Raw genomic sequence first — 72,089 nt, forward strand, 5'->3', positions numbered from 1 at the left:
TGCTCTATTCCAGTTGAAGCCTCGCTGACGGAATTGTGGTACGAAGGAGTGCCGGCGTAATTGGTTTATATATTTGCCAAGGAATGCACTCGTGTATGGGATTAAATGAGATTCAGAAATATCCAAATTAACAGCTTATTCATAATTAGTCAATTAGATATGCCATGAAAATTTCTTGTTTCTTTTAAATAAATTTATCAAAGAATTCTGGATCGAATAGAGAAACTATCTTCCTCCCAAGCGGAAATCAAACAAACTAAGTGGCTTAAAAACATACAATTTGTAGGGATCCAAAAGTCTGCTACTCTCTCTCACATGTTACATCTCAAGCATACACCATAAGTAAATTATATACCACAGCTTTTTTTTTTGGTCAATTTATATACCAAAGCTCTATTCATATATTTATAGGTTTTCTTGTATATATGCTTTATACTTTTCAACATGAAATATATACTTAAATACTTACGTTAAGAATATAGAGAGATTTAGAGATGGAGTGTGGTCCAGTTTGAGTCTACCGCTGACCGACTTGTAAGAGAGAACAGTCGTGTGTGAAGAGAGAGAGATTCACTCTTTGCCAGCTTTCTTTTTGGTCGTATCCTACTGGACTATTTGCTACAGCCCAAAAGCTTACTATCAAAATAATAAAAACAAAATTATATTTATTAGAAATTGTACCGACGCCCCCAAGAAAAAGAGAACCCTTTTTGAAACTTTCTTGGAAAATATGGCCTTCCCAGTTTTTAATCTATCAAAGAAATGAATTATCTTCTGGTACTTCTCCATAGTGTCTTGTGGAATTTATATTACGAGAATAAGTGTAAAACGTTCGTTAAACAATATTTGAAATTCTTGCGTACTCTACAACAACCGTATTAACATATATATAGTCGTGAACTTACAAAGTTAAATATTTATTATAAAAAGGGCTTAATATTTATCATTCTTAGCTTCAAATTATATATCTGGCAATTTGGTGTATTAGTATTCTTAAACTGGCTCTCTATATATATCCTATTTGAAAGTATTATTATTTACATTCTTACTTGTTTTCTTCTTCGTAACCCTCTCTGTCTTCTTGCTCTCAAAAATTTTACTTGATTTAGTAGAGAACTGTGAGACAAATTAAAGAGTGTTTCTTTATATATCTGTGTCCAACTGTTTTGTATTCTTACTTCGAAACTCTCTCTTCCTCGTTCTGTGTCTCTTGTCCATCTCACTAAACCAACATGATGATACCAGATGATCATCATCACCTCTCATTCCCCAGTTATGTTCTTCACCAAGAACAGATCACCCCAAATCTTAACCCTAACCCTAATCCTACCTCCTCAAACTCAAACAAAAGGAAAAGAAATCTCCCGGGAAATCCAGGCATGTATAGTCAATCCAAATCTTGGACTTTTCATTTTCTACTCATTTGTTTCTTGATATTTATTTTTATTTGTTTCAGTATTGAACAATACTCTAATTCCTTACAATGATTCTCTTTTTTTTCCCATTCCTGGCTCTTTTGGTATATATTAAAAAACAAAACAGATCCAGATGCAGAAGTCATCGCTCTATCGCCAAACTCGCTCATGGCTACGAACCGATTCATATGCGAGGTCTGCAACAAAGGGTTTAAGAGAGACCAAAACCTTCAGCTTCACCGGAGAGGTCATAATCTTCCATGGAAGCTAAAGCAAAGGACAAACAAGGAGCAAGTGAAAAAGAAAGTGTACATCTGTCCCGAGAAGGCATGCGTACACCACGACCCGGCTCGAGCCCTCGGGGACTTGACTGGAATCAAGAAGCATTTCAGCAGGAAACATGGAGAAAAGAAGTGGAAATGCGACAAATGTTCCAAAAAATATGCTGTCATGTCCGATTGGAAAGCTCATAGCAAGATTTGTGGTACCAGAGAGTACAGATGTGACTGCGGTACCCTCTTTTCCAGGTAATATTGCAAGACATTTCTGAAATATAACACTCTGGTTGCCTCTATAACTCTATGCAAACCGAATGATTAGTATTAGCTTCGACAGAAAATATCTGGTCACATATATATATATACATATAACAATTGTTGATTTAGTTTCTTTGATGAATGAATTGAAACAGGAAAGATAGTTTCATCACACATAGAGCATTTTGTGACGCTTTAGCTGAAGAGAGTTCTAGATTCGCCTCAGTTCCACCAGCCGCAACGGCAGCTCCATTTTTGAACAATTCCCCGGATGCAGAAGTCAACCATGGAAACGTCAAACTAAATCATCAGCAACCCGGTATCAATATTAATCGCCACAACATTAATGGCTTCATGGGACAAGCCTTCGCCAATCAGGTTTCCTTACCAGCCAACGTTTTTGCCTCCTCATCATTGCCATCACCTCATAGTGAATCCGATTCGCTTCAAAATCTATGGCATTTACAAGGACAATCATCTCATCAGTGGCTTCTCAACGAAAACAACAACAGAAACATTCTACAAAGGGGAATCTCCAATAATCAAGAAGATCAGGACACTAAGAAGGGAATTATTACTAGTGATTATTTGTTCTCTTCGGACTCAAGCACCAATTATGATCAAAGCGGTGGACAAGTAATACCATCCATGTCAGCCACGGCACTACTACAGAAGGCCGCTCAAATGGGATCAAAGAGATCAGAATCAAGCTCCAACAATAGCACGGCTGTTGGTCTAATGACTTCCTCCATCTTCAACAACAAACATACAGAGAATGATATCAAAACTAAGGAAGTTGATGAAAGAGGCTTCACAAGAGACTTTCTTGGTGTGGGAAGTCAAAACCGTCCTTGGCCATTATTGATGGTCAACCATAGTCTTCCCAACATGACTCAGCCGGCCACAACCGACGTTATACCAACTACCGGTACAGCAACGGCCGGTACAGCAACGGCAGAAATGAATCACAGTATGTTATATTTCTTTATGAATATATAGAAAAGGCAAGAGTCCTCTGATTATGATATTTTTAAAATGCAGAAACACAAACTATGTAATCCAAATGACGAATGGACAATCAAATACAGCAGTACAAAGCGAAGAAAATAATGAAAGATTACAATCTGATTATCTGAATCGGAGCGAATCCCTGGGTCAACTCGGTGCTGCAGACTGGGTCCTCTAACTTGACGAAGATGGCTATTTGGGTCCACTCCCTGCATGCATGCACAACAAACCATACGCTATGTCTTTTCGTATTCTTCTTTTTTCTTTTTCTTGTAATTATTTATGATTTTAATAGTGAAAGACTAAAACAAACGAGGACAAGTGTGTATGTCGGTTATGGAAAGACTTCAGGTAGGGTTTTTATTTTTTGAAAAAACTTTAGGTAATTGTTACTCTCTTTTTCGGGTTTTTTTTTTTTTGACCATAAAAGCTTTCATATTTAAGGCGTGAGAATAAAATGTTTTTACAAACCCCCTGGCTAGTTAGACGGGCCAAGCCCAGTATTTAACCCCATAGTAAAATAACCTTAGTTGAATCATGACCTAGTTACCCAAGTTGAAAGCCCACATACCTTTAAGGTCCAGTTTTGTAAAGGAAGTGGTGGAGAGGAGGTGATCGGTGGGTGACATGCTGATCAGATCCAGAGCTGCATCATCTGAGTAGAAAGCGAAGGGTTTGAAGGTCTGTAGCTCTGAATCTTGTTCTTAAGCTGACGGTAGATGATGTTGTAAATCAGGTCCACTGAGCGAAACGTATTGGAGTGTAGCCTAGCGTTTCGTTCATTCGCCAATAGATCATAGCTTGCCAAGCTAAGAGGGAGAGGAGAGTGAGTGGCTTGCCTCTGGGGAGGTTTATCATTTGAGTGAGAGTTCCTTCCCAGCTTCTCAGTGGTTGAAATCGGAGCCTTCCAGCTAGTAGAGACCAAACGTCAAAACTAAAGGAGCAGTCTTGGAAGAGGTGATCTCGCGATTCATCTGCTGCATTGCAGAGGAGACACATCGAGCTTACTTGCAAGCCCCATCGAATGAGTCGATCTCTTTTTCTAGTTGAAGATTAAACTTTTGGAAGTGTATTTTTTTACGACAATTAAGCTTTTAAAACCCGTTAATGAAATCTTTGTTGAGTTGAGGAATAAAGAAGAGGAGACTTAGAAGTGTTATGGGTAAAGAAATGGAGTTAAAGGAAGCTTGTGGAGGAATAGGGCGAGTGGTAGAGATGGTTATACTAATACGTAAAACACATGTATTTCGGCAAATATATAAAAGTTAAGTACGTAAAAGTATAAAATAACAAAAAATTCACCCAAAAATACAACAAACAAGTTTTATTATTCTTCACTGATGTTTTACATATGTATCCTTACTTTTTTTTCTATTACAAATAAGCATTTCAGTTTTATTATAATCAAAACTATATCAATAGAGTATTAACTCTAGTCCCGTATTAATATATTTTTTCTATTTTTCAATTTATATTATAATAAACATTTTCACTGATTAATATTATTTTAAAGAATTTACCATATAATTTTATTATAAGCAAAACTATAAGAATTATATTAATAGAGTATATTAACTTTAGTCTCGTATTAGTATAATGTTCCAATTTTTCAATTTTATATCATAATAAATATTTTCGTTTATTAATATTATTTTAAAATACTTACCATATATTTTCTGTTTTTAAATATACAAATACTTTAATCATTTCTAAAAGTAATAACTCAACTATACAATCAACATTTGTCACTGAAAAATGACTAATTTTTTTTTAAAATTGTATATTTGACTGCTTTGCATTCAATGGACACATTTTGGAAAAAAATATATATAGCGGGTATAAAAAATATTATTAGGTTTATGTTAATTAGTTTTCTTTAATCTATAAATTATTGTATCCACTATTAATACAAATATGTTAAAATCGTTTATAATTATTTCTATCATACCATGTGTATTTATTTGTATATTTTAAATTTCTATAATGTAATCTATGATATTTAATATTTTCTATAAACAAATTATGCTAATTCTTCTATCTTTAAAATGTTTAATTGTTTGTATGATAATATATATTAGATTAGGTAGTTCTAGGACTAGTTTCTTTTTCAAAACTTTAATTAAATATCAACAACCAATCAAATTAAGAGAATTAATTCTAAATTTTACCTAGGGTTGGGCATTTTATCCGATACATGAACCCGAACCAAAAACCCGAATCCGAACCAAAGTAGCAAATTACCCGAACGGGTTTTGTATTGAACAAGTTTGGATACCCGAACCCGATCAGATATATCCAAAACCCGAAGTAATACCCGAAGTCATCCGAACATATGTATACTTTAATTCAAATCTACATCTTTCATCCAATATGTTATGACTGATTTCTCTTAACCGATTTTGGTTTAATTAATATTATATAAAATCAACACCAAATCATTTTTCCTAGCCTAAACGTGTGCACATATATATGTATCTCCTTTTTAAACATGCGAGATTAAGGCACCATATGCATCTCCTATCTCTCATCATTCTCTCCCTAAAAGATCTTATTTCCTAAAATATTGTTCTTCTCACGATCCATGTAAAGTTTCTTGAAGACATTATATGTTTCCTTCATTAACGATAACTACCATAAACGTCATTGTAACTACCAGAGCCACCTCGAACCATCTTGTCGTTCTTCAAACGAAGGGGTAGTTTCCATCCATGGAGCTTTCCTTGTTACTCCCGATTGTGTTACGTAACTGAAGCAAGAAAAGGAAGAGTTTTTTTTTTCGCAAGAATTACATGGTTTAAAAAAATTGTATCCGTAATTCAATTTTTTTTATCAAATACTTTGTTTTTTCGGTTATATCCGAAATATCCGAATCCAAACTAAAAATACCCGAACCCGATCCAAAGTGTAGAAATATCCGAACAGATTTTATACTTCTATACCAAAATATCCGAACATCCGAAATACCCGATCCGAGTGTCCACCCCTAATTTTACCTATGAATGATTCCTAAACATAAGTCACTTTAGTGATTTTTCAATTAATATATAGTAGGATATATATATATATATAGTAGGGTATCTAATCTATTAATTTAGAGTTCTATTTTTCATCTACTATACAAAGGTTGTAACTTAAATTTTAAATGGTCCAACAAGAGATTTAATAATATCTGAAGCATTATCTAATCTATTAAAACAGGAGTACGTTTTAGAAATAGCCCTGAGTTTTCCACAAATATTACATCATTATACCATTGCTTTTAAAACACAGAGTTTTGATTTTAATTGTACCAACACTTACTATTCTCTTAATTAATAAACCAACGCGAGTTTTAATTCACATGGGTTAACCCTCTCTATTCTCTAATTATTAAACCATCACTAAACCAAACATTGTTTACAAATGTGATATTGCTTTCCTTCCTCTACGTCTGCCTCGAATTTCCATGATGTACTTCCCGTTATCATTTGTCCGTAGAATCAAAACCATCAAATAAAATATGGAGCTGTGGTTAATAAAGCTTAACAATATGATTCTTTCACCGCAAAACCATCAAACCACGAGTAAACCAATAGCATCTATTTGGTTAGAAATCATAATTTGAATATTTATGAATTTCCTAAAATAAGTGACCTCCCACAATTAATTCCTATATTATAGTGAATCATCCTAACCATTCACATTACTAGCACAAGATTCTTTTTTGATTTTAATCTTGCAAAGCACGCCTAAATCAAATCATTAAAAACATATATTCCTCTTATTACGTTAGCTTTCAAACAAACTCATAAATTTGGGAATAAAATGATTTAGCAGATCGATTTGTCAACTCATGTATTTCCATGAATATATATACTCGGAAAAAAAACAGAATGGGCTTCTATATTTTACATATGGTCCACGTTTTCTTTTTTAAATATGACGAACAAATTTTAATATTATGACAAAGTGACCCAAATAGTCAACTAAGTTACGTTGGGCTTCCAAAATTTAACTACCAGAACTATATATATGTATATATATATATATTTTTTTTTTGTGTACTTTTCAAATAGTTTTTATTATTACTGTTTAAAAAATATTTAATTATAACTTTCAAATTACTTAAAATCACCATGTTTTAGTAAAATTTAATAAAACACCCACTATATTATTATCTTAATAGTCAAATTTTTCAACACTTTACTGTTTACATTACCTAATAAAATGAAAAGTTTTACAGCATCGTACTTTATAATTGGAAACTTAACAAGCTGAACAAAATACATAAATCTCAAAACTCAAAAAAATATAAAAGTGTAAAATAAATATGAAACATATAATACTTTATAATATACATCCGCGCGGGCGCGTGGATCCAAAATCTAGTAAATAATTCAAACTGATTGATAATTCAATGTATTTTCTTAATAAAAACTGATTAATAATTCTAAGACTAAACCGTTTCCATACTTTGACATTTGTGATTCGTCTAACCCACTTTCTTTTTTTTTTTGTCATCTGTAGATTATATTAAACATAAAAACAACAATTCTTACAAACCAGAGCCGGCAAGGAATACATTCCTTCCAGAGCCATAAACCGGCGAGGTAACATGTACCACCCGGAGCCAAAAGATGGATACAACACAAACCCATTAAAAACTAACAAAGACACGAAGTCGAGAGGCAGATGAGTAAAACAGAAATTCAGGAGAGGAGTGCTCCACCGTGCGCTCAAAAACGAGTTTACCGAAATAGAACTCATCAACCATTAACACAATATGAGAGGAGCAGCGAGATAGACTAGATGCACACGAACATCACCAAACATATAAACTGAATCGAGAGAGGTTAGAATCCTTAACCGTCGCTGTAAACACCCTTCAATCCCAACTAAGTCTCTCCATTGGACCTTGAGTGTGCTCTCCACGCGCCTCATACGCACCATCACCCCACGGCGAAGCCTATAAAGTTTTCTGGGGAACGTCTTATTCACACAGCCGGTAACTGGATAATAACCACTCCAAATCCATGACAAACACGATCAAGACACGCCAATCGACCGACAATGAATCAATCGCTCCGATATACATTCCTCTCAAAACTAAGGTTGAACCGTGAACATACTGCAACCTGTCCTGCTCCCAGCAGCGACACTGCACCGTCAACAGATCCTCAATCTGACATATGGCGCCAGACTCACCACAGAACCCAACTCTCCGGACGAAAACTGAACCTGAACTACCATCAAAACGAGATACACCCCACAAGCAAGGAAACCAGATCGGAGGAAACAACGATAAGGCGCAACAAATTTAACAATCCAAACCCTAGCTACCATAGGTAGCCTACCATAACCATCGAATCCTCACTAAAACCTCAACCAATTCTCGATAAACCGCAAGGGAGAAAGGAGAAGACTTATCCAAAACGTGAAGCTAGGTCGCGTTGTGGTGATAGGGAGTCACAGTAACATTCAAATCTGCACATCACGACCCATGACAGAAACAAAAGACAAGACCAAAGCTAGAAGACGACTAGGCGAATCCATCCCCGGTGGCGGTGAGAAATACTGCCCACCGAGGAGGGAGATCGGGAGAAGACTACCTGCTCCGCTCTTTATGTCGCAGAGGAGAGGCGCCGCTCAGAGGCTAAGATTCCTTCTCTGTTGTCTAACCCACTTTCTATTATATCTACAATACCAAATATTGCTCAGGATTAATGTAAAACGATTTGCACAGTGATAAGTAATCACATACTCTGGTGGGCCATTAATTAACTATGCATATAGTGTATTTTCATTGACAATGCATGATATCCACGACTTCTTTTATGTGTATGCATATAATTGTTTTATGAACATGAGTAATCAGCTTTGGATATTTTAGCTAAAACTGCTAGATCATTCCATAGAGAGTTACTTTTTATTGGTTGTTTTATTTCGGTCTGGTTACCCAGACCACCTCAAGTTTGAATAATAGAATGACCATTTGACGTCAAGAAAAAAAAAACATGAGTAAGCACATATTTACGTATTCCATTAATGTATAATTTTGTTGTCGTGTATCTATACTAGGTCAGATTTGTATAAATAAGAATCAAGTTTTCATATGTTAAGAAAAAGTTTTCATATGTTATAATAAAAATTTATAATCTGATAATACATCATGCATATGTCAGACAAAGTATATAATATATATAGGTTTCTGAACCAAAATATTATAATATATTTAAATCAATTTTAATTAAATATATATTTTAAATATTCCTAATTTATTTACTAATTAAGTTTCAAATATAAAAACAAAATTCAAGTTCAACAATTTGAAATTGTAACAAATTATTTATTGTTTTAATATTCATTTAACCAACCTATATTTTCTCAAATTTATTAAGATATCAATTATTATATATTAATTCATTAAAATCTAGAAATATTTTCGGAATTTTATTAAGATACTATATATATAATAATTATCTGTAATTATCGGTGAGAGTGATTAATAGGTTAATATCCTATAAATATATTTACATACACTAAGTCATATTTATTAAAACCTAAAATTTATTTCTAATCTAAACATATATAAAAATTGAATATATTAAAAAATCCAATTGATTTATATACACATTAATATTTGAGTATAACTAATTTTTTCAAACACAATATTTTATTAACACCTAAAATCCACGCTATTAATATACACACTTTCAATACTAAATTACAACATTTTAAAAACCAATCTTCTACATACAGAAACGTTTGTTTTCATACAACTTCTTAAAATAATAAGATTCCTCAAAGATCTAAGGGGTATTTGCCAAATATGACTCAAAACTTGACTTTGATTGGAAAATTATACTAAAACTTGAATTAAATGCAAAAATAACCTAAAAGCCTTGTGAAATTACAGCCAGCCCATTGTGACCAAACAAAAAAAACAGAACTCATTTTTACGAATATAGCCATGCTAAGTCTTCCGAGTCTTCTGAGATTTTGTTAAGTCTTCTGAACGACGTCCACAGAAGTCGTCTGGTATAGTGGATCTTAAAAATAATTTATAAATTTTGTAAAAAATATTTTGATAAGCGAAAAATTAAAATCATGTAATTATAAACAGTTTTAAGTGATATAAATTAAGATATAATAAAATTGAATTATTTTCAACATAGATGAGTGAAAGTAGTGAATCATGATATTCTTTGGTCTAGGATTTTACAACATATGTTGTAGTATTGTATGTATTCTTAGGGTTAGATTTTGGAAAGGTTAAATGTTTTTTTTGAAAAATTAAATTTTTACCTACGTGTGATTATTTTTGTGTATAGTAAACACTTTTTATATGCAGTGTTTAGTTAGTTAATTTAGTTTAGGGGTTGCATTTAGGGTCTAGACGACTAACAGGTAAGTCGTCTGGCGATTATAAGACTTCTCTGAAAGTCTTCTAACTCCCGCTAAAAATATTTTATTTTTTTGCTAAAAATGTTGAAGTCTTCTGGGCGACTTACAAGTAAGTCGTCTAGTAAGTCTTCTATTATATGACTTACTTGAAAGTTTTCTAAACGAAAATATTTAACCTTATTGGAATTTTTGTCTCCACATATAAAGAAAAATTTACACATTCTTTCTCCTCCTCTCAAATGGCTGTAGCAAAAATGGTATGTTCCTCGTTCTAAAACTCTCCAACCTTTCTCTAATCTCTTTGAACTTATAAACACCAAACTTTATATCAATTTATTGTTTTTGTCTCATGTCTTTCTCACTAGTTTATCTTGTTTTGCAGGTTTTTCATCACATGGTTCTCATCTTCCATTCATTTAAAGGTAGATCTATTAATTTTATGTATTTTTGTACGTTCTATAAAGGTAGATTTATCTAATATTCCACTCATTTTCTCTGTTTTAAGCCATTTGTATAGATAATAGGCTGAATAACTTTATTATCAATTACACGGAAGGTATTTATACAAGATACGAGTAGGGTATTAACACTAATGAGTATTTACATAGAGGTCCTTAGAGTTCTATATACTTCCTTAACACGCCTCCTCAAGATGGTGGTGAGGGAGCAACACCAATCTTGATTCATGAACTCTGAAAAGGTCTTCGTGAGAGTGGTTTGGCTAACCCATCCGCAAGCTGGTCATGAGTGGAAACGTGTGTGACACGCAAGAGACCATGTTGTATCTGACCTCGTACAAAATGATAGTCGATGGCTATAAGTTTCATCCGAGAATGAAAAACCGGGTTTGCACAAAGGTATGTAGCACCGATGTTGTCACAGTAGGTTTATTCCTTCTATCCTCAGCCAAAATTCCTTTATCATATTGGCCATTTGCGTTTGCTACAGCCGTGTTTCTCATCACTAGATTACCCACACCCGTGCTCTCAAGCACTTCTCCTTTTCAAAAGCTTTTTAACTCCACACCAAACTATAAGAAATTGCGAACGTTTGGTTGCTTATGTTTTCCTTGGCTCCAGCCTTATGCTCCAAATAAACTCGAAAACAGATCCCTTCCTTGTGTCTTTATTGGCTACTCTCTTACTTAAAGTGCATATCAATGCCTTGATCCTCTTACTGGTCGAATTTATGTCTCTCGCCATGTAAGGTTCAATGAAACCCAATTCCCTTTTCCCACCATGACCAAACAAACCGTGCCAAACCCACCTGATCCCACACCTATCTACGATAGCACCCCTGTTACCATCATCCCGTGTACACCGTCGCTCATATAATCGTCTCCAATGGCTGCTAGCAATCAACCTCTGTGTCCTGGTTCTTCGCCTGTGATGCAGCAACCACCGTCAGTCACCACTGCTCCTACAGAACAAGCGAATGTGCAAAATTTTCAACCTGCAGCAGTTGAGATGACAACTCATCAACCGGCTCAGGCATCTTCATCTCACGCACCTGCAGAAACCTCCAATCAAGGAACTGCAGCTGTAGCGTCTGAAACTCAAGCAGTGGTAACAGAAAGCAGACACTCTATGACCACTCGCTCCAGAAATAATATAGTGAAGTCGGTGGCCAAATATAATTTCAATGTTACACTTGAGTGTGATCCACACTGGATACTGTCGACTTGGCAGCAAGCAATGAAGCATAAATACTGGAGAGACGCTATGTCACGCGAATTCCTCTCAACAAATGAGAACAGAACTTCAGATTTGGTAGAAGCTTCTCAACATATGAATGTTGTGGTTTGTCGCTGGGTGTTTACAATAAAATACAATCCTGATGGAAGCATAGACAAATATAAAGCTCAGATTGTCGCCAAAGGGTATCATCAGCAACAAGGTATTGACTATGGCGACACCTTCAGTCCAGTTATAAAGTCTAATACCATTCGGATTGTTCTTGGTCTTGCGGTGAATCATGACTGGCCAGTAAGACAAATTGATGTCAATACTGCCTTCCTATAAGGTCATCTTCAAGAAGAAGTGTTCATGTCACAGCCACCAGGTTTCACAGATTTGGATCGACCTCACCATGTCTACAAACTTCGGAATGCACTATATGGCTTGAAACAGGCTCCTCGCGCCTGGTACTCAGAACTCAAGACATTCCTCATTCGCTCGGGTTTCAAGAACTCATTGGCTCTGATACCATATAGATAATAGGCTGAATAACTTTATTATCAAGTATACGGAAGATATTTATACAAGATACAAGTAGGGTATTAACACTAATGAGTATTTACATAGAGGTCCTTAGAGTTCTATATACTTCTTTAACAATTTGAACGTTTTTGGATATGCAGGTTTTTCAGATCTGGAAGACTTCTGGGAAGACTTACCTGTTAGTCGTCTAAAATATAATGCGCTAGAAGACTTCCAGGACGACTTACCTGGAAGTCTTCTGATGGAGTCTTCTCACATGTCTCCCTTTCATAACAGATCTGAGCGTTTTGGTAAGTTTTTATGTCTGATTTTTCTTCATTTAGTAACTTTATGTTGCATAAAATTCTTACCTTTTTCCCAAACTAAAACTCTCCAAACCCATTCTAATCTCTTTGACTTGAAAACACCAAACTTTATATGAATTTTTCATTTTTGTCTCATGTCTTTCTCATTAATCTATCTTTTTGTTTCATGTTTTTAACCAGATGGTTCTAATCTTCCACTTGGATATGTACTTTGTGTGTTCTATAAAAGTAGATCTGTATAATCTTCCACTCATTTTCTCTGTTTTTAAGTCATTTGAACATTTTTTGATATGCAAGTTTTTCAGATCTATAGCAGACTTTGGAAGATTTATGGGAAGTCTTCTCGGAAGTCTTCTAAAATATAATGCGCTAGAAGACTTCCTAGAAGTCTTCTGGCGGAGTCTTCTTCCATAACAAGTGGAGTCCAATCTTGTCTTTGTAGAGGAATGATCTATAATAGTTTTGATTCTGGTCTGTTTTGTGATTTGCATGTGTACTCCTTTAGTTGAGATTTTGTTTTTATAAATTTGAATAGATATTAATAAAAAATTTGGTAAATATGTTCATATTCCACAATATTATCTTGCCAAAATTACTTGATATAATTGAAGTTATTGATACAACTTAAATAGCAAAACACAATAGCAGGAAAAATTAATCAAATTTATTACAACTAAAGGAGAAGAATTCTCAAGAAAACTTAGTCAAATTCACAAAAGATAAACCATTACATAAGTTCAAAGATATAACATTTTCATTAGAAGTCTTCTGGAAAGTCTTCTAGGAAGTCTTCTAGCAAAAAACATCATTGATGCATATAACAATAATGATACTTAAGTCATTGATACAACATATTAAGAATCATTTTAACAATTCTACTCACTCATAGCAAAAAAACATCATTGATGCATATAACAATAATGATGCTTAAGTCATTGATACAACATTTTAAGAAACAAGTATTTTACCCACTCATAGAAATAATAATCACTGGTGCATACTTAAGAGATGGAAACAAACAATAGTAACTAGTCAAAACATATCACAATTCTTACAAGTTTGTGTTGAAAAACTTAGTCCAATTTAGTAAAATTAAGGCAGAAAACATATTTTGAAAATATGAGTTTTACATTCTTGAAGTTACTTAAAACTCTTAAAAATACAAGTTATTCAACAACTAGCATAGAAGACTTCCGTGGAAGTCTTCTCGGATCAGTTAGAAACTTCAATAAACATGAATGTTGGTGACCTCATAAATATCACGAATTAAGTTATAAATTTTATTCAGTAGCTAAAATATTGATTAATAGACATGAATTAACAAGAAAATGTTAAAAATTCTTTATAGTTTTAGAGAAAATGAAAGTTTATTAAACATTGACGCATACGACTTCCACGTAGGTCGTCTGGCAGACTTCTAGGAAGTCGTCCATTTAGGTTAGTTTTGCAATTGATTTTTAATCTAGACGACTTACACGGAAGTCGTCCATCTTTGTTTGTTAAAAAAAAACTCGAGACGACTTACATGTAAGTCGTCTAGGGAAAACACGTTAGTTTTGTATTTGACCGGATTGTCAGAAATTTGACTTTTCCTGGATGACTTACACGTAAATCGTCCAATAGAAAATTAAAAAATCAATATTTGTTATACCTAGACGACTTCCATATAAGTCGTCTCAGGTTAGTTTTGCAATTGAAAAATAAAACAAAAAAAATTATTTTTTTCTAAACGACTTACACGGAAGTCGTCCGTCTGACGACTTACACGGAAGTCGTCCGTCTGACGACTTACACGGAAGTCGTCCGTCTGACGACTTACATGGAAGTCGTCCAAGATAAGCAAGGTTTGACCAGAAGCTCGGAATAAAATCATGGACGACTTCAATGTAAGTCGTCGGACGGACGACTTCCGTGTAAGTCATCTTGAAAAAAATAATTTTTTGTTTTATTTTTCAATTGCAAAACTAACCTGAGACGATTTCCATTTAAGTCGTTTAGGTATAACAAAATATTGATTTTTTAATTTTCTACTAAGTCGTCCAGGAAAAGTCAAATTTCTGACACAATCCGGTCAAATGCAAAACTAACCCATTTACCCTAGACGACTTACAAGGAAGTCGTCTCGAATTTTTTTTTATCAAACAAAGATGGACGACTTCCATGTAAGCCGTCTATAAAAATACATTTAAAAGTCAATTGCAAAATTAACCTCTGTATTGACCAGAAGACTTCCCTGTAAGTCGTCTGGACGAACAGATCTGGGGAAAAAACTGATTTCATAGTTTCAATCAGTGAGATAAATTGTTTAGCACACATAAGTCTTCTCCAAGCGGAGTAGTCCAGTGGTTAAACTCAACCTGGGAAGTCATGGGTTCGAGTACCGCTGGGAGGTGATTATCTTGAGGGACCTTCGGGCCGAATACGGAGAAGCCTGCTAACGTGTGGCCACTGGTGGGATTTACATGGGGTGATCACCAACCCTCCAGGATGCCTCAGCGGGCTCCCCGGCTAAGCTCCGGTGTACGGTCATTGGCGCTAGTCGGATCCTCTCGAGGCTCCGGAAACCAGGGTCATAAAAAAAAAGTCTTCTCCAAACACCCAGAATCTCAAACAAAAGTGATCCACCAAGAATCGTAAGCTTCAATGATTCTATGAACCATAAAATTTTTAGAATAAAAATCTTGCGTTTTTTTGGATGGATATGGAGAGAAAGTGAAAGAGATGTTGTTTTCAGTTCATAAGAATTGAGAAAGAAAGAGTGTAAATCGATTTTTAGGTGCATTAAGAGCTTCAAATTGGTTGTTCATGGTGGTTGGTGTATTGATGACAAAGACAATATTGTGATTACTTGAGGAAGATAAGGGTGATAGAGTAAAATATGCATTTTCAAAAAAAAAAAGGTGATATTTTCGTGAATAATCTGAACTTTGGGGGGTGAAAGAGACAAGTCAAAGCTCATAAAAAAACATGGTTAGTTTTGTGTTTGATTTCAAGTTTTGAGTCATATTTGCAAAAACCCCAAGATCTAAAATCGTTTAAAACTAACACAGCAAATTCAAATCGTAGTAATTTATTTTGTTAGTAAAAACACAAAAAATAAACACAAACAAAATTTTACAAAATCAAAATTTTATCTAATGTGCTAAAATTTCAATCCAAAAAATAAATCTGATAATGTATAAAATAGAACTGTTAAATATAATATATTAAGCAACCTACTTTAATCACATGTAAATATTTTACAAATACCAAATTGAAAAATTGTGTATAAACATATTAATAAAAAAAGCCTAAAATGTTTGAAATAAAAATTTTAATTTTTTTTGTCAAATTTAAAAATAAAAATATCCTCCTTTAGCGCGGGTTATACTCTAGTTAATTTCTTCTTTAATTATGCCTTGCCGAGATTAGTTTTTTTTTTGGGCTTTCTTGTTAAATTACGTGATTTCTCGTCCTTTTTCATTTGTGCCTCTCCTTCCTTTTCACCAGAATCAAATTAGGGTTTTTTCTACTTCATCTGGCTAGTGCCCTAAGATTTAGTGATTGAGTTTGGGTCTGAGTAGAGATCTAACGTAGCTCGTATCCTTCTTCGTCATCACCATCCTCTGTTCTGCTTCGTTCGTTCACCATGTTCTGGAAGTTGACTGCTCTCTCTGCTGCTTCCCCGGTGAGTATCACTCTATGGTTGAGGTTGTTTCTCCGCTCCGATGAACTCTTCGTGTTCTGAATCGACGGTCTCTTTTGTATCTGAAATGTTTGAGATTTCGTATCAATGTTTGGTTTTCAGATGCTTCGACTTTGATGTTAAAATCTTCATAGTCCTCGTGATGTAGTTTAGGGAATATATAAATCAGACAGATACACTGTTGTTGCGATGATTGGGGAGTTCTTGTCCATTTGGTCTACTGTCTTCTTTATCTTTTGCTTGCCATTGACAGGTCGAATCCATATTAGACAAGGAGACTTCACTTTGGAAGAACTCCTGGATGAGGAAGACATTATCCAAGAATGCAGAGCTTTTAACAGCCGTCTCATTAATTTGTAATTCTTTAAGGCGTCCTCTCCTTGTAGTTATCTGTATATCTTGTTTGTACTATGACATGTCTCTCTCTATATATATGAATCCTTCCTGATAAGATTGAAGAGGATACACAAGCCAGCAGATATTGCACACAAAAAAAAAAAGATAGAATCACTTCACCGTACCTTATGTTTTCCTTGCAGGACCACCCTGGTATACAATGGGAGTTTTAGTTTCTCTTAGTAGTAGAAAGGGTTCGGATGTTGGCCTTTTATGCTTTTATTTTATATATGCTCATCTGCAATTTGAGAGAAAGTGTCCAAGTGGAACAGTTATTACGTTTTGTTGTTGAAGAATCTCCAGAAGATGCTGATAGCAAGCGTGCCTTCAAGTATGTGCATTTCTTTTTTTTCTTTAAGATATAACTTCCGTTGCTTTTGCTGATGAATTTTACCTAGTTTGCTGTTGACTTGATCTAGAATATGTCTGCGAACTATTTTGAACCAAGTTTGATTAACCATATTTAGAATAGTTCTCTCGAACTGTTTGTACTTATACAGATGTATTGCTGACCTTAAATCATGTTTCTCTATTAGGTTTCCTTTCATCTCCTCTGAAGTCTTGACTTGTGAGATCGATGTGATTCTTAAGACTTTAGTGGAAGAGGAGGAGGTATTCTTCTTCTTTTTCTTCCTTAATTGCGATGGAAGCAAAAATATGAGTTTTGTTATGAATCATGAAGTGGATGGTCCATAACCTAGACCATACAAGTTCAAGATTAGAGTCCATTAGAGGTTTACATCCAGCCACATGGAAGACCTATTCAACCTTAGTCTTTATGAGTTTGACCATGTCATTATGTAGAGTATCTTTGTAATCAATTCTCCCTTTGACTCCACCTTGTATGAACCACTATATATAGTGGTGTAAGCAATAAGAAATATACAACACATTCTCACAAATCTTCTCTCAAATTTTAATACGTTATCAGCACGAGACTCTCTCCACCTGAGCAATCCCATCCGCCGGCGATCATCTCTTTTTCGATCATCTCTTTTCCGACCATCTCTTCCGACCCTCAGCCTTGTTCCGCCGGCCAAGTCTATCCCTCTCACGGTTTTCCGGCCAGTTCCTCCACCTCTCTCTCAACCAGCTCATCCGCGGATCAGCTCTCTCTCACGGTGGTCCATTCAGATCAATTTGGTGTTTTCTAAAAGGTAAACTAATCTATCCATAAAATCTAAGAACACCACATATCTGAATCCTGATTATTAGATCTATTTGAATCATAAAACTTATAAAAATCTATAGATCTAAAATTATCACAAATATTAATCTTGAATTTAAGATCTATATGAATTTTGATTCTAAAATTATTTGAATCTCTAAAGATCTAAGAATCTTTAAAAACTTATAAAACTTATTAATAATCTAAGATCTATATGAATCTTGTTTCTAAGAACTATTTGAAATTATAAAAGATATTAGAGAAAATCATAAACCCCTTTTAGCTAGCAAGCCTTAAAATCGGTTCCCCTTTCTCCTATTTTGATCCGGCCTTAAATCCGGATTGACTAAAGAATTGAAACCCATAATCTTTGTTTGGCCGTATTACCGGCTGTATAGCCGGATGAATAAGCTGGCCATCAAAATCTTAATCCCATTCGATGTGCTTACCGATCCAAATCGGCCCTTATCCACATCAAAATCTCAAACCCCCTTGTTTGTTTTATAACCGGATATGTATCTTGATGGCCATTATACATATCAATTCCCTAAATCCTTTTTGCTTGATTTTTATCAATCCCCTAAACTCTAAGCAATAATCGGCTGAACCCCTAAATCCAAATCCGACCATCATTTTTTTTCCGGCCATGACCTTTTCCGGCCACAATCTTTTCAGCCATAATCTTTCAGTCAAACCCAAAGATATCAAAATTTAAATCCTAATCAATGCATATCTTTGACCATTGATGTTTTATATTGTAACTGATCAAAATTTAAAACTTTTATGATTGTTTTCAATGCATATCTTTGACTAGGTAGTATTTATCAAAATATTATAACATATAGTCTTGATTTAAATAGTTATGACATAGGCTAAAATAAATACTAAGTTGAAATCATTTGATCACATAGTTGTTTGTCAAAATTTATCTAAATCTAAACCGGCCTTGAAATCGGTTCATTATAGTTTGAACAAATGATATAAATTTATCTTGATCTAAAAACCAACTTTGAAAACTGATTTTGTGGTGATTGAATTATATACTGATCATATATATATACCTGATAGCAAATAGATTATATGATTTGGGGGAAAGCCTTATTGAAATCATATACATTGATTTATTCTATTGCTTACATAGAAATTCTGAGTGCTTGAATTACTCGTTAAATATTCAGATGTCGAGATTTGAACCCTTAGATTACTCTGCCTAAATCTCTCTGGAGATAATTACCTAGAATTGGTAAAGAATACTCTTGTTGCCCTGAGATCCAGAGGACTCGGACAATGCATCAATGAGTACAATGATATCATTGACAGTGAAAGACATAGAGCTACGTAGCAACTGACCCGAACCGAGTCGGTTGCTATGTAGAGACTGACCAAGCCATTTGTTTGGTCGCTACGTAGCGACCGATCCATCACGGACCCGGTCGCTACGTAGCGACCAAACTGTCTCGGACATCGATCAACGGGTACGACCCAAATCCGTGCATTCTTGTCTGTTCCTCAATGCTAGCTCTATGTACCGCAGTCATATCATTTCTTACTCCCATCGATTGGAGTTAACATTTAAACTTTACGATAAAAATCACGGAAAGTTCATTCTTATCGATAAAAATCGTGATAAACGTTTCAAATTGAAAGACGGACCAAATATGTCTAAAACACGATTAGAAACCCACATACGATTTTTTAAGGAAAAGCCCATAGATACTATGGCGGTTTTTACTTAGTCAACAAGAAATGATAAATGTCAAGATTCCGCAGATAAATGTTAAGTTTCCGCGGATAATCATGAAAATCGGGAAAAATGGAATATCTCCATTTTCGAGTTATGACGGCTTAAGGGCAGGAAGGAAAAAGCTCAAACCGACCTTGGAGGGAGTATATAAGGAGTCCTAGGCGAGAGACACAAAGAGAGAACTTTTTCAGAGAAAACTGAGCACTTAGAGCAATTTTAGGCAACGTTTCGTTTTTGTTATTCGAGCTGCGACTCAATTAGGTCTTACAGTCTTAGGGTTTTTAGAACTAGGAATCTCGCCGACAGTTCTCGTAGCCCAGATTCTTACCTTGTTGTAACGCTCAAACGCGGATTCAGAATAAGATCTATTTTGCTCTCTTTTCGATTTCTTATTTTTCTCGTCTTTATTTCGTGTTTTGATTGCTTGGCGTGTGGTTTAGCAGATATCCGAGACCTCTGAGAAATTAGGGTTTTCCTAACTTTCCTAATCTAAACGGAAATCGACAGTGCGAATTTCGGTTCTCACTGTTTGGCGTTAGAAGAAGGGGGGTACGGATCAATCTAACTCTCAGCTACAACACGCTCGATCAGATATGACGATTGACGTTGGAAAGAACATACGAGACTCGATAGGTACAGACGTCATCTCTTTTAAGGGTAGAGCAACGGTCAACCAGACCAAACCTCGCAACGACCTCCTTGTCATCGAGTTGACGATTTAGAACATCGACGTCGCGAGAATCCTAATCGATACTGGAAGCTCGGCTAATATTATTTTCAAAAACACCCGTCCGAAATCGCGGAAAACCCTAGCCCGCTAGTAGGACTCTCAGGGGAGACCACTTTGGCTCTCGGGTCAATTATCCTCATAATCAAAGCTGGAACTATGGAAAAAATTACGGAGTTCCTAGTTGTCGATAGACCTGCGTCATACAACGTAATCATGGGCACACCGAAGTTGAATCTTATGCAGACAATTCCATCAACGTACCATCTTTGCCTCAAATTCTCAACCCCTCGCGGAATCGAAACAATCTGGGGAAACTCGAGGGTATCACAAATCTGCTTCGCCGCATAACTAAAACGAAAAAAATCAGATTCCGAGACCACTCATAGGAAAAAGTTGGCCTCTGAAAAAAAAGCCCAAGAACAATATTCGGCAGAACTCTTCTGGCAGTTGCGGAAAGCCGGAATTCTAGAGGAAAAGCGTGAGCCAACCTGCGAACCCGTGGTATCAGTATGTCTTGACGAAGCATTCCCCGAACGATGCGTCGAAATCGGAGCCAACCTCCATGAGCCTTTAAAGACTAAGCTTATAACTTGTCTAAAAAAGAATCTCCACGCATTCGTCTGGGGTGCGGAAGACATGCTGGGGATTGACATCAACATAACCTGCCACGAGCTGAATATCTATCCAACCTTCAAACCAGTCAAACAAGTCAAACAATAAAGACGAAAATTGGGACCTGAACGCGCTAATGCGGTCAACGACGAAGTCGAAAGACTGCTTAAGGTTGGGTTGATAACAGAAATAAGGTACCTGGACTGGCTCGCCAATCCTGTTGTGGTCAAGAAGAAAAACGGAAAGTGGCGAGTCTGCGTTGACTTCACTGACCTTAACAAAGCCTGTCCAAAGGATAGCTTCCCTTTACCGCACATCGATCGATTAGTCGAAGCAACAACGGGAAACAAACTCTTATCTTTTATGGATGTCTTCTCGGGTTACAATCAAATTATGATGAACTCTGACAATCGCGAAAAAACTGCATTTATTACGGATCGCAGAACTTATTGCTACAAAGTGATGCCTTTCGGCCTCAAAAACGCCGGCGCAACTTATCAACGACTCGTGAACCGGATGTTCTTCGAACAACTCGGTAAAACTATGGAGGTCTACATCGACGACATGATCGTCAAATCTCTCCATGCAGAAGATCACGTATCTCATCTTGAGGGATGTTTCGCGCGGTTAAACCTGCACAACATGAAGCTTAACCCGAGAAAATGCAGATTCGCCGTGGCATCGGGGGAATTCTTCGGTTACCTGGTTACATACCGTGGTATCGAAGCTAATCCAAAACAGATCGGTGCACTGATCGACATGGCTTCACCCAAAAACAATCGGGAAGTACAGAGATTAACTGGGAGAGCTGCAACACTTAACCGATTCATCTCGTGATCAACGGACAAATGCTTACCTTTCTACGATATCCTAAGGGGAACAAAAAATTCGAGTGGTCAGAAGAGTGCGAAAACGCTTTTCAACAGCTGAAACACTACTTAGCCACTCCTCCGGTTCTCGCAAAAATCTGTCGAAGGAGAACCCTTGTTCTTATATATCGCAGTATCGGCAACAGCCGTAAGCGGCATCCTGATCAGAGAGGAGCGCGGTGAACAGAAACCCATCTTTTACGTAAGCAAAACTTTGCTAGATATTGAGTCGCGATATCCACTAATGGAAAAATTAGCATACGCAGTCGTAACCTCGACACGAAAGCTATGACCGTATTTCCAATCTCATACGATCGTCATCCTCACGACCTTCCCTCTGCGGACGATTTTGCATAGTCCGAGCCAGTTGGGAAGACTAGCCAAATGGGCAGTCGAGTTAAGTGAGTACGATATAGAATACCGACCAAGAACGAGTGCAACATCCCAAGTACTCGCACACTTTTTGGTAGAACTACCGACGGGAACCATGACTAACAAGGAACCAAATTCAACATGGGTTCTTCACGTCGACGGATTGTCATCTAAGCAAGGATCGGGCATCGGAATTCGCCTTACGTCACCGACCAATGAAATCCTAGAGCAATCGTTTAAGCTAGAATTCCACGCGTCCAACAACGAGGCGGAGTACGAAGTGCTCATTGCAGGGCTACGATTAGCTCACAAATTGTAGATTCGCAACATCCACGCCTACTGTGATTCTCAGCTAGTTGCAAGTCAATATAATGGAGAATACAATGCAAGGGATGAAAGAATGGATGCATATCTCAAACTGGTCCGAAATCTAGCTCATGATTTTGACTGTTTCGCTCTCACGCGAATCCCCCGCTCCGAAAACGCCCAAGCCGATGCTCTCGCGGCCCTGGCGTCAAGTTTAGACCCAGGTCTTAAAAGAGTGATTCTGGTCGAATTCATCGAGCACCCGAGTATCAGACCACCAATCGTTATCAACCTCATCGGGGATCAAGACGACGATGTAGAGGAGATCGCGGTACAGCCAGAAGAGAGATCATAACAATCCGACTACGGGTGGAAACGATTCGAGCCTACATCATCGATGGAAAATTACCCCCCGAAAAATGGGCAGCCCGCAAAATCCGAACCCAAGCCGCGCGTTACGTGACGATCGACGGAGAAATTTACAAGTGAAAATTTTCCGGACCGCTCATGACGTGTTTGGAAGGAGAAAAGGCGAGAAAAGTCATGGAAGAAGTCCATTCTGGATCCTGCGGAAACCATTCCGGTGGAAGGTCACTTACAGTAAAAATCAAACGCCACAGATACTACTGACCGACGATGATCGGAGATTGTGAGAAATTCGCACGAAAATGCGAAAAATGCCAAAGGCATGCTCCGACCATCCGACAACCAGAAGAAGTTCTTTCTTCCCTCACATCACCATATCCCTTCATGCGCTGGGCCATGGACATCGTCGGACCCCTTTACAATCCAAAGCAAAAGCGTTTCCTCTTAGTCCTTATTGATTTCTTCTCAAAGTGGGTGGGGGCAGAGTCATACGCAAGTATAAAAGATGTCCAAGTCGAAAGTTTCGTATGGAAAAACATTATCTGTAGACATGGAGTTCCCTACGAGATCGTAACTGACAACGGATCATAGTTCATCTCCACCCGGTTCGAGGCATTTTGCGAAAAATGGAAGATACGATTAAACAAATCAACTCCCAGATATCCACAATGCAACGGTCAAGCGGAGACAATCAATAAGACCATCCTAGACGGACTTAAGAAACACATAGACCCTAAAAAAGGCAGTTGATGAACTCGAGGGAGTCCTCTGGTCACATCGCATGACCCCAAGACGAGCAACGAGAGAAACGCCTTTCGCCCTCGTGTACGGGACATAATGCATGATTCCCTCGGAAGTCGAATTTTCCGGGGTCCGAAGAAGATTACTGCCTGAACGAGAAGAGCTCAACAACGCCATGCTCTTAGACATTCTAGACCTCATCAACGAAAACCGAGATCGAGCGCTCATCCGAATTCAAAATTATCAACACGCAGCCACAAAATACTATAACTCCAACGTTCGAGATCGCCGATTCAACGAAGGAGATTTAATTCTGCGCAAATTCTTCGAAAACACCGCTGAGCGAAACGCGGGAAAATTAGGAGCAAACTAGGAAGGACCCTACAAAGTCATAAAAGTCGTCCGACCAGGTTCCTACGAGATAGCCAACATGCAAGGCGTAAAAATTCCAAAAACTTGGAATGCAATGGATCTAAAAAAATACTATAACTAAACAAATCGCTTCACAACCACTGGACTACAAGACAACTTGATCTCCGAAAGGGGTACGTAGGCAGTTTGTCGGAAGACAAATTCAGTTATCCCCCTCTCTAAAAAAGGGGGGAGTGGGTACGTATACGCGTACTCGTATACTCATAAGTTTAAAATATCTGACCAGGCTTTCGATATTTTTGAAACTTTTCTACCTTACAAACCGCACAATCATCTTCGATCCACAAATTATATTCGAGTCTTAAAAGAACACGCAAATTCACCAGTCACTAGGGAAAAATCAACCTTTGGCATTGCGAGAGGTCGCAAAAACGCCTAAGAAACTATTTCCCGCCAGACATCGCGTAGACGAAATCCTGGTCTAAAAAAAACGGAACTATCATACACATTAACATCCTCTCAAACACGTACTCTTCGCGAAGATCCAGACGATAGTGTCTACCTCTAAGTTCTTTGCTGATCACATCGAACTCCCAACGTCCTAAACAGACTAAGCCATCTCGCAAAGATGACTCTCATACATCCGACACAAGGGTAATAGCGCTATAAAAGAAATCCGAAATTTTGGTCATCACTTCCAGGAGACTTAAAAATTGTCCCTGGAGAGATGCTCAATTCCAACTAGACAAGTCATATAAGCCGAGAACCTATCGCAGACTTTAAATCGGTATGGAATCAGGTCGAAACTGTAACAGGATACATAAGTCGAATTAGTCATCGCACCCCTTAAAACCAGAAGTAAACCTAGGTCTTACCTTAAACCCAGCACACTGGTCTTTAACATCTCAAGGTATGATATCGAAGATACGAGATCCTAAACCATGCCTCTATGCTTATATTCAACGTCCTCAGAAATCCCACGAGGTTAGAATCTTGTGGAAAGTTCTCGAAACGAGCCACAAATATAGCATTTCATTTGGGAGAAAGATATGAGATGACAACTCATAAGCTTCCTTCTACACCATCCACTTACTCACATAAACGCAAACTGAATATCCATTCATAAAAAGCCGTAATACGGCGGGGATTCGAAGCCACAAGCGGCCAGTCCCAAAACATAAACACAGCCATACAAGGCCGGAGCAAGTACTAATTCATAACAAAAAGAAAATAATAAAAATCTCTCAAGCGAGATCATAACCGTGATCGTCATCTGGAATCTAAACCTCCCCTTCACCCATCGCCTCGCCTCCATTTTCCCCGACCACAGGATCTTGCCCCTCTGGGTCTTCTGAACACATCGGGAGGAAACACTCGGACTTTAGATCGGCCAAGACAAGGTCGAAACTTCCATCCACGGCCGCCAGATCTCCCTTGCAAGCAGACAACCTGGCTTCCTCGGCCTGCAAGGACGAAGGGGTTTCACCCTGGAGTGCCTGAACCACGGCCATCCCACCATCGATAGTCGCCAGGGCCAAACCCCTGCTGCGAATGCACTCGGGGGAGCCCAGAAAGTCGAGAATCTTCGCCAAACGGGTCTGAAACTCAACGCGGAGTGCATCCTTGGCCTCTTCGACCGCACGGCTCACCGACCTTTCACCACTTTCGATCTGACGCTGAAGTCGACGTACCTCCAAGGACTTGGTCTTCTTGGCTTTCTTCTCCTTAAGCAAAGAACTCGCTGTCTTCCCAAGGTCCCTCTCCCAAGGTCCCTCTCAAGCTCTCCGATCTGAATCTCGAGCTTAGACACCTTTGCGGGATGAGAATCCTCGAGAGCTTTCAACATGGCTCCAGACTCAGACAGTCTGCCCTGCATCTCGGTCAAATCTCTCGCAAGACGACTGACCTCGGAACCGCATTCCCTGATCATCCCATCAATCAGCGACACAAACTGCGAGATGAGGTAAAACAATTAGAGATGTGGAGCAAAACGGGGCTAAACAAGACCTCACGCTCTAAAGAATAAAAATCCAAAGTGAAATACAAACCTTTCCGCGGAGTCCTGACGCCAGATTCAATCCTTCATGCTGCGAAGATTCCCCGTCGTTGCCCCTGACACACTTTCTCTTACGGCCCTTTGGTTGAACAACCGGAGTAGCGCCAGGAGCACGCAATGCCAGGACAATCTCCTTCCTAGATGGGGGAGGAGGCATCGACTCAGTGGCCTTTTCGTTGCCCTCGATGAGAATCGGAGTCGTAGACGATCCAGAAGGCTGCGCCAAAGCGTCCGACACGAATGGAACGCCTGTTTCGACTTGCGCTCCCGTACTTTGCGGAACCTGAACCTCGGGTTTGTGAGTCGGAGCGACAACCAGAACGGAAGAGGACAGGAGCTCGGCGTCGGCGCAAGCCGTTTCCTTCTCAGCCTTACGACGAGCCATCTTCTCTCGGAAAGAGAGGAAGCCGGAGACACAAGCCGGAGCGTTGTCATAAGGAGTTAACTCCGGCGCCTGGGAGGAGGCCTCAGCCATCTCAGCATCAGAACCCTTCTTGTCGTTTTGGGAGGAAGACATCTTGAGAGCTAAAAGTGAGAAAAGAAGCGAGAGAGAGTTTGGAAAGAAAGAAATGTGTGAAGGGAATGAAGGATGGGAGCTCATTACTTATAGAGGTAGGAGTTTAAGATTTCGATTTATATATATATATATATATATATATATATATATATATTTCTTCATCAATATTTTTCCGCGGAATTTTTGAATATAAACTTCGTCCAACACGCCTATCTTGCCTAACTCGCCAAACCGCGCACTAGAATCTCGTCACAATCCACGATTCTAATGGGCTGGGGCGTTGGGGTCAAAAACGGACACGACGAAGTTAACATCCAAATATCAGTAAAATTTAACATGAACGTTTTTACGAAAAGTATTCTTCGTAAAGATTACTTTTACGAAAAGTCTTGCGGTGAAATATTGCGTCAATCTTGGTTCATTTATCGAAACTAACGAACACGTTCATGAAACGACGGAAAAATATGCAAACAAGGTCGCCACGTAACGACCGACCCGCGAACAAGCCGGTCGCTACGTAGCGACCGACCAAGCCTCTCGGTCATCGATCAACGGGTACGACCCAAATCCGTGCATTCTCGTCTGTTCCTCAATACTAGCTCTATGTACCGTAGTCATATCATTTCTCACTCCCATCGATTGGAGTTATCATTTAAACTTTACGATAAAAATCGTGGAAAGTTCATTCTTATCGATAAAAATCGTGATAAACGTTTTGAATCGAAAGACTGCCCAAATAGGTCTAAAACGCGATTAGAAACCCACTTACTATTTTTTAAGGAAAAACTCATAGATACTATGGCGGTTTTTATTTAGTCCACAAGAAAGGATAAATGTCAAGATTCCGCAAATAAATGTTAAGTTTCCGCGAAAAATGGAATATCTCCATTTTCGAGTTTTGACGGCTTAAGGGCAGGAAGGGAAAAGCTCAAACCGACCTTGGAGGGAGTATATAAGGAGTCCTAGGCGAGAGGCACAAATAAAGAACTTTTTCAAAGAAAACTGAGCACTTAGAGCAATTTTAGGCAATTTTCTTTTTTTGTTATTCGAGCTGCGGCTCAATTAGGTCTTGCAGTCTAGGGATTTTAGAACTAGGAATCTCGCCGACAGCTCTCGTAGCCCAGACTCTCGCAGATTCGGAATAAGATCTATTTTGCTCTCTTTTCGATTTCTTATTTTTCTTGTCTTTATTTTGTGTTCTGATTGTTTGGCGTGTGGTTTAGCAGATATCCGGGACCTCTGAAAAATTAGTGTTTTCCTAACTTTCCTAATTTAAATGGAAATCGACAGTGCGAATTTCGGTTCCACGTTGAAGAAGACGGTGCCGTTGATGAACTATGTAAAAGTGAGTTTTATCTCGATATTTTATAAATATCCCATACTAAGATCTTGTTGAAAATTAGATTGTTTGGCAGAAAGCATAGTAAGCTGAAATCCAGACAATCCTTGAGTAGTTGAACATATGAGATGCACCTTTTTCCGGAACTTGTTGGGTTAATTGTCTGTTGTACAGTCAATATAAATATAGTAACTAATGTTTTACAATACCATCTACAGACCCATCAGAATGTTTTCCACCAACTGGTTGATTTGATAGGGATTACATCCAATATGGAGGTAAACCGTCCCTTTCCTCTTATCCTTACATATGATCTGGTAATAACTTTTAAGCTAATGTTGATCTGATTTTCCTAGATTCTAATTCGGTTGGTTGGTGCGGATGATCATGTTTATCCCAACCACATGGATGTGATGCAATGGTTAGCTGATAGCAATCTGCTTGAAATGGTCGTTGATAAGCTTAGCCCATCAGTAAGTATACAATAGCCCTGTTCTTTTCATAGCCGCTGCGGCCGGCGGTAGCGACAAAGAATAACATTTGGGTGGAGACAAGATGATCGATTTTGAAAGTGAATTAAACTACCGGAGCTTGCCGCAGCGACTAAAAATGAAGACGCTGCTATCGCTGATATTTCCAGTGTCTAATTTTGTTATTGCGTCTAACCGCGCGGCTGAAAAAGTATGCTTGTCTTGTGTTAACGGCGCTGCATTTCCGATCGCGAAGATGTACTTTTCAGTTACTGACGCTGGGGAACAGCGTTCGTAAAAAGAACAAGGCTAATATTTTGCTACAAATGATTGAAATATAGCAAGCATGTGCGTTATAAGATATATAGAGAGGATAGTTGGACTCCCGTGCTTGCACATCTATTGTCTTCTTTGTTCGGTGATTGGGTTATCTACTTCTGAATCTATAAATATGGTAAAGAGAACACTCTGTAGTGGTTACTGTTTCGGTCAAACAAGAAGTATTTTCTGATTTTCTTTGTTACTCTGTTTTATCAGAATTTTCTTGAAGTTCATGCAAATGCTGCTGAAACACTGTGCACTATTGCACAAAATGCACCATCACCTTTGGCTACGAAGCTCTCCAGTTCAAGGTAGGTTTGCATGATGTTTTATCCTAAAGCAGAAACATACTTATTTTTCAAGATAATTTCAGTGATCTTTTTGTCTGCAGTTTTGTTGCAAGGATATTCGGCCATGCTTTCGGAGATCCCCAGTCCAAATCTAGCCTTGTCCACACACTCTCGGTGTGCATTTCATTGTTAAGCCCAAGAAGATCTCTACTTTCTTCTTCCTTTATGTATTCATTCAGGGGCCAACAAATCTTTGAGTCTCCAATTTCTGTGAATCCGGAGACTATTGCCACCATGCTGCCTAGGCTTGGTTAGTGAGATACAAACTACAAATGACCACTATGTTCTTTACATGTGTCGCATGTCTGTTTCTTGTTTTTTCTGCTGCTTGTTCTTTTATCACAACATTAATATCCCTTTTATACGGATAGGATCCAGTTCCATCTTTTTGGTTTATCCCAACATATGTTCACTTATGCTGTTTAAGGTTACTAATGCATGTTTGCACGAGAATTAAAATCTTTTTTTTTATTTGTTTGTTCATTTGCTTTTATTCCACGTTCTTATTAGCAGTTTCTGGATATATGCTTTGTTCTTTTTTGCCTGATTGATTAGAGCTCTCATTCTTGTTGAACGTATTTGATTGATTTGGCTCCTTTTGCTTTTTATGTGCTTGGAGCTCTTCTTTGAACTTCTCTTTGAGGCTTAAATCTTTGCTGTAGGTGACTTTGTCAAACTTTTAAACGCGACCTCTGATGAAAAGGTGTTACCTATAACGTATGGACAGTTGAGACCTCCTCTTGGCAGTCATCGCCTGAAGGTCATTGTGAAATTTTAATTTTAATAATCTTTAGGGTCTGACTGTAAGATGGGCACATAAGATCTTGAAATTACACATATACGCTTCTGTGTGCTTTCTATTCAATTATTTTCTTCTGACTACCTTTGTCTTGCTGATGGCTTGTCTTAGATCGTGGAGTTCATCGCTATCTTGTTGAAAACGCAAAGTGTAGCTACAGGAAAAGAACTAGCGAGCTCAGGAGCTATTAGAAGAGTCCTTGATCTATTCTTCGAGTAAATACTACTTCGTGACTTGATTACGAACTCTTGTTTTGTTTGGTACTTCCCAAGTCTTTATGTTTTTCTTGGCTAAATCCAACTTCTCAATTACCCGTTTTTCGTATGCTAGGTACCCATATAATAATGCACTGCACCATCAGGTGGAGAGTACAATAGTATCGTGTTTGGAGAGCAAAAATGATGAGATTGTTGACCATCTTCTCCACGTGTGTGATTTGATTGGAAAAATTCTTAAAATAGAGAAACAGCCAATCCTTTCTGGTGAAAACCAGGTATGAACTGTTTCACTCATGCTTATTTGTGTGCTTAGTACTGTGATACATATTTTAAATATATGGCGTCAAGAGAGCGTATACATGCAAAGATAACGTAGTTAATGTTATACCTCTTTTTTCAGATAAATAGCGTGTTATATCCACTTTTCTAGCAGATATTGTACTCATTTATAGGCTACATTGATTCTGCTTTCATGCAGCCAACGATACCTGTTGCTGGAAAGCAGGCTCCACGGGTGGGAAATATTGGTCATATTTCAAGAATTTCGAACAAGCTTGTTCAGCTGTCGACTAACAATAACCTAATAAAGACTTCACTTGAGGTTCGTTTTTCAGCAACAATGATTGCGAATTTACTGTTGTAAGCATTATCTTTCTACATATAACCATTTAAGTTGTGTTAAATAATTGTGCTATTACTTGTGTTCTTCCTGCAAAACCCATCAAAATGAGTTCATAATAAATTAATCCATGTATAACCATGTTTTTTCTTGTAATATTGAGACATTGTCTTACCTAAACTCTTCTGTACAAATAGTTGCAATTTGTTTGGTAGATACAACTTGCTGGTGCTTACCGTTTTCCTTTGCTAGGAACATAACGAATGGGGCGAGTGGGAAGCTAATACATTGCATGACCGAAACGCAGTTGAGAATGTTTATCGCTGGGTTTGTGGGTATGCTGTCTCTTCTCACATCTTGGGCTTGCAGTCTCATTTATCTTCTTGCAAGTTGATATCATTGGAAACTTGGTCTTAGCACCTTTGGGTTTATAGATAGATAGCATAGTATCTCCTCTTGATAACAATCACTTTACTTGTTTCGCATGCAGAAACCCAACTGCATTACAAGATAGGAGTAGGGACAGTGACGATGATGAAGTTCACGACAGGGATTATGACCTTGCTGGTTTAGCTAATAACTTGAACCATTTTAGATACAACATGCAAGAGAACAATGGTGCTGGGGAGGTAATTGCTAATCTCTCTTGTTAGTATTTGTTAAAATGTTTGCTGGATCTAAATCCAACGCTTCTGGTTCCAGGATCATGGTTCCAATGACAGAGACGAAGAGGTATTCATTATTAATATATTCATTCAATGTTTAAAGAAAACACTGTCGACAATAGTCCTGACTCTTGACTGCAACATATTTGGTAGGATGTGTACTTAGATGACGAATCTACTGAAGTTGTTATATCATCTCTAAGGCTTGGTGAGGAACAGAACAAGTAAGCTTCCAAATATGATTTATATATATACCACCATGGAGGGGTGCTTGTTAATTCATTTGTTGTGTAGCTTTTAATCCCAACGGTTTTATTTCTTCTTTCTTGATGCAGCAATTTATTCACAAACTCGAACTGGTTCACGTTCCAAGGAGATGAGTTGGGTGACAGCACAGGAACAGGGGCCATTCGTTCAGAGGAAGCAATGGAAGATGTAAGCTTGAATGAAACTTCCGGTAATGGAATTGAAAATGATGAAGAAGACTGTTTGATTACAGAAGGCAAGAACCCTTTTGTAGCCACAGCTTCGACCTCAGACGCAGTTTCTGTAAACACCGTACCCGGAGATATCGAGATCGATGAAGATGTGGTTTCAGGTGAATCGTCACCTGAAATGGTTGAACGTGGAGATTCTTCTTCATCCGCTGCAGAGGTGACAGATCCTTTTCCTGCAGATGACATGAAGATACCTGATGTGAGAGTCCCAAACGGATCGTCATCCTCGGAAGGCGAGGTAAGCCCAAAATCACCACCTGTGCCTTCGTTTTTTGGCAAAGACGTTGAGTATGTGGGAGTAGAGCCAGAAGGAACCGAGAGGGCAATGGATCAAGCTCTTCTAAAGGAAGGGATAGTGGGAGAGGCAGGGCCAATGAAGAGAAACAGCGCCACAGACTCGCCGGGAAAGGAGAGCACTGATGAGAATATACAGCAGGAGTACAACGACACTAACTACTGGAAAGTCGATCCGGAGGTGGCCGTGGTTGAATAATGTGCCGTGGTTCAGCGTTGTCGGAATGATTCCCAAGCAGAAAGGGAAGGAAAGAAAGGTACGTGTGAATGTACTTCAGCTTTGAAAAATGTTGCATCCAGGATCAGAGACTAAACATATCTACCAATGGCATATCTGAACAGAGAAACCAGTGAAATGGATCCTAATCTCGCTCACCTAGAATCCTAAGAAGAACAAATCAAACACAAAAGATGGTCACAGATGAAAAAATACCATCATTAAGAACAAAGCTTTGGTGATGATGATAATGAAACGTAGAAAGTAAGAGATAGAGAAGATGATACTATGTTTTGAACAAAAAAAGAGAGAAGATGATACTTTGTTTGATTGATTATTCTAGAAGTGACAGAGGCCTTGGCATAGTGTTTACTAAACTAAATTTAATGTGATTATGGGAATGCAGTCTAAACCAGTTCAAGAGGAGATTGCCACTGAAGATGTCTTAGTTATTCCAGAAGGTCCATTGACTCGTGCAAGAGCCAAGATGCTCAAGGAAGAATGCCTTGGCCAAATTTCCAATCATGAAGCCTTCACCTTAATGGAGTTTTCTCCAACCAGCTGATCAATAATTTAACAAAGGCCGTTGTGTATTCTCTTTTTCCCTAATTTGGTTTTGTCCCACTAAATTTTCCAAGTTAGGGTTTTAACAAGGCCACAACTGTCCTTACCATATGCTAAATGTTCGTCCAATTTAGTTATGTAAGTTCTATGTTTAATTCTAAGTATTTTTATGTTATCTTTTCTTTTAAAAATTTGTCTTATGTTGTACTTAGAGAGCATCTCCAATGTAAAACTCCATTTTTTCCTCCAAAATGAAGTAAAAGTAAGTACAAAGTAAAAATGCTTCAACCCTACTACATTTTCCACTCCATAATGGAGTAATGAACAAACAAAAAATAGATTACTCCATTTATGGAGTAAATTTCATTATGGAGTGAGAAATAAAGTAGGGTTAAAGTACTTTTTACTTTATACTTACTTTTACTCCATTTTGGAGAAAAAAAATGGTGTTGGGTTGGAGATGCCATTAGGGGAAGGAGACATGTAAGTTGTTTTGTTATTTCCAAAGACTTCTGCATGTGCAAACTCCTTCTTTATGTACCTAGTCGGAATCCCTTTTCAATCTATCATATTTTCACTCAAAAAAGTTGTTCATTTCTCTTCTCTAAGTCTTGTCAAGATTTGGGGTTTGCTGGTGTGTAATATCCAGCTTTGGGTTTTTTTGATTTAGTGTGTAATATCTGGATCAGAAACCTTGAAGTATCAAGAGATCAAGCCATCCCTCTTGTGTCTCATTTCATTCCACAAGCCGTGGAAAGTTTTGAGTCTCTGATTCACTTTTTCAAGGAGTATCCATGTTCTATCATTCCAATACCAGTGATCTATCCTAGGAGTGTATTATGTGGTATCAGAGCAAATCTCTGGAAGAAAGTTTCTAAACTCTCTGTTCTCTTTTCAATTTCGAAATCTTTTTATGAACCCTAGATCTGAAATTTTTTTCTTTCCAAAATTGCTCTAATCTGTTTAGATATTTTCTATTTGAGTTTGTGGTCGAAATTCTCTATGTGATTTTGAGTCTGATTCGTTTTGGACGTGATTTGATTGAGTTTCTCTTTGTTTTTATCTGTTCTCAGTTGTTGATCCGTTGAATCTGCATTTTTTATTTGTTCTGAGTTGTTGATCTGCTAAATCTGTGTATACTCCTGCATCTCAATTTGAAAACTTTCACGGATCTGTTTCTTTCTACAAGTTGATCATATATTTTCTCTAGAACTCTTTACTGGTTGTTGTGTTTTCTGTTTTCAGGTACATCATGAGAGGGAATGAAGAGGAAAGCAACAACAACAAGAACTATTCATGAAGCCATGACTGCCCAGTTTCAACAGATGATGAAGACTAGTATGGATGAGTATAGAGAAGAGCTTAGACAACACTTTGCTGAACATGGATATGGAAGGAGGGAAATATATCCTGAAAACTCTAATCATGGCCATCAGGATGAGGAGAGGCAGAGAAAAAGGAGAGGAAAACAGCCTGCAAAGTCTCTACATGTCCATCAGGAAGAGGATAGACAGAGAAGAAGAAGAGATGAGCAGCCTCAGAACTCTCACAATTCACATCTGGAAGAAGCTGAAAGTTACTATGGAACTAGAAGTTCATCATTTGAGAATAGTCAAAGGAGACAAACATTCCAAAGAAGGAAGAGGTTACCCCTGAGCTGAGATTGCTGGTTTGAAGCTTAAAATTCCACCATTTCATGACAAGGATCCTAATGCATACTTGGAATGGGAGAAAAAGATTGATATACTATAGATTTTCCACTTTTTATACCATAGTATATGTATGGAACCCAGTTTATAGTCTTCACATGTTTAGGTACGTTCTGGAGCATTGTGGAGTTTATGGAACTAAATGGAGATTAAAGGAAGCAAGATCCATAGCTGAGCAAATGAAGAGGAAACAGAGTTGACGAACAGAGTAGGTGTCGGTCGACACTCACCCTTGATGTCGATCGACACTCACCCTTGATGTCGATCGACACTAACGAAAGAAGGCCTTGCTGGATCAAGATCAAGAATTGGGCCCAAAAACCTCCATAAATTACAAGAATATCCCTGATGAGTTTTGATCTAATATATATATATTATGCCATATCTAGGCAAGAAAGAGAGACATATTAGATTATTATTCATAGAATTTGTAAGGTTGGACAGAAGATCTTTAACTCATTCAGAGTATTGTATTGGAACTCTGGTTTTTCTATCTAATTTATTACGCAATTCATTCAATTTATCTATGTGTTTTGTCTAATTATGTCTGAGTAGAAACCTTGTTAGACTTAGGGTTTGATATGATATTGATGAATTATTGATTTAAAATTTCTAAGGTGATTAATTAACATCTTTCACAGAATTAGATCTTATTGTCTCTGCATTCTAGAGTAGATAACTAGATAACCCTTAGCTTCTATATCATTTTAATCATGATTGCTTGAAAATCTGAATCTAGCTATTTTCTCTTATATCCTCACAACAACAACCAATTGATTTTCTGCTTCTGTTTTCTTATTACTTTCCTAGCATGATCGTGATTCTATTGAGTTTATTGTGTGTCCACACTCCATTCGGATTCTATCCCTAAGTACTACAACTGAACCTCTTATTTGAGAGAGTAAAATTGCTTACAGGGTAATTTGAGTGATATCAGTATCCAACAATAAATTCGCTAACTATCATCATGGGATGGACAACATGTGCACCAGATCTGACAGGTCTTGCAGGGACTGATAGGATCGATGAATCTTCCCAAACTCAAATGTCATAACCTGAATGCACCTCTTTCCGTATTGAAAAGCGTCGCTGTTACCACATAATATTTGTCCAACCATAAGAAAGATTTTGATCGCAATGGTGAACTCCATCTGTAGTATTTGCCTCTTTAACATCTTTGCTAGCAGAGATATCAGGAATTGAACCGATTTGCAAAGTTTTTTCCCAATAAAACGAGATCAAATTTGAAAAAATATAGTTCATTAATAATAAAGTAGAACTTTAGATAATTTTGATGCTTACATTAGACATTAGGATAATTGGTGTTCCTAGAGAAGATGCAACAGTCATTACATTCAAGGATATGCACTTGTATTGTTTTGCATGCTTAGTGGAACTTTATTTTGGAAAGAAAAAAAAACACTTTGTAGACAATTAGAATCGTTGTCAAGCATCTAGAAGTCAATAAAACGTCCCCGTATATGGATATACTTTGTCGATGCTAAGAACAAAAACACTTATGATGGATTTTTTTTTTCTTTTTTATGTCATCAACATAAAAAGACTCTTTTAAGACTCTCGTAACCAAAAACATGGACTCTATATCTATATGGATAAAGTACGTTGGTTGATTTCTCACACCACGCGCAAGATTATCCGCATTTATATTTTAAGTCATGGGTACGTGCTTTAACTCAATAGTTTTGAAAATCTCCTTCAGTCGTCCTTGTATTTTTTGTAGGTAAGTGGCAAAAACAGACCATTCTCCAACTTTCGAAACAATTTTCACCAGATGAGAACAATATGTTGCAAAAATTACATGAATTTTTTTTTGAGTTTTCATTCTTTCCATTGCCAAAATGAAAATTTCAATTTCTGCATGTATGTGTGAGAGGAAGCCTGTTGTGTTTCTTGCCTCATCAATCCTTTTACTGTAGTATACCACCCAAGCCCTGAGAATCATCCGTAAAGAACCATCGTTTCACTCATCGTAGTGTTTTATGTGTTTCCTCATCCTCACTTTATGGGCTGCTGTTTGGGTAAACTTGTGCACCATTGCCAACTGTGCCTCATTCCATAAAATTAACCGCTTATATTTCTGCCAATTATAAATTATTTTTGGGATCTTTATCGATAATTTTAAAAATATTTTCATTGCATTTCTTCCAAATACCATAAAATCAAAGCAAAATGATTGTCTTCTATATGTGATGCAATTCTACAAATCAAATAGTCAATATTCGCATAAACCAATTGAATTGGGAAACTATCCGGATTCGTGGAGATTGTTGAGAGAGCTCGTACTTGAATTGTCGGGGGAAACTAATCTTTTTCTCTTATACTGCACATCTATCACAATGAATATTACATTTAATCTCTTAAATATTGAAATTTCTTCTAACTTGTAGGCAACCTGAAATAATTTCTGAAAAAATGTTTTAACTAAGAAAAACATTTAATTTTTCAAGGATGAACTTACTGGATCTTGATATGCTTTATCTAGATATTGATTTTCCACTTTATATCCAGACTTAACCGTGTACCTTCCGGATTTAGTAAATATTCACATTTCAGACTTCCTAATGATTTTGGAATTTAGTCGAATTATGCACTTTTTAATCAAAGGTTGGAAGAACATTATGAAGTTTGATGAATCGTACAGCCATATTAATTTTTATTTTTATTTTTATTTTGGTGTAACAACCATTATTATTTTTCCCCAAACGTAAATAAGAACCTGAAATGATGCCAGAGGTACACTTTTACAGCATGATAGGAATAGTTACTGATATAAATAAATGTAACTTGTCACCCAGTGCTAATAAAAAACAGCTAGAAATCGCTAATTTATCCAACTTTACAATTTAATTAACCTTATATGGATTACTATAGAATCAATTTGATTCCAACTTTTTGTAGTGGAAGAATTTTTTTTTTTTTTTGCTAAAATAGTGGAAGAAAGTTTCCAATGCTGAAATTATCGTCACTCTGTATTAAAACAATTTAACGTTCTAAAACGAGAAATTAAGTGACTGTATTTTGATTCATACTTTTTCTATTTGTCTGGAATTTACATCTGAGATCCGGCCCTTTCTAATTTACCTTTTATCTTTTAACCAATGTTTTCGGCCGGCTTGTTCCAGTACAACAATCGACCACACACACTCAACTTTTATGAGACCACCTAAAAGGATAAAGGACTTGGGACACAAAACTCAACCCTCCTTTCCTCTCTCTCGGAATTTATTGTTCTGTTACTATGATCTCACTCAAATTACCCTAAAGAGTGAATTTACTCTCTCAAATAAGAGATTCAATTGCAGTACTTAGGGATCGAATCCACAAAGAGCTAGGGAACCTAATGAATCTAATATGATTTGTTAAGTAAGGTGTTTTAATGATTTAAATATAAAGTTGCAGTTTTGTTGAGCAAGTAATTGCTCGATTGATTGGTTGAGATTTTGGTGCTTAAAAAGAAAATAGCTAGACTTAGGGTTTTTATTCAGGAAACTTAGGATTATAATCCTACAGATGCCTAAAGAGTTGCATGCATGATAATGTAAAGCTCAACTACTAAATCAACAAGTCAATCAGCTCTCGCATGTCTGGACTTGTCTATTAACTAGATCTAATGACCCAAACAAATGTGTTCGATCAATATCAGTGTCGATCGATGATCCTATAGGGATATCGATCGATACACCTTTCACTCCGTCGATCGATTATTCAGTATTGATATCGATCGACGCGCTTCTAGTTAAGCTTTATGCACGGGTTGAATGATGCTTACTAAGCGCACTAGATCAGCTCTCACCTTACTCTTAGCAAGAAACTTAGCTCAGTTAGAATGGTTTCAGGATGAGAATGAAGCTATCGCTTTTATCTAACAATCCTAGGGCAAGTTCTAGGTAGCTAATCTAGAATCAAGCATTAATGACAATTCTAATGATTATTATCACAACTCAGCAATCTATAGTTGAGGCTAATCCCTCATAACCTATTTAAACCTTAAAATCTAACAATGGAACTACTCAGACATGGCCAAACAATTCATGAAAGCAATTAGGTAAGAAAACTTCATTAGAATAGTAAATAAATATTAATGGAGTTCCAATCACAGATATAACTTTGGATCTTCTCTCCAATCTATCGAAATCCTAAAAACCTTTTGCTGAAAGTAGTAAAACTAGAAACACAAGAAAGCACACTCTGCCTCTAACATGGTGACAAAGCTTATATAATTAGGTTAAAACTCGTCAGGGGTAAGCTTGTAAATTGGTGAAGACTTAAACTTCAAGTCGGCTGTGACCAAACGGGCTTTCTGCGCGCTTCACTGTCGATCGATGTTCTGATGTGAACATTGATCGATATTTGTTCCTCAATATCGACCGATGGTCGAGTTCGATGGTCATCTCGGGTGCTTGCTCCAAATATTTCTAAAATGGTCCAAAATCATCATTTATCTCAAAATCACTTCTGATCTTATAAATATAATAAATAGACTCTATAATATAATAATTAGTAGTAAAAACACCTATAAATCATGGGTGAAAGTGGGTCAAATCCGTGGTCTATCAGACTACTGACATGGTTTTTTTCATATGGTTTGACCCGCCAGGAGCCTTTAAAGAATAATTGTCATTTGCTTCAGAACTTGTCATGCCTCGTTTATATTTTCACTATAAAATAGAATTTAAAATAAAAATATTTCAGTCTACTCTATTTGCATTTTATAATATAGTTAAAATGAGTTTATTTTGCAAGTAAAGTAATTTGTTTATTTTGTTCATCGTTCTATTTTTCACGTTAAAATAAAATATCATTAGAGTAGAATACAGTTATATTATAGAGTTACTCGCGAAGAAATTAATAAAATGATCAATTGGAGATGGTCTTGCCAAATGGCTAGCTTCTCATCAGTCAGTACCATGCCTTCTCAGATAAGGCATTTCCAGTAAGCGCCCATAACATATTTACTTGAAGTATCGTTTCACAATCACTGAATTATGAAGTTTCATTACTTCCGGTCAAATGGTTCGCCTTTGATTTACTATGAATATCAAAAAACAAAGTCACCAGTTAACCCTACGACTATCATAACTCAATCGCGAGGTGAATTTCAAAATCCTTCTACTTCATAGTTTGAAAATGTATATTTTTAAAAATTAATATATTATTAATTAGACTATATATTTCTATAAATCTATTATTAATTAGAAATAAACAGTAGCTTAAATTAAAAAAGCAAGTTTTGGTGAAGAGTTAAATCCAAATATTGTTAAAAAATTGCATTATGAATATATAGTGACATTGCGTGAAAAAAAAAGATATTGGAACAACAATAATTACTTGTGGGAAACCATTTGATATTCAGCTGATCCACAAAGTAACGTGGATTTTCCCTATTTATACTGAAAATAATAGACACCCATTTTTCAAGAATTTCATCATTTTGCCATTACAATCCTTTCCTTCTTAAGAAAAAACAATTGCAATATATTGCGAATTCCCCAATCAAAGGCCTCTCCCACTTGTGATTGCCTCACCACTACGATCGTCACATCCAACTCAAATCGTATCGTTAAAATATATCTTAAATAGTCTACCCACCATGACAGAAAACCCTAATCTTCATGCATATATATATATATATAAAAGATCTCCGTATTCGTCGTCTTAAGGGTACTTAACTAAACCTATCGACCGAAGCTTGGAGAGGTAAGTTATGCTCATTTCATGTCAATAAAATTGATCTAGAACACTATTCATTTCTAAACCACTATGTTTTAATTTTCTTCTGCAGATCATAATATAAAACAGAGATGAGGGTAAAACTTAAGTTTATTTTAGTTGTTATCATGGTGGTGATGATCACTGTATGCTCTTGTTCGGATGCGAGGACTACCATTCCCCAAAAAAATAATCAAGAAAAGGGGAAAATATACCGAAAAATGACAGGGAAAGAAGAAGATTTAACTGAGAAAATAGAACACCCCAGAAGCAGTGTAGACAATCACCATTACATCCCAAGACAAGATTTCAACAACTACGGACCTGGAGGCGATAACAACGGAAATGGCGGGGGATAATTAAATCAAATCGTTAAAAACTAAATCAATATATATATATATATATATATAGATGTCAAATAAATATGTATTATATAGAAAATAAAACATGGCTGTATGTCTATGTGAAATTATACTGTATGTCAATATATCACACTGTATGAATCCTCTTATGTTTAATAAATAATAAGCCCTTCTAGTTATGATTTCACATTGACATCTCATAGTGAGAACATATGATAAGGTATATGAATTTCTAACTTAAAACTAATTAACAACTAACTATTGTGAAATTTTATTTCTATCATAATTTTTCTTGGAATGATGTTTTTGTCTATTGATCTCAATATATTTAGAAAAATATGAAAGAGACAAAAAGTTTTGTTAGATTTGTGAAAGATAAGAGAATGATCGATAATACTTGTGACAAAATGATTTTTTTGTTATAAATCCATGATATGGATATGTGGATTGCCATTAACCATTATGGAGGTTTACATCTGACCCGACTATCCGGTTCGTCTACACCCGTCTCCGGTTCGTCTCATCCGTCCAAGACTAGTCAAGATGAATACTCATTCAACCGGAGCATTTATGAGCTTTGACCAAGTCTAGATATTTGTGGTCAATATGTAATAAATGTGTAGATACTCTCCTTTGTTGTAAACCCTTGGAACCTCCACTATATATTGATAGTGAGAGCTAATAAGAAAGACACAACTTTCAAAGCAACACTTCTCTCATATTTCTAACACGTTATCAGCACGATTGTGCTCTCCACCTGAGAAATCTCTCTCAGCCGGCGATCCTCTTTCCGGCCAGCTCCTCCGGTGCTCAGCCTTTGCTCCACCGGCGCTCAGCCTCCTCTCCACCAGGCCACCTCTCTCTCTCCGCCGGAAAACTCCTCTCTCTCTCAAATTCCGGCCAACTCTCACGGTGGTCCTCTCAGATTCTTGTGGTGAAAAAGGTAAACAAATCAAAACCTTGAAATCTATAGAACACCATTATATCTGAAACAAATCTAGAATCTATATGAATCCATAACTTATAAACAATCTATGGATTTAAAATATTGATCGTGTTTCTATGATCCATATGAAACTTGATTCTAAAAGTATCTTGAATCCATAAAACTTAAAATTCTCTAAAGGTTTTATGTTTCTCTGAAAACTTATAAACTTATCAAAATACCTAAAGATCTACATGAATCTTGTTTATAAAAACTTATGAATCATAAAATTATTAGAGAAAGCTTAAACCTTTTTGATTCAATCCTTTTGTTTGGCCATTTTACCAGATGTGATAAACATAAGTGTATAATCTGGCCAAAACAAAATTCCATCAATCCCTTGCTGTGCCATTTTCGGCCAGATCTCCTAAAATCAGTCAACCCATCAATAAAATCGAAATTAAAATCATTCATTGCATATCCTTGACTATTAATATTTATTTTGTAACTATCAAAGTTTTAAAAACCTTTTATGATTTTTATAAATGCATAATCGATTTTATAAATGCTTGTTTGAATTTATTAAGTGCATATCTTTGACTGAAAATTATTTCTAAAAGTTTTATAAGCCATAGTCTTGTTTTAAAATTGATATGTCATAAGGTAGAATAAAATCTGGTTGAAATCATTTGATCATATTGTTAATTAAACCAACCATGAACTGATTTTATATCATACTGAATTTTGATCACAAAGTTTGCTAGTTAAAATAAAACTTGATCTAGTTTCATCCTTGAACCTGATTCTATGATTAAATTATGAACTGATCATTTGTATACCTGATAGTATCATTTAGTAAATCATTAGATCGAACTTGAATCATCCATGAACTGACCTTTGCATGCATCCAACTATCATATTGTTAAAACTGGACATAGGTATCACATAATTGAAACCAAACATACATGTTCGCATAGCTTTAGCAATGATGATACTAGTGCGTCTGAAGTGGTTCATGTTGTTTGCATCTAAATGATTCACACTGTTTGCATATAGTTAGACAAAATCGGTTTCCATTTAAAATTTAGTACATTTGCTTTATTCAAAATTATAAACCAAGTTTTAACCGATTTTGAAAATCTACTTTGGTTTACAAATATCTTGAACATTATAAAAGTTATTTGTCTTGTCCATGATGCATTTTAAATCCATCCACATTGATTGACAAAATTTTTATCTTAATACATATAAAATATTTTCTGAAAATAAAATGCATAATAAATCATCAATCTCCTTGGCATATAAATTCAAGTCCTGAATTATATTATGAATCCTTACTCCTTTATGGATATTTGATTCAGATGTCGAAAATCAACAACCTTGAATATGCTTCCCTCAATCTCTCCGGAGATAATTACCTCCAATGGGAGCTTGATACCAAAATCCTCTTAAGGTCCAGAAACCTTGGTGATACTATCACTGAAGGCACTGAGCCATCAGACAAGGATAATTACAAGGCACTTGTTGTCATTCGCCATCACCTTGCTGAAGGTCTCAAGGACCAGTATCTCACAATTGAGAATCCTCTGGAACTTTGGACAGAGTTGAAAACCAGATTTAATCATCAGAAAACTGTGATATTGCCAAAAGCCCTTTATGATTGGAGAAACCTGAGAATCCAAGACTATAAGTCTGTGGAAGAATATAACTCGGCTTTGTTCAAAATAGTCTCAAAGTTGAAACTTTGTGGTGAGACTATTACTGATGCTGATATGTTGGAGAAAACATTCTCCACATTCCACACCAGCAATGTTGTGCTTCAGCAACAGTACCGAGAGAAGGGTTTCTCCACTTATGCTGCCTTAATCTCTTGTTTGTTGCTAGCTGAGCAAAACAATGAGTTGCTCATGATGAACAGTGAGCTAAGGCCTCCTGGTGCTAAAGCATTGCCTGAGGCACATGCGGCCGTAGAGCCAAAGGATGAGACTCCAAGAGAGTCATACCATGGTCGCATGAGAGGCCGTGGTAGATGGCAAGGTCGTAACCGTGGGTTTCAACCACGTGGCCGTGGATTTCAACCACGAGACCATCTTGGTCGCAGCCGAGGCCGAGGCTACAGCCGAGGTCATCAAGCTAACCGTGGGTATAAGTCCGACTTCAAAACCCATGGCTCGAGCTCGACCAAATCTGCTTGCCATCGTTGTGGGATGACCAATCATTGGGCTAATAAATGCAAAACTCCCCAACACCTTGTTAAGCTCTACCAGGAGAGCATAAAGGGCAAGAACTTGAGGCAAATTTGGTCCATTATGATAATGAGAATGATCTGGATCATGAGGATGATCAAGCCCATGACAAAGATGATCATGAGGACTTTGAGACTTCAGACCTCCTTACAAGTGGCTGAATATGAAGATTTCGATATCATATTGCTTTTGTCTTTGCATTCTTGATTTGGCTTTATGTCTTTTTCCTATGTTCTATGACTTTGCATTCTAATGCATTATATTCTCCTAAATCAAAGAGAAATCTGTTAAGTTTCAAAGACATTCGCATGAATGATCTACATGTTGAAACTAGGGGCGAGGGAAAGAAAGAATTCCTCTTGATTTATGAAAATGCCCAAGGCCATAAGAAAGTCCTAGAGACTATCCCTGCTATATCAATAGGCCTCTATTGTGCCAATATAAAATCGAGTGAGGCTAACACTTCAATTCCTAATGAGTTCAGAGAAGCCTTTAAACAATGGCATGAAAGGCTTGGCCATCCTGGCAGATCCATGATGCGCAAAATAATCTCGAGCTCAACTGGCCATTCCTTGAAAGATAGGATAACTATCCCTATGAGCATTACATGTATTCCATGCTCACAAGGAAAATTAATAATAAGGCCATCACCTGGAAAGGTGAGTAAGGAAACATTAAACTTTCTGGAAAGAATACATGGTGATATATGTGGACCAATACACCCACCTTGTGGGACATTTCGATATTTTATGGTCCTCATTGACGCATCGACCAGATGGTCGCATGTTTGTCTATTATCATCTAGAAACTTAGCATTGGCAAGACTATTGGCACAGATCATAAGACTGCGAGCCCATTTTCCAGATTTTCCACTAAAGACTATACGTCTTGACAATGCAAGTGAATTCAGTTCCCAAGCTTTTAATGATTACTGTATGTCCATGGGGGTAAGTGTGGAACACTCCGTGGCACATGTACATACACAGAATGGATTGGCCGAATCCTTCATTAAAAGAATCCAGTTGATTGCTCGACCATTACTCATGAGGTCGAAGCTACCAGTATCAGCTTGGGGACATGCGGTATTACATGCTGCTGAATTAATACGCATAAGGCCATCCAGTGAACATAAATATTCTCCATCCCAATTACTCTCGGGTCATGAGCCAGACGTATCCCATATCAAAATATTTGGATGTTCTGTGTACGTCCCTATTGCACCACCACAGAGAACAAAAATGGGACCTCAAAGGAGGATGGGAATATATGTTGGTTTTGATTCTCCAACCATTATTAAATATCTTGAGCCTACTACTGGAGATTTATTTAAGGCCAGATATGCTGATTGTCATTTTGATGAATCAGAGTACCCAACATTAGGGGGAGAAAATAACAAGCTGGGCAAAGAAATTGTATGGAATCAAACATCCTTATCATGGCAAGATCCTCGGACTCAATCATGTGATTTAGAGGTCCAGAAAATAATTCATATGCAAAAGCTAGCTAATCAATTGCCTGATTCCTTTGCTGACCCGAAAAGAGTGACTAAGTCCTATATACCAGCTTGTAATGCACCAATAAGTATTGATGTCCAAGATGGACACAATCAAGTGGCTACAGAGTCTAAAGCACGTCTTAAGCGTGGTAGACCAATTGGTTCCAAAGATAAAAGACCTCGGAAACTAAAGAAAGGTGCAAAAGAAACCGAGGTCATAGATTGTCCAGACAAGGCCGAAATGGCCATGCCTAAGGTACCAACCAATGAGACTCGGGACGCCGAGCCTCATGGTACTGAAGGTGCTAATGATGAGATCTCAATTAATTATTTAATGTCTGGGACAAGATGGAACCGGAATGATGTCGACATCAATGATATATTTGCATACCAAGTAGCCCTTGATGTTATGGACTTAGATGAGGATCATGAACCCACGTCTATACTAGAGTGCACTCAAAGATCAGATTGGCTCAAATGGAAAGAAGCCATAAACGTGGAGTTAGAATCATTTAAGAAAAGGAATGTCTTTGGATCGATTATCCGGACACCTTATAATGTTAAACCAGTGGGATATAAGTGGGTATTTGTGAGGAAAAGAAATGAACATGGTGAAATTGTAAGATACAAAGCACGGCTTGTTGCACAAGGATTCTCACAAATACCAGGCATCGATTATGAGGAGACATACTCCCCTGTGGTGGATGCAACTACATTTCGATTTTTAATAAGTCTGGCCATCAAAGAAAATTTGGATATGCGGTTAATGGATGTTGTAACCGCATACCTTTATGGTCCACTGGATAACGAAATATATATGAGATTACCAGAGGGTGTTGAGCTCAAAGCTAATAAAGGTTCTCGAGAAGAACACTGCATAAGGCTGAACAAATCCTTATATGGACTTAAGCAAAGTGGTCGAATGTGGTATAATCGCTTAAGCGAATACCTTGCCAAAGTTGGCTATAAGAACGACCCTATCAGTCCATGTATCTTTATAAAGAAGTTTGCAAACAAAGGATTTGTTATCATAGCAGTGTATGTTGATGATTTGAACATCATTGGAACCCCTGGGGAAATCGCCCAAACAGTTGAATATCTCAAGAAAGAGTTTGAAATGAAAGACCTAGGTAAAACTAAAGTCTGTTTGGGGTTACAACTTGAGTACATAAAAGGAGGAATCCTTGTGCATCAAAAGGCATATACAGAAAAGTACTCAAGAGATTTAACATGGACCAGGCTCACCCATTGACCAGCCCAATGGTCGTGAGGTCCCTTGGAGTGGACACTGACCCATTTCGTCCTAAGGACGAGAATGAGAATGTCCTGGGTCCAGAAGTGCCTTACCTCAGTGCCATAGGAGCGTTACTGTATTTGGCTAGCCACACTAGACCAGATATATGTTTTGCCGTGAGTCTCCTAGCCCGTTTTAGTTCATGTCCGACCCAAAGGCACTGGAATGGAATTAAACATATCCTACGTTACCTTCAAGGAACTAAGGATTTGGGTCTATTTTATACCAATGAAACCAAAGATGGTTTAGTAGGCTTTGCTGATGCAGGCTACTTATCTGATCCACACCATGCTCGGTCCCAAACCGGATATGTGTTCACTCATGGTGGTACTGCAATATCATGGCGTTCCATGAAACAAACTATAGCAGCCACATCATCTAATCACTCAGAAATCTTAGCCATGCATGAGGCAAGTCGTGAGTGTGTATGGTTGAGGTCTATGACTCAACACATCCGATCAGATAGTGGAATGGTCGAGGACAATGGTCCGACCATCATATATGAGGATAATGCAGCCTGCATTGCTCAACTCAAAGATGGGTATATCAAAGGTGACCGAACCAAACATGTACTACCCAAGTTCTTCTTCACACATGAGTTGCAGAAAGCCAAGGAGGTCAGCGTCACTCAAATCCGGTCAAGTGAGAACTCAGCCGACCTCTTCACCAAGTCACTTCCCACCAGCACATTCAGGAAGCTTACGCAGCAGATTGGCATGCGAAGACTCAAGGACCTTCAGTGATGTCCAAATCAGGGGGAGTAATGTGTGTTGTACTCTTTTTCCTGTCCTTGGTTTCCCTTTTTACCACATTGGGTTTTGGGTTTTCCAGGAGAGGTTTTAATGAGGCAACGTTAGCACATTACAAGCCCGATATGGTTATGACATCCAAGGGGGAGTGTTATAAATCCATGATATGGATATGTGGATTGCCATTAACCATTAAGGAGGTTTACATCTGACCCGACTATCCGGTTCGTCTACACCCGTCTCCGGTTCGTCTCATCCGTCCAAGACTAGTCAAGATGAATACTCATTCAACCGGAGCATTTATGAGCTTTGACCAAGTCTAGATATTTGTGGTCAATATGTAATAAATGTGTAGATACTCTCCTTTGTTGTAAACCCTTGGAACCTCCACTATATATTGATAGTGAGAGCTAATAAGAAAGACACAACTTTCAAAGCAACACTTCTCTCATATTTCTAACATTTTTGGAATAGATTTCACAAAGCCTTTACATTGTAATATATTAACTTATTATAATGCTCTAACATCGTTTTTCAACCTTATACTAATGATTTATGCCACAGCTGTAAAGTAGCTAAGTCATTAGATATACTAAAGGGTGGAAAAACTGTTACAGAGGAGGATCATCTTCTTACTTTCTCCAACATCTCCTTTTTCAAGGACAGACGCTGAGAGATTTCTTGTCTTCACATGACTCTATGATTGGACATGTGACACCCCCCCCCCCCCCCCCCCCCCCCCCCCCAACTCGAAAAATTGTTTGGCTTGTGTTTTATAGGGTCACTTAACACCCCCCCCCCCAACTCGAAAACTGTGCAGATGCGTTTTATCAATGTACGGAGGAAGTCCCACCAATTGATTTAGCTCAAATTTGGACACAAGATAGAGAATTGAGTTAGTTTTACAGCGCCACCGATTTTAGGTCGATCAGACGGCTGGATCAAAATTTATGTTATTTTAGTGAAGAGCATTCAGTCTGACGCGCGAGAGGAAATTGTCAGCTTGTAGCATGGTGTCGAGCGACACCCGTCCTGATTTGCTCCCGACAATTTTTATCAACTTCCAAGAATTTCAAAGTGGTCCAGAAGTTTCCCTTATTATAAAAAGAGCGGAGAACATGTTTAAAATACCATATTATTTTAAACAATTATTGACGGTTGATGTTTCTTTTAAGCTTTGATTGAGGATTGAAGAGAAGAGAAGAACTCCTTGGAGAGTTTTATTAGAATTTCAGTAATTCTTATTTTATTTAAATATATGCAGTATATTCTGTCTTTAATTATGTTGTCCATGATCATGTCTGAGTAAACTACTTGTTAGATTTATTGATTTCATGAGCTTAATGTCAACCTCAAAAATTGCTAGGGTTCACTAATTTCTACACCAGGATGGCTTGTAATATTATGATTAATAGTATATAACCTAGGATCATAGGTCAGTCGAACGACAAGAAATTGTAATCAATTACCGAAACCCGATCAAAGGACAGACAAACTCTTACCCCAACAAGTTTATGAGTAAACATGTAGTCTTTTTCTGATTTCTTTTCTCCCTACATTTCCCTTCTCTTGATCCTTTTCTCTTTTTTATTTTTTTATTTTTTTCCTTTTTATTGACAATGTAGGCGAACTGTGGGGTCATCGGTAATGTACCAACCCCTCGCTTCCAACGATGTGTGATCATTTCGTTGAATTAGAATAGTGGGGTCACCGGTAATGTACCTATCCGTCTGCATCTCAAAAATCATCTCAATCTTTTCTTTTTCCTTCTTTCTGGATGCCGAAGAGAGGAGAGAAGGAAACCAAAAACACATAGACTTTTCCCTTTTAGACCTAAAAGAGGAATCTGATTCAATGTATACCAAACCCCAAAACAAGCAACTTGAATTGATTAAGGTTGGAAGTCAGCTTTGGTTCCTTCGGACTTTCTCAACTAGAGTGGATGTTATTGGCAGGTGATCCGCTTTGGCGTTTCCATTCTGTACACCTTGCAGCCAATAACCTTAAAGAATGGTGCTAGAGAATGGTTCGATAATAAGTAAAATTGAAAAAATTTCATCCCCTTCTTGACTTTATAAAACTTAAAAAAACTCATAAAATAAAACCTAAAACAAAACACAATATCAGTAGTACCTCCTTCAGACTTAAACAAGACTGTCTCCAATATTATACAGTCTGAGATTGGTGAAGAAAAATAATTCATAAGGAAAAATTTATTAAGGAAAATCGGTATATATGCTTGCTGGATGTGAGTGGCGATCGACACAGTTAAGTGGCGATCAATTGATTCTCATGATGGTTCGTCGATTGACATTGATCAGGCGTCGGTTGATGCTGAGTGCATGTTTGTCTTTCTCGGATATTTTTTTCAATGAACAGTGTCGATTGGTGCTGCTACAGTAGTATCGCTCGGCGCTGCTACAATGTCGTGACGGTTCATCATCTTTTTCTTGAAATAAATAAACGCGAAAAATCAGTATAGAGTGAAAAATAAAATTAAAACTTACCTAACAGTGGGTTGCCTCTCATTCAACGCTTATTTTCAGTCATTAGCTTGACTTATATGATTCAGTCCTGATGAGAATGAGAACTTGCTCCAAAACAAGCCTCTGTATCTCTCTTCCTCATTTTGTTGATGTTGTTGACAAAATCCATTGCATAAGCTTCCCCTATGTCTTTCAGCTCTGGAGGACATAGCACTTTGACCTTGGTAAGAGGCTGTAGACCTCCTTAGCAGCGCACTCTGTACTCAAGACTTCCTTCATGACATTGCGAAGGAACGAGTGATAGGAAATTTGTGTCTACATTCTTTTTCTTTTTCTTCTTCCAGGCCTTTCCCCCACACTTAAGCTTTTCAGTCTTGGGATGTTCTGAAATTCGAAGGGTGTCAACCGATGCTGATGGCTGAGTGTTGATCCACGCTGATGATGTTTTTGCAGTCTCGTGACTTGAATCAGTTGTAGGTGCTGGATCGTCAGACAGCTCTATGCATGAAATAAACTCCTCGCTTTTGTTCTTCTCCACAAGATCATAGAAGACAGTTTCATCAACGTTAGTCAGGCACATCTTATTCTTCTTTAGATTACAGATTGCCCCCATTGTAGCCATGAAGGCTCTTTCAAAAATAAGAGAAGATATTGATCTCACTCAAATTACCCTAAGGAGTGAATTACTCTCTCAAATAAGAGGTTCAGTTGTAGTACTTAGGGATCAAATTCACAGGGAGCTAGAGAACCTAATAAATCTAATCAGATTGATTAAGCTTGGTTGATTTAATGATTTAAATGTAAAGTTGCAAGTTTGTGAGCAAAATAATTGCTCGATTGATTTGATTGGGGTTTTGGTACTTACATGAAAATATCTAGACTTAGGGTTTTTATTTAGGTAATCACGATTATAGTCCTACAGATACCTAATAAGTTGTATACATGATATTATAGAGCTCAAAACTTATAAAAAATCCATTAGGCTCTCGCTTTATAGGTTTGTCTAATGATCTTATATTAGTGTCGATCGATGATTCTATAGGATTATCGATCGATACACTTGTTGAACCGTCGACCGATGATTCGATTATAATATCGATCGACGCGCTTGGTCAAGCTTTAATGCGCAGGTTGAATGTGCTCACTAAGCTTCCTAGATCAGCTCTCGCCTTACTCTACCAATCTTAGCTCAGTTAGGATGGATTCAGGGTGAGATGCAAGCTATCGCTTATACCTACAACTCCTAGGACAAGTTCTAGGTAGCTAATCTAGAAGCAGACATTAATGACAATCCTAAAGATGAATATCACAACTTAGGAATCTATAGTTGGGGCTAATCCCTCATAACCTATTTAAACCCTAAAATCTAACAAGAGAACTACTCAGACATGGCGAAGCAATTCATAATAGCAATAAGGTATAAAAACTGCATAGATAAATAGATAGATATCAATGGAGTTCCAATCACAAATCTCTTTGGATCTTCTATCCAATCTACTAAAATTCCTAGAAAACCTTTTGCTGTGAAAATAGTAAAAAAAAAGAAAGCACACATTGCCTCTAACATGTTGGCAAAGCTTATATAGTTAGGCTAAAACTCGTCAGAGGTAATCTTGTAAATTGGTGAAGACTTGGGCTCTAAGTCGGTTGAGACCAAATGGACTTTCTGCGCGCTTCGCTGTCGATCGATGTCACAATGTGAACATCGATCGATTATTATTCTATCGATCGATTATTATTCTATCGATCAATTATTATTCTTCTATGTCCACTGATGGTCGTGCTCGATGGTCATCTCGGGTGCTTACTCCAAATATCTCCAAAATGCTCCAAAATCATCACTTTCCTCCAAATCACTCATGATCCTATAAATATACTAAATAGACTCTATAATATAATTATTAGTAGTTAAAACACTTATAAACCATGGGTAAAAATGGGTCAAATCCATGGTCTATCAACTCCCCCAGACTTACCTTTTTGCTTGTCCTAGAGCAAAACATACATGCAGTCTCTCTGGAAGAGGTTTGAAAACAGCTTTAAAACTTAGAATCAACACCTTAGAAAATCCTAGTCTTAGAAGCATACTATACCATATTCTAATCTAGCAACCAAGTTCATCTAGTCAACAACTTAGCAAATCATGTCTGACAATCCCCTCTACCAACCTCAATTCTTACATAAATAAAGTGTAGGCTTTACCTTAGGGGTATCGATCACAGGATGCAAGGATGCTCAAACAAGTATCTGGATCTGCAGGTAAACTATAGTTCATATCCTCTCTCTCTACTAATTTTCTCTCTCAGTCAAAGTCTGCTTTTATTGCAAGATCATTGACCAAGATTGGACATGCTACCATGAATCAAGCTTTATGGTTGTAGCCACCAAATCCTGTTCACTTTTTTTTGACCTATATCCTAGGATTATTTGTGAATCAAGCCTTAATGGTTGTAGCCACCAAGTCTTATTCTAATCCTTTACCTATAGAATTCCTATGAAGCAAGCCTTAATGGTTGTAGCCACCAAGTCATGTTCGAATTTCTTCCTAATTTATCTATAATATTACATATATATATTTTATATCTATATCTATAATTATATATATATATTTCAAAAAAATAGAGAGAGAGGGTGATAAATCTACACAAGGCTTTACCTTCCAGACTTGTTTGAAGAATCCAATCCCATGTATACCAAGCCCCAAGACAAGCAGAGTTGAGCTCAATTAGATTGGAGGTCAGCTTTGGTTCCTTCAAACACTCTCAGCAAATGTAACATAGTTGACAGGTTGATCCACTTTGGTATCTTTAGTGCTATCTGCAATTAGTAAGTCTAGAATGGTGTGGTTAGATAATAAGCAAAATCAATAAGTTCATCATCCCCTTCCTAACTCAATAAAAACTTTTTTTGAAAACATTTTAAATAAGACTCATGAATAAACTAATATCAGTAAACCTCCTCCCAGACTTAAACTACACTATCTCCAGTGTAAATTCTGTCGGAGTTATGGCGATAACGATCAATTACTTTGGTCACCAATTCATTTACTGCTTTAAAACCTATTAATCTAGCTTTACTTCAGAGACTATAAATCTATTGTCTAATCCTAGAGTCTCTGTGGATTCGATCCTTAAGTACTACATTTGAACCTCTTATTTGAGAGAGTAATTCACTCTTTAGGGTAATCTGAGTGATATCAAATTTGGCACCGTTGTCGGGGACTCTTTTTTATTACTCTTTCTTATTACCACTAGATTACTAGATTTTGTTACTGAATTTGCTAAAGTTTTCTCTCTTTCCCTGCTGACACATGTACTTAAGATGGAGGACATGGATTTCGGCCGGCCATCGATCGACAAAATGATGAAAACATCGAGCGACGAGACAACGGAAACATCAATCGACGCTTCACACCAAACATCGATCGACGCTTCACACCAAACATCGATCGACGACGCCCCGCCGGAAGCAGGTAAGTTTTCTCTTACCAATCATGTTAATGAGGAAGTAGTCCTAGGTGAGCCTAAAGGTCAACTAAGCAATGCAATTAACCAAATCATAAATGAACAGGGGACTGCAATCCCTGTTAAAATTAATTCAATCTCAAAAAGAGATGAAGAAACAAAATTGCCTTTGCAAGACTATTTAAATCCTGGTAGGACCTATTCCAATAGGTCAGCCATTAAGCTACCAAAGGACGACACCAAGAGATTCAGGCTTAGCCTCGAGCACCTAATCTTGGTACGTCAGAACCCTTTCTGTGGAACCATCTCAGAACACCAGCACGATCAGCTCGGTCGTTCGCCGAACTGGACTTGGTCCAGCTCGGCGAACGGCCGAGCTGAATCCGTGTTCGATCCAACTCGGCAGTTCGCCGAGCTGAATGCAACAGATGATCTAGCTCGTTCGGTTCATCGAATTGATCACTAGACCTTTGATAGTTTTTATGTTCTTTCTCGACTTCTTTTTTGTTTTTATGGAAGAGAAGTTTTTATCGGAATTTTTTCCGACGTTGATTTCGTCGTAACCGATTTTGACCCCAACAGTTAGCCTCCCAGCTCGTTAGGATCGTGAGGTTCTTGCGAGTGGCTTAGACATGTTTGAGTAAGTTAGACAGAATCGACTGTCCGAAAACCCGAAGATGAATAGTGAATCTTTTCACCTATAAGTAGTTGGAGTAAGTTTTCAAATTCTTTACTTGCTCATTCCCACAAATTTTTTTCCCAAAGAAGATCCTTTGCTCTCTTCTCTTCCTTTGCAAACATTCTCTTCCTTTTCCTCTCCTTTTCTTTTTTTTTTTCTTTTTTGAAAAGGAAAGATCATGCTTTCGAAGAGAAAACCTTCCACCAAGTCTCGTTGCAATCGTTCCATTCCTGATGGTTCCAACTCGCAGCATGTCGGTGTTGTGCCAAAGGTGGAATTCTCAGCCGACTCGATCGATCATGAGGAGGTCGATGCATACTGGACCGCTAGGGGAGAAGTGAAACCTCCCGTTCCTGTGCTATCGGTTCCTGCCCCTTTTAAAACCAACCATGTGGCCGGCTGTCCGAGCTCGCGGCCATTAGACGTTTCTGCAGGATTCCTGAATCAGTCGAGTTTCGCCTCCCAGAAGGTGGGGAAGTTGCACAATCTCTGCCCGAAGGCTATATCACGTGCTATGAGACGTACTTGATGTAATGTCATCTACGGTTCCCTATCCCGGAGCTTATTGTACAACTTCTTAACCATTTCAACTTGTCGATAAGCCAGGTTAATCCGTGCGGTTTACATCACCTTGTTGGAATCTTAGTGCTGAGTTACGAACTGGGGATCACCCTTGGCGCTGATCATCTCGAGGCCCTAGTCGAGCCCCGATGGTCTACTTCACTCATATTCCAAGTGAGGCCTCGTACGAACATGGCGATCATCTCGGAGTTCATATCGAAATACCATTTTTGGAAGGAGCAGTTCTTCTTTGTCCGCGTTAGCGATGCCTCGGTGGAAGCGAGCTCCATCCCCGTGTTTAGGACTGGATGGGGGAAAAAGGTATTCCTTATTCCGAACGTTTGCTATCTTTGGTTTCGACGGTGTCTGATCTTCACTTGTGTTGTTTAAGTTTTTTGTGTTTTTTAGAGTGTCCACCACTTTCTATCAGGTTCCCGAGGGATTGCTCACCGTTCGAGAGTTATTACGCGGACGTCCATGCTTTTGGGCGGACTTTTCCCCGAAGCGGGTCCGTCGTGCTGTCGCACTCTACCGTTCCCGGTTTCAGCTGGACCTGTCGACTGAAGAAGGGTCGGAGTCCAGTATGGATGGGTTTATTCCATATGTGCCTCAGACGAAGAGAGACAGGTCGAAGCCTCGCAAGGACAAGCACCTTATGGTGGATGAAGACGTGGTTGACGGACAGCTTTCTCCTGACAACATACTCAAGGATTATCTTGACAGTCAAGCCGTTGGAAGCAGCGTCGAGCAGTTTAACCTTGACGGGTTGTTTGAATTCGACTTTCCTCCGACCGATGGTGGATCCAACGAAGTGCCAGATTTTTCCAAGGCGGCGAGGATGGTCAGTGGGGAAGGTTCTCATCTTTGGACATTCTCGAGTTTTGTTTGGCCCTATGCCTTACTGATTTTGAGAATTCTCGCTGGGCCTTCTTATGATAAACAGAGCCCTCGATACAAGCAAACAAGAGGCTCAGATGGCTCGATTCAAGGCTGAGGTGGCTGACAAAGAGATTTCTCGTTTGAAAGATGAGTTGGAAGGTTCTCATCGTCGTGAGAGAGAGTCGTTCGAGAAGGAGGTTAACCATGCCTATAGGCGAGGGAAGAGAGAGATAGTGGAAGTTATGAAGAGCCGTTGTGATAAGTTCTCGCAAAAGTTTGGAGAGCTCAAGGGGTGCCACAAGGCGCTCGCGGATTATCGCGAGTGTCGTTGAACCGTGGGTGGTTTTTACCTTACGCAGCTCCCCGACTACTCGTTTGCTAGCGAGTATGCGAAGCAGGCCGGGAATATGGCCGAGAAAGACAAAGATTTAAAATTTTCTGAGGTTGAGGAAGAAATTTGGGAGCAATGGGAACCAGTTCCTGTTTCTCCTGACACGGTGGAGGCCGAGTTGAGAGATCCTGGCGAGGCGGGCGAAGTGGAGCAGCCGGTGGCTCCGCTTAATGTGAACGACTATTCGATCGGAAGATCGATGAGTGGAGACTTCGACCTTGGCGATTGACTGCAAGGTTCATTTGTTCGGGAAAGTGTTCCCTTGACTTTGTAATTTGTTTCTGATATTTGTACGTGTACTGGCCCAGTATGGCCGTAATGGGACTGGCCGTGTGAGGCTTCGAATCCCAGCCGTTTTACCGGCTTTGTGTTTCAACCAAGGTTTTTTTAAAAAGGAGGTTTTTAAGGATGTTTGGGTTTTTTGCTAAGTGTAAGGAGAAGGTTTTGAGTTGTCATCTCGTCCTTCGCCCCTTTTTTATTTTATTTTAATGGATCGTCAAACTCGTTGCTGATTGAAGCTTTGAGCGTGTTTTTGGACGAAGAGACACGCTTTCAGGATCTCGTATCTTTTCGATATCATGCGTTGAGATGTTAGAGACCAGTGTGCTGGGTTTAGGGTAAGACCTAGGTTTACTTTCGGCTGACGGCTTTTGCGATAACTAATCGGCTGTCGTTTAGCTTGTTGCGATTTTAACCTGACTCCATTCCGCTTTAAAGTCCACGATATGTTCTTGGCTTATACGACTTGTATAGTAGGAATCGAGCATCTCTTCGAGGACAATTTTTAAGTCTCCCGAAAGTGCTGACCAAAATTTTGGATTTCTTTTATCGCGCACCATCTTATCCTAGTCAGATGTAAGAGGACCTATCGTTTTGATGGGTCTAAATGCGTTTGCTTAAGACGGCTAATGTGCTCGGCGGGGCCAGTCGACGAGCGTTTGCAATTTATAGTCGCGAACAGATTGAGAGCATGTTTTTGAAGATCTAAGCGACGTCTCGCTAATTTCTTCGAAAACGTACTGTTAGTGATATTCTGAGTATCCGAGATCTGGGTCTCGTGTTCTGGTCGGGAGACCAAAACATTTTTATGAAAGAGTTTATGCGATGGAATCTGTTGATTCCGGCCATGCCTTAGCCGATGTGACGAAGTTTCTTTGGCGGATAAGTTGGTGTGGAGTTGATCCGTTTCGAGGTAGGATGATTTGTGGCGAGTTTCCGCTTTAGTTTCGTACGATAATCGTTTTGCTCATCTTTGGATGTTTTCAAGATGTTTTTCCAAAATAAGAGAGGTGTTAACGAAGTTTTTATTGCCAAAAAAGTTTCAAAAATATTGAGTACAAGGTAAATATTTTAGAATGCGGGAATATAGGAGTATTCGTATATGTACCCAATCCACCCCCCTTCTGGAGAGGAGGGATAGCTGAACTCGTCCTTTAACGAGCTGCCTACGTACCCTCTTCGGGGATCAAGCTGTTGGGGTCAAAATCGGTCACAACAGAATCAATGTCTGGAAGTCCGTAAAAATCGGCATGAACATTTTTACGAAAAGTAATCTTCGTAAAGAAATCTTTACGAAGAGCCTTGCGGTAAAATCTTGTTCTAATCTCAATCGAACCACTAAATACCGATTGTCCGAAGGCAACAGACACGTATCCAAATCGGCCATGGACAAGCTCAAGTATGGCCATCGGACCACGCACAAGCCAAGCTCGGTCGCTACGTAGCGACCGAGCAAGCACACGGCTCGGTCGCTACGTAGCGACGGAGCTCTAGCCAAGCTCGGTCGCTACGTAGCGACCGAGCACGCACACGGCTCAGTCGCTATGTAGCGACCGAGCTCAAGCCACGGCTCGGTCGCTATGTAGCGACCGAGCTTGCGTAGTGACCGAACTTTCCCAAAACGTCGATTCTACACGAATCCATGCATTCTCGTCTACCCTTTAATGCTATCTCCCGTAGGCCATGGCTAAACCATTCTTTGTTCCTCATCACTCGAAGTCATCAGTCAAACTTTATGATAAAAACAGCGGGAAGTTTGTTTTTATCGAATAAACCGTAATAAACGTTTCAAGTCAAAGACGGCTCAAAGAGGCCCAAAACGCAACTCGAAGCCCACTTACGATTTCTTAACCGAAAACCCATAAGCCTTATGACGGTTTATGCTTGGTTCGTAAATCAAGATAAATGTCAAGTTTCCACGGATAAATGTAAAGTTTCCAAAGATAATCATGAAGATCGGGAAAATTGGAATATCTCCATTTTTGAGCTATGATGGCTTAAGGGCAGATGGGGAAAGGCGCAAACCGACCTAGGAGAAAGTATATAAGGAGTCCTAGGCGAGAGGCAAAGGGAGAACTCTCGGCATTTAGAAACTTTGAGGCATGATTCTCGACATGCTCTGTTTCTATGACTGGCACCCGATTACCAGACGAACGCGCACAAGCAGTTCGACCTCTTGGTTCACTCTTGAACTACGTTCAGCTTGATCCTCGAAAGGGGTGCGTAGGCAGCCTTTCATAAGGTTCAGTCCGAAATCAATCAAAACCAATTTCATACCTTTTCCGTCTTCTGTTATCGAGCTCTGACTCAACTAGGTTTATGCTTTTAGGTTGATAGAGCTAGGTAATTCGCTGACAGCTCTTGCAGCCGAAGCTTTTATAGTCTCTTGTAATGATCGCAACGCTCTTACACGGATTCGAAATAAGATCTACTTTTTCTATAAATTTGTTTTGTTATCTTTTCATATTTTCCGCATTTATTTGGTCACATGTCGTTGGCTCTCGCAGAGAATCCGGGACCTCAGGAAAAGTTAGGTTCCTGACTTTCCTCTGATTACGGAAATCGACAGTGTGAATTTTGGTTCCCACAGTTTGGCGCTAGAAGGAGGGGGGATACCGATTACTCTAACTCATAGCCGCAAAACGCTTGATGAAAACAATGTCTGGAAATACGAAAGACAAAATCGCAGTTCGCAACAACGCTGCTAAGACAAATCCAGCTGCCACTGCGCCTATGGCCAACACTTACGCAAACACCACAATTCTTGAGAAAATCGAAAACCTTGCCGCGACTCTTCGCCACAGGAATTGCAATGAAATGAGCTCGCGATTTTTCTTTCTAAACATAAAGGGAAACGATAAATCTTATCAAACCTAGTAAGTTTGGCTCATTACCGAACTAAAGAAATCTCAACATGTAAGGGTTTTACCAAAACACATTTTCCGAAAACTTTTCGGAAAAGTAAAATTTCCTCTCCCCAAAACTGCAGAAAAACCCTAGGTTAATCGCGGAAAAAGGAAGCACAGCAAATCGGGTACATAACTCGCCGTTGTACTTCTTCTGACTATCTTGTGGAAAAACCCTAGGTCGGTCGCGGAAAGAAGGAAGCACATCAAATCTGGTACATAACTCGCCGCTGTACTTCTTCCGAATATCTTTCGGAAAAACCCTAGATTTATCGTATAAAAAGGAAGCGCATCAAATCGGTTATGAAACCCCCACTGCTGTACAAATAACTTTCAGAGAAACAAAGTTAATTTCTATAGAATCACCCGAAACCTAAAACGGCTGACGAAGACTAAATAAAGCAAAACGGGAGATCGTATCCCCACCGCTAAAACGTTTTCTGAAGCCTAAGGCTTCGTAAGAATTCAAGTATCACTTCTATAGTAACAAATTCCGCGAGTTGTCGATGTTTGTTACCTAAATATTACTTCGTAAAAAAACTACTCGAAACTTCCATGGATCAATCCCACGGATATGAGAAAAACTTCTGATTAAGTTTGGTTGCAATAATTAACCTCGTCACGGTTCTCGTACAACCAAAACTTGAAAACTTCTTTACGGAACAAGTCTCGTAAAATTATGCTCGACAACATCTTTCGAAATAACCTTTGCAAAAATTAAGCTCGACAACCTTTTACGAAACAACTTTCGTAAAATTAAAATCGATAACATTGTACGGAATAACTTCCGTAAAATTAAACTCGATATTATTTTTCGAATTTTTTTTCGTAAAACTAAAGTTGGCAACATTTGATAACCTTTGAAAGTCTAACAACAATCGCAGAAAAAGAATCTCGGATAAGGAAAGAGATGGAGCAAAATCCAAGAATCAAAATTCGCCCATCCACCTCTCTCCACGGTCTCACCATCCTTCCTCTCGCGCCTCGATCTGTCGCCAAAATCTCATCACCTGGCAAGCCTTCCTGATCATCCTTGGCACCTCTTGATCATCCCTGGCTATTCCTAAACTCTAAAAAGTTTTTGACGAGATGCTCATTCACTTTCGTACATCCAATGATACTCAGATTGAAACATGGATCACGAAAACCGCAAATATTGACAGCAGCCTAAACACGGCCAGGAAAGCAGAGAAGTTCAGGAAGAATCTATATTGTTGCTATTCGAAATGGGCAGACAGACACGAAAAGAGTAAGGGAAAATGAGCAAGCCAAACGGAGAAGAGGCTAACCCGAATCTTCGAGAGAACTAAGGTATTTCCGACTTGAAATCAGGCTTGGAACTTTCGTAGGAAATTACTAAGAAATAGAAATGCCTTTGAGACTGCCGTAGAACTTTAGGGAACTTAAAACCTAGGTGGGTAGTCTAGCGAACTAAGTCTTAGGCGATTTTTCCTGTCCCGGTATATTGTTCCATGACTGTCCAGCCAGATCTTGCAAACTGAACTAAACTCTCTGAAAATCGAGAAACGATCACCACGCCTATCCAGCTCGCCTCCTAAAGAGAGAAAAAACTAGAGACAAAAACGTCATCTTAAAACCGATTTGTTTCTAGCGATTTTCTTAAAACCGACATATTCCAAGTCGTCAACCTGGAAACAACCAAATCACAGTCCTAGCGTCGTCTGTAAATCATCCCGGATTATCGATCATTCCAGACCTCAGATGAAGAAACGTACACAACTCTTCAAAGTATCGGTTCAACCGTTTTCTTTCGTAAAAAAAGAAAAAAAAGGGGAGTAGGTACATATACTATACTCGTATACTCTTAAACTTCAAAAACTTTTGCAAAACGTCAAGAAAACGCTTTCGTCAAAGCAAATCGTCCCAAGTAGGCAAACGACGATCTAAAATTCGTCTAAATGCTAGCAACATATCCAGACGATCATGAACATAATCTCAAAGATTACACAGCATTTCCTGTCGCAATCATGCAAATAGAAAACCTGTATCAATATCAAACTGAAACTCGACGATTAGCCAAAGTCTTGAAGCCCTTTCCGGCTTTAATTTAAGCCATTTTCGTATAAAACTTTCTATGAGAAATCTTCAAGCATCAAAGCATTTCATTCAGTTTCCGTTGAAACCAAGTGAGTCACGAAAAAGCATCGAGAAAATTTGTGACGAAGAAAACTCGAGAATAAATGTAGCATCGAGCACATTAAAGGGAACACTTTCTTCCCGATCGTTGGCTAGATCTACCTCTGGTTGACCAATTCGTTCCAGAAACGAATGTGTCATGAGAATCCTCTAAAAAAAACCAATGAAAAACGTTCTGCGACTAGATCATAGTGAAATAAACTTCGGTAACACTCCATGAGTAACTCCATGCAACTTTCACCTAAGATCAAAATCACAGCAGAAACGTTTCTCGTAAAACCCGCAGAAACAACGCTACTTTGACATGTGTATACATATCACCGATTTACAATCTTCGTAAAACTGGTCCCCATTACTTACACGAAAAATCCTTCGTACAATCAGACCAAGTCTTACGAAAAACTTTTGAAAGTAAACATAACTGGTTTTACGAAGAAGTAAATTTTGTATAGCAAACACAAAGCTGTAAAATCTGACTTTGGATGACCAATCTAAAGAGAGATCTCTTCGCATTACAATTTAATAGATCTCGTATTTTAGCCATGCCGCTCACTGGCTTCTGCGTTTTGTTCCCCCCGGTCACATCCGAGCAGGCAATCGTCCCGCAACTGACTCCGCATTGGTTCTGTATCAAACCTCTTAGGCTACGTCTTCTTCAGACAAAAACGAATCAATTTTCATAAGACTATAGGTAACATTATACGAAACATTCATCGTATAACTGAAACATAAAACATAGAATCGTAAACTAACATGACCTTAAATATCAATCTCGACAAGCACTCTTTGGTCCTCGGTCAATTACGACTTCCAGTAAAGGTCCAAACCAGAATTTGCCATCCCTTTTAAGGACGATCGTAAACTAACATGACCTTAAATATCAAAGTACCATGGTCTAATCCTCGACCTACAACATCCTTGGCTATCTGAGTGAACACATCCTTCACGCCAAGCCAAACTATTTGAGAAACCATCGCTCCATCACTTAATGGCTAAACGACAATCTACGATTTGTCTAAAAACGTCGTGAGACTATTAAGAAAATAATTATCGTATAACCCACGGTCGGAAATCATATGATATATTCTTCGTAACGAAACTCAGTCCTAACAACCAAACGGTTAACGGAAAACCAAAACTTGTCGACAATCGACCAAGTTCGATACATTCCACAATTCACTTTAAGCCCGCTATGTTTTACCCATAATACACGGCATGTAAGGAAAAAATCGTAACAAAGCTTCTAGAGCTATACGAACATCCTCAAAAATGCACGAAATAGATCTCGAAAGGCCAACACTTCACAAAGCACTATGAAGGAAAACGCTTCCTCCCATGGACAAATTTACGCGACCCCTCAGTCCTAATTCCTCGATCGCAAATCAAATTATTAGCAACCAAACAGGAACAACAATTTTGGCTGCGAACATCCGTAGACAGACCAGAATGTTTCTCAAACGCAGGGCTAAGACTAAACCCTTGCAATATCGCGAAACATCTTCAAGCCCGCGTACATTTCAAGCACGAAACGCGGCACACAAAAGAAAAAATCAATCTTCAGCATTGCGAGGCCTTCTTGGAAGACCAAACAGTCATACATACTAACATCTTCTCAAACACGTATTCTTCGCGAAGACTCAAAAACGGTAATATCTACCGATAAGTTTGTTGCTGATCACAACAACCTCTTAACGTCCTAAACAGACTTAGCCATCTCGTAGAGATAGCTCTCGTACACCCGGCACAAGGGTAATAGCGCTATATATAAATCCGAAATTTTGGTCAGCACTTTCGGGAGACTTAAAAATTATCCTCGAAGAGATGCTCGATTCCAACCATACAAGTCACGTAAGCCGAGAACATATCGCGGACTCTAAAGCGGGATGGAATCAGGTCAAAAGTGATACGGGAAACGTAAGTCAAAGTAGTCATCGCACCCCCTAAAGCCGTGATTAGACCTAGGTCTTGCCCTAAACCCAGCACACTGGTCTCTAACATCTCTAGGCATAGTATCAAACACCCTGTTAAGAGATCCCATAATTTGTCTCTTGGCCAATATTCTAGCGTCTTCAGAAATCCCGCAAGTTTACACACTGCGGAAAACTCTCGAAACAGATCACAGATATAGCAGTTCACACAGAGTTAGATTACGAGATGACATCTCATTATCTTCCCTCTACACCCATAAAAAATGCCATCGGCAGCAACACGCCTGATAACCTCTACATATAAACTAGACCGTAAAGGTCTCGCTGGAAAACTAGTCATAAGAACCTTAACTCCAAGACGAACTACGAAAGGCTTGATCCCTTCAACAAGGGTACGTAGGCAGCCGTCATAAGGTGCAGCCCCAATCTTATCGCGTTCCACTTTTAGAAGAGCGAGAAGACCACTTACCACAGACCTTTTTAACCATTAATTCCGCCTAACTCACCTAACTTGCCTAACTTGCCAAGCCACTCGCTAGAACCTCACGCTAGAAGCTCATGGTTCTAACGAGCTGGGGGGCTAACTGTTGGGGTCAAAATTGGTCACGATAGAATCAATATCTGAAAGTCCGTAAAAATCGGCATGAACATTTTTACGAAATGTAATATTCGTAAATAAATCTTTACAAAGAGTCTTGCGGTAAAATCTTGTTCTAATCTCAATCAAACCACTAAATACCGATTGTCCGAAGGCAACATACACGTATCCAAATCGGCCACGAACAAGCTCAAGTATGGCCATCGGACCACGCACAAGCCAAGCTCGGTCGCTACGCACACGGCTCGGTCGCTACGTAGCGACCGAGCACGCACACGGCTGGGTCGCTACTTAGCGACCAAGCTCAAGCCAAGCTCGGTCGCTACGTAGCGACCGAGCATGAACACGGCTCGGTCTCTACGTAACGACTGAGCTCCAGCCAAGCTCAGTCGCTACTCGGTCGCTACGTAGCGACCGAGCTCAAGCCAAGCTCGGTCGCTACGTAGCGACCGAGCACGCACACGGTTTGGTCGCTACATAGCGACCGAGCTCAAGCCAAGCTCGATCTAGGAGCAAGTATATAAGGAGTCCAAGGCGAGAGGCAAAAGGAGAACTCTCGGCAATTAGAAACTTTGAGGCATGATTCTCGACATGCTGTATTTCTATGACTAGCACCCGATTACCAGACAAACGCGCACAAGCAGTTCGATCTCTTGGTTCACTCCTGAACTACGTTTGGCTTGATCCTCGAAAGGGGTACGTAGGCAGCATTTCATAAGGTTCAGTCCGAAATCAATCAAAACCATTTTCATATCTTATAGTCTCTTGTAATGATCGCAACGCTCTTACGCGGATTCGAAATAAGATCTACCTTTTCTATAAATTTGTTTTGTTATCTTTTCATATTTTCCGCATTTATTTGGTCACTTGTCGTTGGCTCTCGCAGAGAAACCGGGAACTCAGGGAAAGTTAGGGTTTCCTGACTTTCCTCTGATTACGGAAATCGACGGTGTGAATTTCGGTTCCCATACAAGGCATCTCGTAGTTCTGCTTTTCATGCGAGTGTGTTTACTCGGCTATTGCGTCGATCGTGTTAGTTGCAGGATCGACTTCTTTTACCGGGTTTGTTTCCTCCGGTTGGGTAGAAGCGTTGGGCTTTGAAACTGGTTGTTCTTTGGCCGTTTCTTGAGTTGACAATTCTGGATCATCTTTTTTCGAAGCTTTTTCAGTGGACGTTAGAGTTAGCTTTGCCCGTTTGGGTTTCACCATCGAGATGGTCGTGATTTGCCGTAGTTTGTGTTCGGCCAGGAAGCAGCATCTCGACTGTGTCTGGGATCCCCAGATTGCGGCAATTCCGTTATGATTCAGGAATTTGATGCCTAAGTGATAAGTCGACGTGACTGCTTTCATGGCGTTCAGCTAAGGTGTGCCCATGATGACGTTGTAGATGGTTGGGCGGTCAACCACTATGAAATCGACGATTTTTGTGACTTCTTTCGCCGTAATGGGTAGTTTGATCGATCCAAGAGTCATAGATGTCGTGCCCTCGAAACCGGTTAGCGGCTTGGGGGACGGTACGACTTCTCCTAGCTCAACGTTCATCCTTTTAAGGGTATCGCGGAAGATGATATTGACCGTGCGATCCGTGTCGATGAGAACTCTCGCGACCTCGAGGTCTCTTATCACGAGGTCGATCACGAGTGGATCGCAGTGGGGCTGATCGATCCCGCCGGCCTCTTCTTCATCGAAAGTGATCGCTCCTTTCGGGAAGTCACCAGGCGCGGACCAGGTTAGCGAATTTGCGCTTGTCTCAGCCTTGCGCTCATAAGCTTTGGTGGCGGAGATGGTATCGCTGCAGTACTGCGATCCTCCGATTATCATATTGACTCTGCGGCGACTATTGTCATTGCCCTTCTCGTCCTGCCTTCTCCCGTACTTTTCTCCCGATTGGTTCCTGATATCACTCAACTTACCCTAAAGAGTGAATTTACTATCTCAAATAAGAGCTTCAATTGTAGTATTTAGGGATCAAATCCACAAGGAGCTAGGGAACCTAATAAATCTAATGGGTTTTGTTAAGTTGGATGGTTTAATGATTAAAATGTAAATTTGCAGTTTTTTGAGCAAGTAATTGCTCGATTGATTGGTTGAGGTTTTTGGTGCTTAAAAGGAAATTGCTAAACTTAGGGTTTTTATTCAGGAAACTTGGAATTATAATCCTACATATGCCTAATGAGTTGCATGCATGATAATGTAGAGCTCAACTACTAAGCAACAAGTCAATCAGCTCTTGAGTTTCTGGACTTGTCTATTAACTAGATCTAATGATCCAAAAAATCAGTAGCAGTGTCGATCAATTATCCAACCCTAACAGAACTTCCCTCCGGGATTCTCACCAAAACCAAGTCAACCTGCACAAGACCAAGCTGGATCATCAACACAACCTCCACAAGAGAGTAGTACTGAAGCTATGCTGAAACAATTATTGGAGGGACAAGCAAGAAGTGAGAAACAATTAGGGTATGAGCTGAAAAATCTCCACAACAAGATTGATGGGAATTACCATGATCTAAACAACAAGTTCAAAGCCTTGGAGAACCAGTTTGTCTCTATGACAGCCAGCTCAAGTCGCCAACAAGGTTCCCTACCTGGAAAGCCTGAACAAAACCCAAAGGAGACAATGAAGGCAATCACCCTAAGGAGTGGAAGAGAGTTGCCTCCTAAAGTTCTCATTAAGGATAATGAGAAACAAGGTGGGGAGGTCATCATCAATGTAGATGATGATGTGGTGATTGTGGATGAGAAGACTAATGAGGAAATCTTGGAGAAGATAGTTGAAGCTAAGGGCAAGAGAAAGATTGGAGAGGAGAAAGTTGAGAACAAAAATGAGGCTGCTACATCAACAAAAGAGAAATTGTTCACTCCTCCTCCCTATGAGCCAAAGCTTCCCTTTCCTGGAAGATTCAAGAAGCAACTCCTAGAGAAGTACAAAGCCTTGTTTGACAAGCAAATGAGTGAAGTTCAACTCACCATGCCCATAATTGATGCATTTATGCTGGTTCCACAATACAGCAAGTTCTTGAAAGATGCTGTAGAACAAAAGAAGAAAGAGATGGAAGGGATGGTGATTCTTACTCATGAGTGCAGTGCCATTATTCAGAGACTGACTGTCCCAAGGAAGCTAGAAGACCCTGGTAGTTTCACCCTGCCATGCGCCATTGGACCTTTGACATTTGAGAGATGTCTATGTGATTTGGGAGCAAGTGTCAGCCTCATGCCACTATCCATTGCCAAGAAGCTTGGGTTTACACAATATAAAAAGTGCAAGATCTCTATGGTGCTAGCTGATCGATCTGTCAAGCTCCCCATTGGCATCCTAGAAGATCTTCCTGTCAAGATAGGAAATTGTGAAGTGCCTACTGACTTTGTAGTGCTTGAGATGGATGAAGAGCCTAGAGATCCTTTGATCTTTGGAAGACCTTTCTTGGCAACTGCTGGAGCAATGGTGAATGTGAGAGATGGCACAATTGATCTCCACCTTGGAAAAGATCACATTCTCCATTTTGATATCAAGGAGATGATGAAGAAGCCCACAACTCAAGGAGAAATATTCTACATTGATGAGATGGATGCCTTGGCTGATAATTTCCTTGAGGAGTTAGCGATTGAGGACTCTCTTCAACATGCCCTGACCATTGAAAGAGAGACCCACATGATTGAAAACAAGGATAGTGATGAGCTAGTAAGAAGGCTAGATGTTCACCTTGAGAAGGATGGAGAAGATGAGTTCATGGAGTTGCCACAAATGACTCAACATGCTGCCTCAGCAGACATTCAAGAGAACCTCCATGAAGCTGATTGGAGTGAGCTCAAGGCACCAAAAGTGGAGCTTAAACCTCTTCCTCATGGTGTAAGGTACGCTTTCCTTGGACCTAATGAGACATATCCTGTCATTGTGGGTAGTGAGCTGACTGAGAATGAATTGTCTATGCTTTTAAATGAACTTAAAAAGTATAGAAAAGCACTAGGATACTCACTTGATGACATTAAAGGAATCTCACCATCTTTGTGCATGCATAGGATACATCTAGAGGATGAATCTAAAACTTCAATTGAACACCAAAGAAGATTAAATCCTAATTTGAAAGATGTTGTTAAAAAAGAGATAATCAAATTGTTAGATGCTGGTGTGATCTATCCTATCTCTGATAGCAATTGGGTTTCACCTGTGCATGTAGTTCTTAAAAAAGGTGGCATAACAGTTGTTAAGAACGAAAATGATGAGTTAATACCAACAAGAACAATAACTGGACATAGGATGTGCATTGACTATCGAAAACTGAATGCAGCCTCTAGAAAGGATCATTTCCCTTTACCATTCATTGATCAGATGTTAGAGAGGCTAGCTAACCATCCCTATTATTGTTTCCTTGATGGATACTCTGGATTTTTCCAAATCCCTATACACCCAAATGACCAAGAGAAAACTACATTCACTTGTCCTTATGGTACCTTTGCATATCGAAGGATGCCATTTGGACTGTGCAATGCACCAACAACATTCCAAAGAGCAATGATGTCGATTTTCTCTGATCTTATTGAGGATGTAATGGAGGTGTTTATGGATGATTTTTCTGTATACGGTTCTTCGTTTGCTACTTGTTTGTCAAATTTGTGCAGGGTCCTACAGAGATGTGAAGATACCAACCTTATGCTGAATTGGGAGAAGTGCCACTTCATGGTTAAAGAAGGGATTGTGCTTGGGCACAAGATTTCAGAGAGAGGCATTGAAGTGGACCAAGCCAAGATCGAGGTGATGGCGAGGTTGGCTCCACCAAAAACAGTGAAAGACATTAGAAGCTTCCTTGGTCATGCTGGTTTCTACAGAAGGTTCATCAAAGACTTCTCCAAAATAGCTAGACCATTGACCAAGCTGCTGTGCAAGGAGATCATCTTCAACTTTGATGAAGAATGCCTAGAAGCCTTTAAGAAGCTGAAGGAGGAGCTCACCAGTGCCCCAATAGTTCAACCACCAGATTGGAGTCTACCCTTCGAAATCATGTGCGACGCCAGTGACTATGCTGTGGGGGCAGTCTTGGGGCAAAAGAAGGACAAGAAGACACATGTGATCTACTATGCAAGTAGAACCCTTGATGAAGCTCAAGCTAAATACTCTACAACTGAGAAGGAACTATTGGCCATTGTCTTTGCATTTGAGAAGTTCAGAAGCTACTTGGTTGGGTCAAAGGTGACTGTCTACACTGATCATGCTGCATTGAGACACCTCTTAGCCAAGAAAGATGCAAAACCAAGACTGTTGAGGTGGATTTTGCTGCTACAAGAGTTTGATCTTGAGATCAAGGACAGGCCTGGAGTTGAGAATGGAGTAGCTGATCACCTGTCCAGGTTGAAGGTGGAGTGTGGAATCCCTATTAATGACAGACTTCCAGAAGAGCAAATGATGGCTATTCATGCAGTGGTAGCTGTTTGTGAGACAGGAAAGAAACTTGAAGAGGTGAAGGCAGCTGATGAGAAGGGTCCTTGGTATGCTGATATAGTCAACTACTTAGCTAGTGGAAAAGATCCATTGAACCTTGAAGGTTATGCCAAGAAGAAGTTCTATAAAGATGTGAAGAGATATTATTGGGATGAGCCTTACCTCTACATACTTTGTAGAGATCAACTCTATAGAAGGGCAGTGGCTGAAGAAGAAATTGATGGGATCCTTACACATTGTCATGGATCATCCTATGGAGGCCACTTTGCTACATTTAAGACAGTTGCAAAGGTGCTACAAGCTGGATTTTGGTGGCCTCACATGTTTAAAGACACCCAAGACTTTGTCTCAAGGTGTGACTCTTGTCAAAGAAGAGGAAACATCACCAAGAGGAATGAAATGCCTCAAAACCCCATCCTAGAAGTTGAAGTGTTTGATGTCTGGGGTATTGACTTCATGGGGCCTTTTCCTTCATCTTATAGCAACAAGTACATACTGGTGGCTGTAGATTATGTCTCTAAGTGGGTTGAAGCAATTGCAAGTCCAACCAATGATGCAAAGGTGGTTCTAAAAATGTTCAAGAGCATAATCTTTCCAAGGTTTGGGATTCCAAGAGTTGTGATCAGTGATGGAGGGTCTCACTTCATCAACAAACTGTTTGCAAACTTCCTTAAGAAGAATGGTGTGAAGCACAAGGTTGCAACTCCTTACCACCCCCAAACAAGTGGTCAGGTTGAGATTTCCAACAGGGAGATCAAGTCCATTTTGGAGAAGACTGTGGGGACAACAAGGAAGGATTGGTCTACAAAGCTTGATGATGCACTTTGGGCCTATAGGACTGCTTTCAAGACACCCTTGGGAACCACTCCCTTCAATCTTGTCTATGGGAAAGCTTGCCATCTGCCAGTGGAGCTTGAGTACAAGGCATTATGGGCTGTTAAGATGCTGAACTTTGACATCAAGAGTGCCAAAGAGAAAAGACTTTTCCAACTCCATGAGCTTGATGAGATTCGACTTGATGCTTTTGAGAACTCAAGAATTTACAAAGAAAAGACCAAGGCATTCCATGACAAGAAGATCCTGAAGAGGGAGTTCAACATTGGAGATCAAGTGTTGCTCTTCAACTCTCGATTGAAGTTGTTCCCTGGAAAACTTAAGTCAAGATGGTCCGGCCCTTTCAAGATCAAAGAAGTGAGGCCATATGGAGCAATTGTGCTTTGGAACAAGACTGGTGAGGAATTTGCAGTGAATGGGCAAAGAGTCAAGCTGTACATGGCGGCCACACCTGAGAAGGAAGGAACCTCGGTTCCACTTTCCGATCCCAAACCAGCCTAAACCAAAAAGGGGTAGTCAAGCTAGAGACTTAAAACAAGCTCACTTGGGAGGAAGTCCCATGTCTATCCCTATATATATTATTGTTTTACTTGTGTGGTTTTTCTTTTGTGTGTTTGATAAGTGTGTTTAAAATTTTCAGGTGATTCTCCACTTAATCAAAGAGAAAGATGGCCATCCAGCAAAGCTACAAGTGTTAAAATTATTCAACTCCATCTAGCAACTCCAAGCTAAGTGTCTCTACAACCATTGTAAATATATAGTTTTCTTGTTTGTTTCTTCTAGACCTCTTCTTTCACCTTGCTCTCACACAAGAGACTGTGTGAAGTAAGTGTGGGGGGAGAGTCTACTTATCTCACATGTTTTCTGTTTTGTTTACTTGTCATAAGCATTGCATATCCATTTGCATAGAAAATCCATAAAAATTTGCAAAATTCCAAAAAAAAAAAAAAAAAAAAAAAAACATTTAGTTATATCATTTGCATCTTTAGGTTTGAGTCTAGATCATATAGAATGCATAGGTAAAATCCCTACAAAGGACTCATGCAATGAACTCATTGTTGATACCCTTTTGAATCATAATAAGTAGCTTGAGCTTCTTCTGAATTTCTTGTAGACTTCGAGCCTTGAAAACTCCTCTTAAGACTCATTGAATCTTACTCTTTGAAACCAACTCCGATCTTAATTGACTAAAATGAACTTAATGCTTCTTGCTTATGGTCTCTTGAGTACTAAATCATGGCTTTACACACACTTGAGCTTGTATAAACCATTTTACCAATCTTTTTGACAACTCAAGTGGTAGTCCATACCCTAAACCCTTCCCTTCTTTCAAACCATCATTAATTGTTGAGTGAGGTCTTTTTGTGAAAGCTTGTCATGTGCAAAATCTTGAGAGTATTAGGAGCGACATTGATTTGTTCTCATCTCTTGCTAGCATTAGGACCTCTTTTGGGCTAGAATCTAGGATGGTGGTTGGAATGATGTGCTTTAATTATTTTGATCTTGAGGATTGAATTGGGAAAGATTATGTAAAGGAAATGGATCAAAAAAGTGTGTCTTAAAAAAAAAAAAAATAGCTCAGATTGTGTCAATAAAAACCCCAAAAAGAAAAGAAAAAAAGAAAAAAATAAGAGAATGGGGATAACAAATTTTTGAGCTAATATACATAGTTTTTAAGACAAAGAAAAGAAAAGAAGGGTGCGATCATACCAGCACTAATGCACCGGATCCCATCAGAACTCGGCAGTTAAGCGTGCTTGGACGAGAGTAGTACTAGGATGGGTGACCTCCCGGGAAGTCCTCGTGTTGCACCCCTTTTAAAAATAT

At 38.7% G+C, this 72,089-nt stretch overlaps 3 protein-coding genes, 1 long non-coding RNA gene and 1 other non-coding gene across 8 annotated transcripts; all 5 read left to right on the top strand.

The window, feature by feature from the left end:
- Window positions 1-842: 842 nt before the first annotated feature.
- LOC106376979 (zinc finger protein BALDIBIS) lies at window positions 843-3,345 on the top strand. Its single transcript, XM_013817123.3, has 4 exons — window positions 843-1,377; window positions 1,543-1,942; window positions 2,107-2,921; window positions 2,993-3,345. Exons 1-4 carry the CDS (start codon window positions 1,233-1,235, stop codon window positions 3,007-3,009), a joined length of 1,377 nt encoding a protein of 458 aa, XP_013672577.1. The 5' UTR covers window positions 843-1,232; the 3' UTR covers window positions 3,010-3,345.
- Window positions 3,346-16,278: 12,933 nt separating this feature from the next.
- LOC106348202 lies at window positions 16,279-20,038 on the top strand. 2 transcript variants are annotated; one of them, XR_007318471.1, is made up of 4 exons: window positions 16,279-16,533; window positions 16,805-17,278; window positions 17,484-17,559; window positions 17,879-20,038. It is a non-coding gene; the product is annotated as an uncharacterized LOC106348202 (long non-coding RNA). The 2 variants fall into 2 exon arrangements; XR_007318470.1 differs by lacking the exon at window positions 17,879-20,038 and having other exon boundaries at window positions 16,282-16,533; window positions 17,484-17,597.
- A 6,940-nt stretch (window positions 20,039-26,978) lies between these two features.
- On the top strand, window positions 26,979-35,382 carry LOC106376981 (serine/threonine-protein phosphatase 6 regulatory subunit 1-like). 3 transcript variants are annotated; one of them, XM_022707131.2, is made up of 16 exons: window positions 26,979-28,145; window positions 28,358-28,417; window positions 28,496-29,063; window positions 29,147-29,241; window positions 29,322-29,530; window positions 29,943-30,040; window positions 30,191-30,294; window positions 30,410-30,572; window positions 30,776-30,898; window positions 31,169-31,251; window positions 31,407-31,545; window positions 31,619-31,648; window positions 31,735-31,805; window positions 31,917-32,629; window positions 32,996-34,798; window positions 34,969-35,382. In XM_022707131.2, exons 3-14 carry the CDS (start codon window positions 28,956-28,958, stop codon window positions 32,569-32,571), a joined length of 1,878 nt encoding a protein of 625 aa, XP_022562852.1. In that variant the 5' UTR covers window positions 26,979-28,145; window positions 28,358-28,417; window positions 28,496-28,955; the 3' UTR covers window positions 32,572-32,629; window positions 32,996-34,798; window positions 34,969-35,382. The 3 variants fall into 3 exon arrangements, with proteins under 3 accessions (XP_022562852.1, XP_013672580.1, XP_022562853.1); XM_013817126.3 differs by having other exon boundaries at window positions 32,996-35,382; XM_022707132.2 differs by lacking the exons at window positions 32,996-34,798; window positions 34,969-35,382 and adding an exon at window positions 32,715-32,989.
- Window positions 35,383-40,467: 5,085 nt separating this feature from the next.
- LOC106376984 lies at window positions 40,468-41,141 on the top strand. Its single transcript, XM_013817129.3, has 2 exons — window positions 40,468-40,580; window positions 40,666-41,141. Exon 2 carries the CDS (start codon window positions 40,685-40,687, stop codon window positions 40,949-40,951), a length of 267 nt encoding a protein of 88 aa, XP_013672583.1. The 5' UTR covers window positions 40,468-40,580; window positions 40,666-40,684; the 3' UTR covers window positions 40,952-41,141.
- A 30,817-nt stretch (window positions 41,142-71,958) lies between these two features.
- Window positions 71,959-72,077, top strand: LOC125580983. The gene has a single exon (XR_007318695.1). It is a non-coding gene; the product is annotated as a 5S ribosomal RNA (ribosomal RNA).
- The last annotated feature ends 12 nt before the right edge of the window (window positions 72,078-72,089 follow it).

Source organism: Brassica napus, chromosome C1, assembly GCF_020379485.1.
Source record: "Brassica napus cultivar Da-Ae chromosome C1, Da-Ae, whole genome shotgun sequence".
In the NCBI taxonomy this organism is placed as follows: domain Eukaryota; kingdom Viridiplantae; phylum Streptophyta; class Magnoliopsida; order Brassicales; family Brassicaceae; genus Brassica; species Brassica napus.

Excerpts from the sequence above, each read along its gene's own strand:
- LOC106376979 (XM_013817123.3), top strand. The coding sequence starts at position 1,233 with ATGATGATACCAGATGATCATCATCACCTCTCATTCCCCAGTTATGTT. Across the intron at positions 1,378-1,542 it reads AAATCTCCCGGGAAATCCAG|ATCCAGATGCAGAAGTCATC; the intron begins GCATGTATAGTC and ends AAAACAAAACAG. Across the intron at positions 1,943-2,106 it reads TGCGGTACCCTCTTTTCCAG|GAAAGATAGTTTCATCACAC; the intron begins GTAATATTGCAA and ends GAATTGAAACAG.
- LOC106376981 (XM_013817126.3), top strand. The coding sequence starts at position 28,956 with ATGTGCGTTATAAGATATATAGAGAGGATAGTTGGACTCCCGTGCTTG. Across the intron at positions 29,064-29,146 it reads CTTCTGAATCTATAAATATG|AATTTTCTTGAAGTTCATGC; the intron begins GTAAAGAGAACA and ends CTGTTTTATCAG. Across the intron at positions 31,806-31,916 it reads CTTGGTGAGGAACAGAACAA|CAATTTATTCACAAACTCGA; the intron begins GTAAGCTTCCAA and ends TTCTTGATGCAG.
- LOC106376984 (XM_013817129.3), top strand. The coding sequence starts at position 40,685 with ATGAGGGTAAAACTTAAGTTTATTTTAGTTGTTATCATGGTGGTGATG.